The 72,089-nt window shown below is 32.1% G+C and overlaps 3 protein-coding genes across 3 annotated transcripts; all 3 read right to left on the bottom strand.

Moving 5' to 3' along the window:
• Positions 1 to 7,885: 7,885 nt before the first annotated feature.
• Positions 7,886 to 13,476, bottom strand: LOC108489650 (alanine--glyoxylate aminotransferase 2 homolog 2, mitochondrial-like). Its single transcript, XM_017794331.2, has 9 exons — positions 13,129 to 13,476; positions 12,430 to 12,660; positions 10,665 to 10,835; positions 9,401 to 9,544; positions 9,109 to 9,288; positions 8,681 to 8,906; positions 8,470 to 8,583; positions 8,293 to 8,379; positions 7,886 to 8,212 (listed from the first exon to the last, which is right to left on the bottom strand). The coding sequence occupies exons 1-9, from the start codon at positions 13,375 to 13,377 to the stop codon at positions 8,169 to 8,171; spliced, it is 1,446 nt and encodes a 481-aa protein (XP_017649820.1). The 5' UTR covers positions 13,378 to 13,476; the 3' UTR covers positions 7,886 to 8,168.
• Positions 13,477 to 22,487: 9,011 nt separating this feature from the next.
• On the bottom strand, positions 22,488 to 22,994 carry LOC108487913 (uncharacterized). Its single transcript, XM_017792248.1, has 2 exons — positions 22,673 to 22,994; positions 22,488 to 22,609 (listed from the first exon to the last, which is right to left on the bottom strand). Exons 1-2 carry the CDS (start codon positions 22,992 to 22,994, stop codon positions 22,488 to 22,490), a joined length of 444 nt encoding a protein of 147 aa, XP_017647737.1.
• Positions 22,995 to 37,847: 14,853 nt separating this feature from the next.
• On the bottom strand, positions 37,848 to 40,130 carry LOC108487456 (uncharacterized). The gene is made up of 4 exons (XM_017791808.2): positions 39,798 to 40,130; positions 39,008 to 39,601; positions 38,570 to 38,914; positions 37,848 to 38,386 (listed from the first exon to the last, which is right to left on the bottom strand). The coding sequence occupies exons 1-4, from the start codon at positions 39,933 to 39,935 to the stop codon at positions 38,111 to 38,113; spliced, it is 1,353 nt and encodes a 450-aa protein (XP_017647297.1). The 5' UTR covers positions 39,936 to 40,130; the 3' UTR covers positions 37,848 to 38,110.
• Between the last annotated feature and the right edge of the window lie 31,959 nt (positions 40,131 to 72,089).

Below are 72,089 nucleotides of genomic sequence, written 5' to 3'. Positions count from 1 at the left end.
TGAACAATAGTGATTCGTACCATTACAACACCGATTGGAAGCCCCAACCTTTTAATCTCCTCCTAAACACAAAATAACTGTATTATTTATCGATTCCTTAACCCAAATAGTTACCACACATACCGTACTTACCAAAAATGCACAAAAAACACCGACGAACAGGAAAAATCGAGTGTTCCACCAACAGGGGAGCAACTGAAGTCAAAAAAATTTTGAGAGGGAGAGAGAGAAATAAAACTGATAACCCCCAATATCCCAACTCTCTACTATTTCCTCAATCTCAATCACTTTAGAATTTTAATTCCACTGAAATTCTATCACAAAACTGAGAAAAAATATAAGCCCACTCAACAAAGGTAAGGCTAGAATTAGAAAAATAACAAAATTTAGCAAATATGAGACTTGAACCCAAGACCTCTCACACACACCCAAAACACTTAACCATTAAAGCAAACATATAATTGTGTTATATATTTATAGACAAAAATAAATTAATCAGGGTGTTACAATGATTAAATCAAAATTAAAGTTTCAAGTATACATTTGAACCACAATTAGAGTTTCACGTGTATAATTGCGCCAAATTAAAGTTCATGTATACAATTACACATTAAATAAAAGTTCATGTATAATTTTAAGATTTATCCTTTTTAATTAATAACACTAATAAATTATAAAAAAAATTAATGACAAATATCCAGTTGACTATTTGTAGTTTTAGAATTGGTACTTTTATAAAATAAAATAAAATAGATATATAATTGTGAAAATAAAATAAAGAACACACAAATTTTACGTGGAAACCCTTTCGGGAAAAAACCACGGGCAGAGGAGAAGAAAATTCACTATGTCGAAAATTTTAATCCTTACAAGAGGAATAGACTATGTCTATTTATAGGCTTGTAAAGCCATATTCTAGTAAGACTGAAATACCTTATTCTAATCAATATCAAATAGATAGAATTTAATAAGGTTTAAAAAACCTTATTCTAAGATAAAATAAAAGAAGTGTAATTCTATATGGATTCTTCTTTTATTTTATTTTACCACTGTATTTTATTTAAATAAGGATTTGGTCACTTAATTCTAATAATCTCCACCTTGACACGAATTCTCAATGAACAAGTTCTTTATCGCGAACTCTTAACGAACAAGTTCTCCACCTCTTCCATAAAACCCCTTAAAGGTTTAACTTCAACAATGAACACCAACCAAATCCAAGCAATGCTCAAACATGGTTATAGGAAGTGACTTAGTCATCATATCTGCAGGATTTTCATGAGTACTAATTTTGTTCACAACAATATCACCACGAGCAATAATATCACGAACAAAATGATACCGAACATCAATGTGTTTTGTTCTCTCATGAAACATTTGATCTTTTGTAAGAAAGATGGCACTCTGACTATCACAAAATACTGTGCTGATTTGAAGGTCTTCATTGAGTTCACTAAAGAGTCCTTTCAACCAAATAGCTTCTTTACAAGTCTCAGTAATCGCCATGTACTCAGCTTCAATGGCAGACAAAGCGACTGTAGTTTGCAAAGTGGTTTTCCAACTAATTGCACAACCTCTGATTGTAAAGACATAACCTGTGAGAGATCTTCTTTTATCAAGATCTCCAGCAAAATCAGCATCAACATACCCAATGACTCCATCTCTAGTTCTTCCAAACTGTAAGCAAACATCAGTAGTACCTCGTAAGTATGTTAGAATCCACTGAACTGCTTTCCAGTGTTTTTTACCTGGATTCACCATGTATTTGCTAACTGCACTGACTGCATATGATAAATCTGGACGTGAACAAACCATAGCATACATGAGAGATCCCACTGCACTAGAGTATGGAACATGTGACATGTACTCAATCTCATTGTCTGATTGTGGAGACAAAACCGATGAAAGTCTGAAATGAGCTGCTAAAGGAGTACTAACAGGCTTAGCACTCTGTATATTGAACCTGCAAAGAACTTTCTCAATGTACCCCTTCTAACTTAGGTACAATTTACTTGTTTTTCTATCTCTGAGAATCTCCATTCCAAGTATCTTCTTTACTGGTCCTAAATCTTTCATCTCAAATTCTTTACTTAGTTGGGTTTTGACCTTTCTTATCTCTCATTTATCTTTTGCTACTATCAACATGTCATCAACATAAAAAAGTAGATACACAAAAGAACCATCACTGTTTTTCTTAAAGAAGTCATAAAGGAATCAAACCTCTTGTACCACTGTCTTGGTGACTGTTTAAAACTGTAAAGGGACTTTTTCAGCAAGCAAACATAGTCCTCTTTTTCTGAGACTATAAAACCCTCTGGTTGTTGAATGTAAATATCCTCCTCAAGTTCTCCATGTAGAAATGCAGTTTTTACATCTAACTGTTCAAGCTCCAAATCATGCATGGCCACAATACCAAGCAAAGCTCGAATCGAACTATGCTTAACAACTAGAGAGAACACATCTGTGAAGTCCACTCCTGGAATTTGACTGTAACCCTTTGTAACAAGCTTTGCTTTATATCTGGGTTCTTCAACTTCTGGAGTCCCTTCTTTCTTTTTAAACACCCATTTACAACGAACAACCTTTTTACCTTTAAGAAGTTTCACAAGGTCCCATGTTCTGTTTTTGTGGAGTGATTCAATCTCTTCTTGCATAGCAAACATCCACTTTTCTGAGTCTTCACAGCTAACCGCCTCAGAATAATTAGATGGCTCTTGATTCGCATCTATATCTTCAGCCACATTTAAAGCATAAGCAACTAGATCAGCCTCGGCATACTTTTTTAGAGGTTTAATTTCTCTTCTAGTTTTGTTTTTGGTGATAGAGTATTGTGGTGAAGAAGCAACTCTATTCTCAATTTTTGTTCTGGCTTGAGGAGTTGACTCTGTATTAATCTGATTCTCCACCTATTTTTGATTTTCTTTATTGGAAGAGTCTTTAAGAGATAAGTTAGGTAGCATAGCAGTTTCATCAAAAACAACATCTCTGCTAATCACAACTTTTCTATTTTCAAGACACCATAACTTATACCCTTTTACACCAAACTTTATAACCAAGAAAACGATTTAATGGATCTCGGTTCCAATTTTCCATTATCAACATGAGCATACGCAGGACACCCAAAAATATTTAAATCAGAATAATTAGCAGGATTACCAGACCATAACTCTTGTGGAGTCTTTTTCTCAATGGCAAGGGATGGAGATCGGTTAATAAAAAAACATGCAGTAGAGGCTGCTTCTGCCCAAAATGACTTCGGTAAGTTAGCATTTGACAACATACATCAAACCTTCTCAATGATCATTCTGTTCATTCATTCTGCAATGCCGTTTTGTTGTGGAGTATGACGAACTATCAAGTGTCTCATGATCCCTTCTGACTTGCACAATCTATTAAACTCATCAGAACAAAACTCTAAGCCATTGTCTGTGCGGAGGTATTTTATCTGTTTTCCTATCTGTTTTTCAATCATAATTTTCCAAGACTTAAATGCGAAAAACACATCGCTTTTCTGCTTCAGGAAGAATGCCTAAACTTTTCTAGAAAAATCATCAATAAAGGTTAGCATATAATTAGCTTCACCTCTCGAAGGCACTCTGGATGGCCTCCACAGATCAGAATGAATATACTCCAATGTTCCCTTCATGTTATGGATTCCTCTAATGAGTCGAACTCTCTTTTGCTTCCCAAAAACACAGTGCTCATAGAAATTCAGTTTGCAAATTCCTTGCCCATCAAAAAGTCCTCTTTTGCTTAATTCTGTCATGCCATTCTCACTCATATGCCCTAGGCGCATATGCCAAAGTTTAGTAATATCATCATCTGACAAGGAAGAGGAAGCGATAGCTGCATCACCAGTAATAGTAGAACCCTGCAAAACATATAACTTGGCAATCTTTCTCTGCCCTTTCATCACAACAAGGGACCCTTTGGAAATTTTTAAAATGCCACTTTCAGCTATGTATCTATACCCTTTTGAATCAAGAGTACTCAACGAAATTAAATTTCTTTTCAATTCTGGAACATGTCGTACGTCACTAAGTATTCTGATAACTCCATCAAACATATTAACTTTAATTGTTCCAACACCTACGATTTTACACGAAGCATTATTTCCCATCAAAACAACACCTTCAGACACTATTTCGTAAGCTGTAAACCAACCCCGATTGGGACTCATATGGAAGGTGCAAACTGAATCAAGTATCCACTCGCCACTTTAAAATCATTGATGAGCGACTAGAAGTTCACCATCGCTTAGTCTTCTACAACATCACTTCATCGAAATTTTCTAGTTGTTTTCCCTTTTGATTCGCAGCCTCCCTTTTAATCTTATTTTATAGCTTATAGCACTCAGATTTAATATGCCCTTTCTTCTTGCAGAAGTTACAAGTTTTACCACTGTTTGAAGACTTCGATCTACCCTTAGATTTACCACGAGGATTCCGTTCCTGTGTCCTACCACGATCATCATCAGCATTCCGATCTTATCTCCTACGAACAATGAGACCCTTTCCCTGAGGTCGAGTTTAACCACAAGATGCTTCATCTTATCATACGAGGTTAAAGAATCATAAACCTCATCAACTGTGAGAGACTCGCGGCTATATAAAATCGTGTCTCTAATGGTTGAATAAGACGGGGGCAACGAATAAAGTAGAATCAACCCTAGATCTTCCTTATCATACTGAACCTCCATGGCCTCCAAGTTTGAGAGAATTTCTTTAAACACTATTAAGTGTTCGTGTATAGACGCACCTTCCTCCAAACGATGAGCATAAAGATGCTGCTTCATAGGCAACTTACTTATTAGAGTTTTCGACATACATATTTGTTCTAGCCTCTTTCATAATGTAGCGGCAGTTTTCTCTTTCATCACATCTTGCAAAATTTCATTGGACAAATGCAGATGTAATTGTGTTAACGCCTTTCGATCCTTACGCTTCTTCTCTTCATCTGTTAATGTCGAAGGCATCTTATCTATCCCTAGCAAGACATCCTCTAGATCCATCTGCGCAAGAACTGCTTGTATCTTAATCTGCCACAATGCAAATCTGGTGTTGCGATCCAACAGCGGAATTTCAGACTTCAAAGATGCTATTACTGTAATTGAGATGAACAACCCGGAAGCTCTGATACCAATTTGTGAAAAATAAAATAAAATAAAATAAAAAAATAAAGAAACACACAAATTTTTACGTGGAAACCCTTTTGGAAAAAAAAACCATGGGCAGAGAAGAAGAAAATTCACTATGTCAAAAATTTTAATCCTTACAAGAGGAATAGACTATGTCTCACTATGTCGAAAATTTTAATCCTTACAAGAGGAATAGACTATGTCTATTTATAGGCTTGTAAAGTCATATTCTAGTAAGACTGAAACACCTTATTCTAATCAATATCAAATAGATAGAATTTAATAAGGTTTAAAAAACCTTATTCTAAAATAAAATAAAAGAAGTGTAATTCTATATGAATTCTTCTTTATTTTATTTTACCACTCGTATTTTATTTAAATAATGATTCGGTCACTTAATTCTAACAATAATTATAATTATAAATTTAGCTCCAAATATTTATACATTTTGGCACTTTGATCCTAAATTTTTTTAATTTACTTTGGCCCTCAACCTTTAATTTTTAGTCAAATTATTTTTTAATGAAAATGTTTGTCGAATTATTAAATTTTAATACCACTTACGTGTCAGGTCAAGTGATAGTTTATGTATACTTAATTGTTGATGTGAATAATTATTTTAAAAACATTTATGAAGTTTTTTAAATTTTTATGAAGTATATGTAGATTACCACGCAAGTTATTACATTAATACCGTTAATTTTTTTTTTTTTTTGTAGTTCTGTGAGCTTTTTCATCTAACAAAAAGTAATTTGACTAAAATTTAAAAGTTTAAGACCAAAGTGATCCAAAATGACAAAATGGGTGAAAAATAGATGCTAAATTTATCATTATACCACAGACAGACAGATAGATAGATAGATAGACAGATATGATTGCGCTAAAAGTACCAGGGAAGCCAGTATGCTTAGAGGCGGATTGCACTTTGGCACCCATTGAAAAAAATAGGCAAATTAGCCCTTATACATTTTGAAACGTGCAAAGTAGCCCCTCCATTAAATTTTTTCTGTTAAATGATTATGTGGAATGATAAAAAAAAATTTATGGGTAAACTATAAAAATTGTCACCCTACTATGCATTTCATTTTATTTTGATTACCCAACTATTAATTTTTTTGACTTACCCAACTATTAATTTTTTGACTTAGTCATTAAACTTTTTGAAATTAAATATTTTAGTTACTATGAGTTAATGTGGGATTTTTATTGGTCTACTAACAAAATTAGCCCTCAAATATTTAGACATTCTATCAATTTGATCCTAAATATAAAAAATTCAACAAATTTAGCCCTCAATGTTTACAAAATTTGTCATTTTAGTTCTAATGCTAAAAATTCAATAAATTTGACCCTCAACATTTATAAAATATGTCAATCTAGTCTTAATGTTATTTGTTAGGGTTTTTTTGCAAGTGACTTGAAAGAGGGTACTCTTTTTCTTTTTTTTAATATCTCATATAAGTTAGCCAATGGGTTATATAGAGCTAAAAATAATTTTTTAAATATTTTTAAAATTTTTAGAGTTAGGACTAAATTGATAGATTTTGTAAATGTTGAGGGCCAAATTTATTAATTTTTTTAGAATTAGAACTAAAATGAAAATTTTTGTTTACATTGAGGGCTAATTTTGTTGAATTATTTTTTTTATATTTAGGATCAAATTGATAGAATGTGTATATATTAAGGGCTAATTTTGTTACTAGACCAATAAAAAACCCACATCAGCTTAGAGTGACTAAATTGTTCAATTTCGAAAAGTTTAGTGACTAAATCGAAAAAATTAATAGTTGGAAGATCAAAATAAAACAAAAGGCATAGTTGGGTGACCATTTTTATAGTTTACCTATAAAAAAATAATTTTCAACATGTCTTTGTGATCATTTGACAGATAAAATTTCACAGAAGGGGCTAATTTACACATTTTAAAACGTATAAAGGCTAATTTATCCATTTTTTAATTGAGGGCGAAATATAATCTACCCTGAAATATAAAGACTTTCTTAATACTTTTACCATATGATAGCAAAATATATATATATATATATATATATATATATATATATATATATATATATATATATATATATATATATATATATATACTAGTTTTTTTTCTTTTTGATGCATAAGTTTGTACTAACTAAATTACTTTTAATTATTTTTAAACTTTAAAAAATTATAGCATTTAAAAAATATGATTAAGAAATTTAAACATAATATATATTATATGTTTAATTTTAAAATATTAATAGTTGATATTGATAAATAGTATATATGAATATAATAAATCTTTTAGAATTGTTTTTAATAATACTACTTTAATGAAATGTGATCAGTACAAAATATTTAGTCAGGAAATAATGCTACAGATATAATATTTAAAAATGGGAGAAATTTATGAGTAGAAGTAAATAGTTTTTCATCTTTGAAAAAAAATGTATACATCAAATAAATAATTAAAAATTTTATTTAAGATAAATTTTACATGTATAATTTATATGAATAAAACAAGAAATATAACTACGGAATATTTCCACTTTAAAAACATAGATTTAAGTTTTGAGTTTAACAATTAAATATATTTATGTTTAATTGAAAAATATTTTAAAAAAACAATATTCTCCCTCTTTAAACAAATCCCAGAACGTGATGTGATAAATTTTTCATAAATCAGTTACGGGAAAAGGATTTGGGTACATACAAGATGATAATGAAACTTCGGCGAATGTATCTCGCTGCTCGACATAATTTATAAACCCAAATTACCATGAGTAACATATGTTGAATTTTTATGAATGCCAAAGTTATGCGGCAACACAAACATGGAAGAGTTTGAACAAGAGACAACGAGTTGTTGACTCATCAAAACAGCTTTTAAAAACCATAGCTACCAAATTTTTAAAACTTATTCAATCTGAAAATCTCTGTGCACCGATGATTCTTTTTTTCACTTACGATAGGGAGCACTGATTAAAGCAACTTTGTGAATAAACATCATATCTTCATTCATCCACGTTTTAAGTCGGGTGCTTCACATCTTCTCCATGGTGTAATCCATCGCATCTACAAGGAAATCTGCAACAAGAAATTATCATTCATTAAAAAGAAAATCGTTCTGGACGCTATGATAATCAGTCCGCGGAAGAGTAACTGACCTGCATCTTCCTTAGTGAAACAGAGAGGAGGGGTAATTCTAAACACATTGCCATAGAATCCACCTTTCCCGACCAGTACTCCAAGTTCTAGAAGAATACCAAAGTTTATTCATTATTAACTAAGAAGCAAAGTTTATGCTATGGTAGGATTAAAGTGGGGATTGGAATAACCCTAACCTTTCATCTGATCCATTACATGAATAGTTTCAAGCTTTGCTGGAGTCTTGAGCTTCTGATCAGTGACGAGTTCGACTCCGAGCATCAGTCCTCTTCCTCTTACATCCCCTATAACTGTACACATCCATACATGGTACAATCAGCAATGTCAGTCACCGTTAGTTTAGAGAATGTTTCATATAGAATATACAGGAGAAAGGATGAAGCTTACGGTCATATTTATTTTTCAGTGCAGTAAGCCTCTCTTTCAAATAGGTCCCGACAACAAATGCATTCTCCTGAAGTTTTTCTTTTTCGATTACTTTCAGGACGGCTAGCCCTCCAGAGGTACATACAGGGTTCCCGCCGAAGGTATTGAAGTAACTCCTGCGAGTCAAGACCTCCGCAATCTCAGGGGTAGTTACCACCGCACCTAGAGGAATGCCATTTCCAATGCCCTGTCATGAAATAAACATTTCAAGGCACAAAAGTTAGCTGCAAGTGAATAGCTAAGCTACACAAAAACAAAGTCCAGTAGTGTGGTCCGCTTAAATCAAAAGAACTGCTACTATCAGAGTAAGATTACTGTTATAATGCATGTCTAGCAAAGGGAGATAGCTAGGATATTTCCATAACCAAGAAAATGAGAGAACTAAAAACCTTTGCCATCGTCACTATGTCAGGAACAACCCCATGGTTCTCAAATCCCCAAAAATGGCTTCCTGTGCGAGCAAACCCAGCCTGAACCTCATCAGCAATGCAAAGGCCTCCAGCTTTCTTGATGGTGCTATAAACAGCAGGCAAGTAACCTGGGGCCAATTCTATGATTCCACCAACTCCCTATCAATGGAAACATAAAGGGAACGTTAGGTGATGTGTCTTCAGTAGGATATCATGAAAAGTTGATAGAAGAAAATGAAGATTGAAGGAGATGGCGAATATTGGAGATTACTTGTATAGCTTCAGAAACGAATCCAGCAACGTTGCCAGAAGTTCCAAACTGGATAAGATCTTGAACATCCTTTGCATACTTCTCTCCATCAGAACCAAAGACACCACGGTACGGATCTGGGTTTAAGGCATGATGAACTCCACTCTGATGCACATACTTTCGGGTTAGGCATACTTGACATATCATGTTCTATTTCATAATACCAGAACTTTCTATACTCCGAAGATTAAAAGGGAACTGGGACATATCAAGTTTTTGAAATTTATGATAAGCACATAATCAGTACATATGATTTATCCATTGGATTGCAAAGGTCATGTGTTGCAGTAACAGTGGGTTACATGTATAGAACAAATATAAGGACTAGTTTGGGCATGAGTACTGGACAATTAGGTTGATTTTATTTTTAATTATATCTAGTTCAGATAATATAAATATACATACAAATTCGTTTGTACAAAACAAACATTACATAAATTAACCATGTCTAATAAATGATTCGTTAGCTTTTGTCATACGGGAATGATTGAAATCTGGCCACCTATCTCCACCCTTAAGAAAGAAAAGATCAAAAATTGGGAGAGATGTTGAAATGTACTTTTGTCTTTATATCAACATTTGCTGCAACTGAAATTATATGCCATGGTTTGCCACCTGCTCTTGTTAAAAGTTATGGACCTTATGGTGTAAAAGATACCAAACAATAAGAGTCATGTAATAAAAGAACTAACTAACATCATGTGACGCATTAATGCATAGTTCCTACCCACACAACTTTGAGGTAAACCTATTCTCAAGTTTGCTGATAAGTTTAAACAGAATGCAGATAACTTTCCACAATTGAGTATCCTCTTTTATGATTTTGTTTTCTCCGTCTCCCTTTATTAATATATTGAAATTAATAAAAGGAAAAAAAAGGAAGCTCATCTCTACATACTACTTGCATATCTTTAGCATTTTATACACTGTGATAACTGCTCTTCTCAAATCATTCATCCCAATAACAGAAAGTTCTTTTAGTAACTAAGCAAACATTGGATGTAAATTAGAATACAATGTTCAAGCCATAGTTAAATAACATTGACTCGAAATTCAACAACAATATAAGATTGACATAACATCAGTGTCCTAATCACAACCTACCTTTGTTATTTCATTTTCAGCTACTGTAATCACACACTGATATCCGGACCAATACTTAAAATGAAGTGCTATGAACAATAAGAGCATCGAATTTCAAGAAAATAAAAATGAAGCGACATACCTGTACAACATTGAACTTCCAGTTACTTTGGGCAGTGGCTCCCATGGTTGCCGCTGCATTTCCATGATACGCATTCCTCAATGATATTATGTCATGGCATCCAGTATATAACCTGGCTATCATCATTGCCAATTCGTTTGCTTCTGTACCTGAATTTGTAAAGAATACAACCTACACAGCCACAAAAAAGAAGTCAAAATTTATGATAAAAAATACAATACAAAAAAATAATAAAGACGGTCAGACCAATTTCAATCCAAATATGTATGGTATCACAATGAAGAGCACACAAAAATGAAAATTTCCTAGTGCATTCTTCAACTCCAAGTTAAGTCATAATTTATCTCGTAGCTATCGTCTAGGAATGAGGCATGTTCTATACCGCTTGTTATTTGAGGCATCCAAAGTTGTTTGGCTATTAAAGTACTCAAGTTATTTATATTTTCATCCAAATCCAATAGCACTTTAATCTATTCATAGAATCTAATATTTGATATACAAATCATCTAGATAAAAATCATACGGGTACGGGATGAAAGAGCCAAGGCAATAATACTCGAGAATAAAAATAGATATCCATCAACTATAGTTAATCTACAAACCAAAATAAAATACCACGACTAAATATTAATTTTAAAAAAAAAGTTAATCATCTTGGAAGTCGGAAGAGAACAATTTAAAGGTATGGCCAGAATTGAAACATTTTCACCCAAAAAACTAACTTCATAGATTACAGATGAAGAAAAAAAAGAAATGGGGTACTCTTATTTGACATAAACTTTTATTTTTTTGTCTAGTGCAAAACATTAATCATTATTGCTACTTATGCGTAGGGATACAGGTTGATTCTAAATAGAACGAGAGTCAGCCATCATTTCCAGGGGCGAATTCAGCGGGCTGGGAGGCCCCGCCCCAACTCATGTCAAATTTGATTTTAGCAACTTCAACTTGAGTAATTATTTTAAAATGTAATAGATTATCTTTGATCCCGGAACTTTTCAACTATTTTTTATGAAATTTGCGAATTGGCACGAGAAATTTGACACATTTTTAATTTAAATCTCATTAAATTTATGAGCTTAAATGCTTAATTGCTGTATTACATTCTGAATTAATAGTTACTTTTACACAAATTATAAATTAGCATTTCTCAAAAGAAATTATAAATTAATATTATCATTAAATATTAATAACATTACATTTTTCTTTTGTATTATAATTATCAATGTTTATTTAATTATTTTACTTAATACTATAAAATTTTTAAACAATAAAACTTTAATTTATTTAAAATTTTACTATACAACTTTACTCATTATATTTAAAAATAAAATATATATATTTTTCATGAAAAAATTATATTTTTTTAATATTGATATAATATATTTAGATTTAATATTTTGAATAACAAATTATTTTTTAATATTAACAAGTTATTCTTACAATTTTAAATATATTTTATAATTATTTAATTTTATTTTTATTGAGAATACGGATTAAATTTAAGAGAAATTTGAAAAATATCATTTGTCAAGTGCGGACCAACCTCTCAATAAATCGGTATTGGGTTTGGAGAAAAAATCAAATATACATTCCAAACCCAACTCACTCGTTGTAGAGTCTCTACAACTCGCTCCATCGACACCTCCCCTCGACAACTTCAAATCTCTCTCTATGTATATTCTTCGTTCGTCTTTAACCATTAAGCGTTTATCATAGCCATTGAGCGTGTGATGGAACAGTGGAGCATTTAGTAAGCAATTACCTTGAGATTGCCGGGTAACTTGTTGGCAAGGGCCTCAGCAAAATCAGCGATGGCATGGTTGAGGTAAAGAACAGTGGAGTGCTGCAAGCGCTTGGTTTGATTGACGATTGCTTCAACCACATCAGGATGACAATGGCCGCAACACACAGTAGCAATCCCTCCAAATGCGTCTAGGTATCTTCGTCCCTTATCATCGAACAAGTACTGCATCCTCCCGTCCACTATGTTCAACTGAAAACGAAAAAGTACAAAGGAGAGAAAAAAAGAAAAACAGAATATTCATTACTCATAATTTTTAATTATAACAAAATTAACATTTAACATACACGCGAGACGAGAGAAGGGGGGACCACTGAGAAAACAAAATTCAACTAAGGACAAATCTTCTGCCAAACGTTATTCAGTTCAATGAATCTGAGAATCAGCCAAACAGATATTAAATAAGTGCAGTATCAAGTTAGACAATAATAATCTATTACAAGAGATTTAGATTGTTAATTAATGAAAATTTCAAATTAAAAATCTACAGTTTGCATGAACAAAATCACGTCGTAGACGTTTCGAAAGGACTGTCAATTAATCAAGAGTATCGCTTTTGAATCATAAAAGAACACATATGAATAACAATTAATTTGATTTTAGATGTTTATCTGAAAACTCCACGATCCATTGTTTCGAAATGATACAAAAGTAACTCACCGGTTTGGTGTAAAAGTAAAACATGGAGGGGCTAAGATACTCCTTGCGTTTGGAAAGGATCTCGTCGGCGGAAGGACCGGTGTAAGGAGGCGGAGAGTAATCAAAAGGAGGCATTTTACGAACAAGATCATCCCTGTTATCAATCTCATTTCGAGCCACCTGAGAGAAGCAACGTCGTCGTAGTTGGCAAGGAAGAGAACATTTAGTTTCCGAAAATAACCTCCTGACCGAAATAAATCTGTGCATCATTATCTTCGCCGCAGATTCGAAAAACAAAAACTCCTAAAATGTAGGACTGTGTTTGGTTGTTTAGAGACTGCGTGGTGAGGAAAAGGTAATAATAATCTGATTGGAGGCAAGGACTGAGAATGGAAGTTTATATAGAGCAGGGAGGCTTTGTTGACGTGTACTTGAGTTGTTTGTTTTTGTCTTTTAGCAGGTTAAAGAAAATACCCCTCTTTTACCATCAAAATTACACTTTTGTCTTCATTCATATGGAACGTTGCCACTTGCTCACGTGCTATAAGCTGAACTCTTTCCACATATCTCACTCATGGTGGTCTACTTTAATAACAGGGTCTGCCAAAGCCATGGTGAAATTTGGAAATAGGGTAACCATAACTAGGCCAGAATTCAAAATTATAATCTATTATAATTCCTATCACATCCGAAATAAAAATTTAGAATATAAATATTTAGTTAAAAATAACATATAATAAATAATAAAACGTAAGATTTGAAACTTATTAATAATAACATATAAAATTTGTACATTATTAAAAAAAATAAATTAAATTGTGTCATCAACTTAAGTTGGTGTCAGGTTAATTTGTAATGCCAACTCAATCAAATATATTATTAATATAGAAATCCTATTACACGCATATGCGTGTAGAAACCACAAATCTAGAACACAATGTGTTTTTAAAATAACATACAATAAATAATAAAACGAGTTGTTTGAAACTAATTAATAATAACATATAAAATATATACGATATTAAAATGAAAAATATATTAAAATTGTATATCATTGTATGTATCAATATTGGGTTGGTATTAAGTTAACTTGTGACACCAACTCAATCAAATTACATTAATATATATTTATATACAATTGATAGAGATAATGAATTGTGCATATTAAAATAAAATTGTATAAAATATATCAAAATGAAGCTTCGATCGAATGGTAAATTTAAGGTTTTATTAATTTAATTGGTGTAGGTTTAGATCCCAACATGACTAAAATACCCTCAAATAATATAATTTATTTTAATTACGGAAGAACATTTATGTAAAACACTTGATAAACAATATAAATATATATAGTGATGGAGGTAATAAAGTGTCCATAATAAAATTAAAATGTATAAAAATATTAAAGCAAAGCTTGCAATTAATGTGAGTTTAAATCCCATCATATGCATAATTTTTCTATTTTTTAAATGAAAAAATTTAAATTACTCTTGAATAACCACGTTGATGAGCCGATTAAAAATGATACTAACTCAATTAGTGATTTTACTAATGGTACAAATACGGTGCATGCATCTTTAGAAAAAATATTAAATTGCCATTTAAGGTAATATTTGTTTGTCTGGAAGGTGAAGGACAGCTAGGTTAAGGTAATTTGAGATTTTTTTCCTTTTGCTTATTAACAGTTTCTTTTTAAGTGAAATAAATATGAGTAATTACAAGTATCAAATTATTACAAATAGAGTAATTATTATATAGAATTAAATTATTACATTATAAATAAATTAAGATTTGGTACAATTTAAATTAAAACTAATAAATTAAGTAAACTAAAATCTACCTACGATAACCAAACATGAAAAGACTTGGGGATGTAGATATAAAATTACCATTTAATTTCAAAATTTAAATACAGATATTGATTTCTTTATCCATTGTTGTAATGGATAATTATCACTAAATAAAATTTCACTTAAAACATATTTTTAATTTTTAAGTTCATTTTTCATGTTAATATAATGCTTTTACAAGTATTTGTTTTATTTTTAATAATATACAAGTGTTTAATGTTTTCAAAGAAGATTTTTAGATTTTATTAATAGTGATGGCATGTTTTCCTTTTATTCATACAATGAATCCAAAGATCACATGACATTAATAATTCGTTGTTGTTGATATTTCTTATTGATGGATTTTAAAAGTTCCACCGTATTATAATATTAAATGCGTTTTTGTTTAAATCATCTTTACATTTTTAAGAGTAATTTTGTCAATATTTTAAGTTTGGTTCATAAAAATTATTTTGAGTTGGTAATTTTATTAGGTCAAGATTTTAGATTATAAATGTTAATATTAATACCATATCTTCATTAGATAATGTAATATTTGGAGGGTCATTTTATGATATTTTTACCCTTTATTTTATAATTTTGGGTAATGTTTATCTTTTATTTTATGATATTTTTATATATTAAGTAAATATATTATGTATATATAATTTTGATAAATTTATCTGTAATACCCTTTAACCTTAATCCGTCGCCAAAATAGGGTTATAGAGCGTTACCAGACATTTCAGAACAAATACGAACAATCATATAATATTATAACATACACATCATAATTTAATCATAATGTCCCTTTATTGAGCCCTCGAGACCCAATTCATGTGTTAGAAATAAATCAGGACTTAATTAGAAACTTAGAGAATTTTCCGCAAAATTTCAAAATTTTTCCTAAGTACAGGGCACACATGCCTGTGTGATCAAGGGACATGCCCGTGTGACCCTATGACATGCCAGTGCTTCAAGTCGTGTCCTAACTCATGTAACTCCCTGACTTACCTCACACGACCAAACCACACGCCCGTGTGCTAGGCCGTGTGCTTCACACGACTGAGACACACGCCCGTTTCTCTGCCCGTGTGGTAATATCTGAGCTTCTGTTTTAAATTTAAAAGATGCAGGGGACACACGGCCTAACCACACGCTTATGTGTAAGCCGTGTGTCTAACATGGTCTGGTTACACGCCCATGTGCCAAGCCGTGTGGACTCAAAATGAGCCTTTTTCATCAAGTTTTACTAACCCTGCAAACTTAAACCACAAGAAATTCAACAACCAATTTTTCAACCGATCTAAGACACAATCAAATACATCCAAATCATGCTAAATAATCAACCTAATTAAGCTAACCAATGTTCATTCAGAAATACTTCACATATATTATCCAAATCAATCTAATAGTATACTATTTAAACCAATTCTATTTTCACACTAATTCAAACCAAAACATACCATTTGATAGTATTAAAACATCACACATAAATTCATATGTATTCAAACAATTTCATATTATAACATCATTTACAATCATTTCCCAAAATGACTTACATAAACAACCTAGGTACATGTCATTACTAAAAAGAAATGTATTTCACCACTTTGAGTTCAGGATCGGCTTGGATGCTGATTCAACAATCTGACTTTGACATAACCTGCACACGAAAACAAACCGTACGCTGAGTATAAACTCAGTGGTATTTCTATAATCCGAATACTTATTAACAAGAATTTACAATATTTAAATATATAAATACACATAACAAAAGTCATTTAAACAAATAATCAATTCCATAACATATCATTTATAACGCTTTCAATTCTCATCTCTTACTATTTCAATTTTTAAATTGCTATTCAAATAGTTTTTCTCAATAGAATACATATACCATCTCACTATATCCATACCCATTTTATGAACCCATTGGTTCATACATTTCAATTCCATAACTCAATTCAATACCTCAATCCATTTCATGTTTAAAATCATCCAATATCTTTCATATTGTCAATTCATTTATTTACCCCTATTAACAGGACTCAGACTTTGGCGGATACACAGATCCAACCAAAATACACCAGTATGGCACCCAGTGCCTTATCGGATAATTCGAAGTAATATAGTGACACCCAGTGTCTCATCGGCCTTACCGAAGTAAATTGGTACCCAGTACCTCATCGAATTTATCCAAAGTAATAATATGACACCTAGTGACTCATCGACTCATGGTCGAAGTATCCCTGAACACTTCTAATCCTATGGCATGTCAACTATATCCGACTCAGCCTGATACATTTAATAGGGTTTCAATTCTAATTTCTCAATTTTCAATCAATACACATTTCAATTCAAATAATCACATATATTCATAATTCAATTCAATTCAATGCCACAATACGCACCTCAATTTCACTTACTATAAATATAATAATAAATACAACAATTAATAATTAGCTTCGGATTATATAAATACAAACTGTAATTTTCAAATCACTCTTTGTCGATTTTCTCATTTCCTTTCTTAGCCAAGGTCTCCGGCACAACGTTAGCTACGGAAATTGAAACAATTAAAATTTATCAATACACACAATTTCACATTGAATATTTAAATTATACTCAACTTTTATCTAAATTCCGATTTAGTCCTTAATTTAAGCTAACTCTTTTTCTTACAAAACTAATTTCATATTTCATTCAATTTCCACTTTAATCTAATTTCAACTCCCTAATTTCACCATAAACCCTAATTTTTAAATTCTTTCAATTTAGTCCCTATTACTTTAAAACCTATAATTTATTTCACAATTTAATCCCTTTCCACTTCTAACTTAAAAATCTATCAATTTAAACCCTAATACTTCAAATTATTCAACATGAACAACATCTAAAAATTCACTAATTTTCAAAATTTCAACATAAATCAAGTAGCATTTGGTTCTAGGATTCCAAAAACTCAAAAATTACAAGAAAATAAGCTAAATTGACTTACCAAATTGAATTTGAACCCTAAACCTTAATCTTTTTCTTTTTCTTTTTCTTTTCTTTCTCCTTTCTCCTTCTCTACTTCGTTCCAATGCTTTGTGCTTTTTCTATTCTATTCTTTATTTATTTGTTTCATTTACTTTATTTTATTTTATGTTATATAATATAATAATAATATAATATAATATAATAATAATATAATAACATAATATCATTTACTTAAATAATAAGTAAATAATTAATTAATATATGTATTTTAGTTTACCACATGTATTTCACTATTACCACACACTTGTCACTTATGGCTTAATTGTTAATTTAGTCCTTGACTTTTCTATATTCTATAATTAAGTTTTCACCCTTTATTCATTAGTCCTTACACCTAATTAATATTAATTCAAGCTAATTCACCTAACCAAAATCTAATTAATCAGACAACTAACTTCGTAAATATTTTTAATAAATATTTATGAATCCATTTGTCAAAAATGGAGACCCGAAAATACACTTTTCCAATTATCTGACTATTGGGTCGTTACATTTCTCCCCTCTTAATAAATTTTCGTCCTCGAAATTTACCTGAAAAGAGGTGGGGGTACTAAGATCTCATAGTTTCTTCTGGTTCCCAAGTTGCTTCCTCAACACTATGACTTCGCCATAGTACTTTTACTAATGGTACTCATTTATTACGCAATTCTTTCACCTCTCGAGCTAATATCTCAACCGGCTCTTCTTTATATGACAAATCAGGTCGAATTTCAATATCCTCTGTTGAAATAACATGTAAAGGGTCTGATCTGTATCTTATGAGCATAGAAACGTGAAAAACATCATGAATCTTCTATAATTCCGGAGGGAAAGCTAATCGGTAAACAACTGGCCCAACTCTTTCCACAATCCCATACAGCCCAATAAAACGAGGACTCAATTTTCCCTTTCGGCCAAATATCAAGATTTTCTTTCAAGGTGAAATTTTAATTAATACTTTATCACCTACAGAATTGTAATAGCCCGATTTTGGGCCTAGTCGTAACGGTGGTTTCGGAACCACTAACCAGAGGTGGGAGAAATTATTATTTTTATTATTTTATGTGTTATAGCATGATTATATGAGTGCAAGAAAATTTTGGTGTAATAATTTTAGCGATTGCATGCTTAATTGCGAAAAAGGACTATATCGCATAAAGTGCAAAAGTTTTGTTCTACTAGCTAAATGTATCAAATAGTTATGGAACATTAAAGTAGATGTCCTTATTGAGTAAATAGGCCAATAAAATGTTAGTGGCTGGACATGGAGCCTTAATTCATGGAATGGTGAAAGGGTAGGTGACTTAATTGATAAATAAATAATAAACCTAAAGGCTAACTATCATCTTTTTCATTTCTTCTCTTCACCACCGAAATTTTCAGCAAGAAAGGGGTCTTTGAAGCTTGAAACTTTCAGCCATTAAGTTCTCTCATAAGTAAGTGATTTTGATGACTTTTCTTGATAATTTTTGTACTTTTTTATAACTTTTCTTGATAATTTTTGTACTTTTGGGACCCTTGTAGCATAAGCTAACTAATGGGGGGACTATTTTGCAAAATGGTTGAGAGTCTAGGGTTTTGCCATGAGAGTACTCATGTTGGTTGCTGAAATTTTATAGAAGAAAATGAGTTATGGTTGTTAAATAAACAACTTTTGTGAAGTAATTTTCATGAAAACCCTAACTAAGGACCATTTTGCATAAGTTATAATTTATGTGGTAAATGTGTGAAATAATTGAAATTGTGAGATGAAATAATTGAAATTGTGAGATGCTATAGGCTTAAAGTAGTTTGTATAGGCTTGGTTAATGTGGAAATTCGAAGAAAATCGATTTACGAGCCTAGGGATAAAATCGTAATTTTGTGAAAGTTTAGGGGCAAAATGGTTATTTTGCCAAAAAATGAATTATGAAATGCATTTATTAATATGATGATTAAATTAGTGAATTTTTATCATTTTAGATCAAGAAATACGAGATCTGGACCTAAACTGGGGGAAGGCCAAGCTAGTAGACTAAATCCAACTAGTCGTCCACTTTTTGTATATCGAGGTAAGTTGTACGTAAGTAAGGAAACTTTATCGTTATTATATGTTGAATGATTGATTTTGTGTAATATGGTTGAATATGCTTATGAATAATGCATGATGAAATTTAATATAGTAAAGTCTCGATTGAACCTAGGAATAGATTGGATATACATGCCATGACATTGGGTGATATGTGTGCTAGTGTAAGACCATGTCTGGGACATGGCGTTAGCCACGATATGAGAGCCAGTGTAAAACCATGTTTGGAACATGGCATCGACAATGTTATAAGATCCAGTGTAAGACCATGTCCGGGACATGGCATTGACATTGATATGTGTGCTAGTGTAAGACCATGTTTGGGTCATGGCATCAGTATTAAGAGAAGAGCTAGTGTAAGACCATGTCTGGGACATGGTATTGGCCTCGACATGTGAGCCAATGTAAGACCATGTCTGAGACATGGCATCTATAATTTACTCTCTTGTGTAAGGCTTGTCGGATATCCTTTAATATTCCAAATGGTTTCATGGGTTATTTTAAAGCTTATGATAAAGATATGGAATGATATAATCATGTTGCGATGGTACAGGTTCTTATTTGAAACTCATGAGATATGAGTCTAGTTATGTTGCCTTAATGGTAAGAATAACATGAGTAAGTTCTATCTATGAAAATGATTTTGGAACGATTTTGTAATCTTTGACTTATACTTGTGATATATAAGTATGTAGTGATATCTACCTTTGTTCACTCAAGAACGTTGTGTTGATTTATAATATGTTATGTGTTTAAATATTCATGGCTGATGTTGTTACTTATTTACATGCAACTTACTAAGCGTTATGTTTACTCCCTCTCTTTTCCATTTTTGTATAGTTCCACCAAGTTAGCATCGGGAATTAAGGGACGTCGGAGGCATTAATCACACTATCACCTAAAGCTTTTGGTATAGCTAGTTTAAATGTTTTGAGTGTTGCATGTATAGGGGCTTGATCTTTTGTTAGTGTCATGTTATTTTAGCCACAAGTGTTGGCTCATATGGATGTGATATTTATTTTGTATAGGCCATTAATGTTGACTAATATTGATTATTATTAAATGCATTTGATGAAAATTCCCATGGGTGTGGTTGTTTTGGTTATGTGTGTTTATACTTGGATTGGTTATGTTTGATGTTGTGTAGGTTGGTGCAAGTAAGGGTGGCAAAAATGCTTGGTAGATAGCCTTGTTTTTATCTACACAAGCAGACACACGGACGTGTGTCTAGACCGTGTATAACACACGACTTGCCCTATAGGCGTGTGGTAAGGCCGTGTGTCCCCTGCACCTAAAGTTGGCAAAATATAATGCCCAATAGCAACCACACGGGCGGAGACACGGCTATATGTCTTAACCGTGTGAAAGACACGGCCTAGTACATGGGTGTGTACCATGGCCGTGTGCCCTTAAAGGGTTGTTGACGTAAGAAACAGAATGTCAAGGTTTTTGTACACGGGCTGAGACATGGGCGTGTCATGGCCATGTGGGGGACATAGGTCATGGACATGGGTGTATGCCAAGCCGTGTGAAAACCCCCATCAGTTCGAATCGAGAAATAATTTTGTACGGGCTAGGGACACGGGCGTGTCCCGATATGTTCAAGCCGTGTGAGCCACACGGGCCTTCAACATGGCCATGTTAAGAAGACAGACGGGCGTGTGCCCCTGTCTACTTGAAATTTTACAAAATTTTCTAGAGTGCACAGATTAGTCCCGAATCAATTCCAAAGTGTGTTCGGGGCCTCGTAGGCCCATAGTAGGGACATTAAGGTATTGTGAAAAGTTTTAATTTGGAGCGAAATTTCTTAACTAGGAAATGTTTGTTTGCATGTGTTGAGATAGGTAGTGCCTCGTACTCTGTTCCGGCGTCCGATATGAGTAAGGGGTGTTATAAGAATACTCAATATCCTAACATTTCAAATCAGCATACGATTTCTATCTATAAAAAGTTGCCTTCAATCTATCTCAAATTTTCTTAACAGTGTCCTCTGTTTTTTGAATTAACTCTGGCCCAATTATTTTTCTTTCATTCAAATCTATCCAACACATAGGTGACTGACATCTACAAAAATATAAAGCTTTATACGAAGCCATTTGAATACTTGATTGGAAACTATTATCATATATAAATTCAGACAATGGTAAATAACGTTCCCAACCTAATTCAAAATCAATGACACAAGCTCAAAACATATATTCCAAAATTTGAATAACTCGCTCAGATTGTCCATCAGTCTGCGGATGAAAAGCTGTGCTAAAGTTGAGTTGTGTACCAAGAGATTCATGTAACTGTCTCCAAAATCTTGATGTGAACCTAGGATTTTGATCAGAAATTATTGACACAGGAATACCATGCAGTCTCACAATTTCCCGAATGTAAACCTTAGTAAGTTTCTAAAGTGACCAATCAATTCTGACTACTATAAAATGAGTTGACTTTGTAAGCAGATCAACAATCACCTAAATGACATTTTTCTTAGTTACCAAAAATGGTAACCTCGTTACAAAATCCATCGTAATACATTCCCATTTCCTCTCAGGAATGTTAATAAGTTGAAGTAGTCCAGTAGGAGCCTGATGCTCTGTATTTATTCGTTGACAAGTTAAACATTTAGCTATATACTCAACTATATCGCATTTCATACCTGGCCACCAATAAGATTTTTGTAGATTACAGTACATTTTCATTCCTCCTAGATGCAATGTAAAAGGGCTGTCATGTGCTTCTCGAAGTATTAACTCCTTTAATTCAGAAACATTCGGAACACAAATCCGATTATGAAATCTCAAGCAACCATAACCATCAATGCTGAAATTATCTGACGTACCATTTTGAACCATTTTTTTCTTCTTCATCAACTTATCGTTTTCTAACTGTGCTGACTTGACCTGATCAATCATCACCTGTTTGATTCTTAATTTAGCCAATAAGCTTTCATCATCACTGATGCTGAGCTGTGCAAACATTGCTCATAATTCAATTGCTGTTTTTCTACTTAATGAATCAGCTACAACATTTGCCTTTTTCGGATGATAATCAATAACGCAATAATGATCTTTTAAAAGTTCTATCCACTGTCGCTGTCTTAAATTCAGCTCCTTTTAAGATAAAAGATACTTGAAACTTTTATGATCAGTGTAAATATAACATTTCTCACCGTATAAATAATATCTCCAGATCTTTAGTGCAAAAATCATGACAACTAGTTCCAAATCATTCGTCAGATAATTACGTTCATGTTGTTCAATTACCGAGATGCATAAGCTATCACTTTTCCATTTTGCATTAATACACACCCGAGACCATTCAAAGAAACATCACTGTAAATAACAAAATCCTTTCCCAACTCTGGCAGTGTCAAAACTGGTGCCTCAGTCAACATTTGTTTCAACTTCTCAAAACTTTCTAGTCATTGATCATCTCAGACAAATGGAACATTCTTTTGCAACAACTTTGTCATCGGCAAAGCTATATTTGAAAATCCATTTACAAATCTTCGATAGTAACCAGCCAATCCCAGAAAACTACGTACCTCTGACACACTTTTTGGTGTTTCCCACTAAAAATTGCTTCAATCTTCTTTGAATTAACTCTAATTCCATCTGCCGAAACCACATGTCATAGAAATACAACTTCTGATAACCAGAATTTACATTTACTAAGTTTCTCGTATAACTGTTTCTCCCGTAATATTTGTAAAACAATTCTAAGATACTGCTCATGTTCAGATTCAGACTTAAAATAGACCAGAATATCATCAATGAAAACCACCACAAACTGATCCAGGTACGGTTGAAAAATATGGTTCATAAGATTCATAAAAGTAGCTGGAGCATTAGTCAATTTGAAAGGCATAACTAAGAATTCATAATGGCCATACCTTGTACGAAATGTTGTCTTCAGTACGTCACTTTCTTTCACCTTCAAGTGGTAGTACTCCGATCTCAAATCAATCATTAAAAACACAGAAGCTCCTTTTAACTGGTCAAATAAATTATCAATATGAGGTAACGGGTAGTCACCTTATTCAATTGTCAATAATCAATATACAACCACATTGAACCATCTTTCTTTTTAACAAATAACACTGGAGCTCTCCAAGGTGAAATACTAGGATGTATAAATCCTTTATCCATAAATCTTGCAACTGCACTTTCAATTCATTTAACTCGATAGGTGACATACAGTATGGAGGTATTAATATCGGAGCTATACTAGGATAGACTTCTATTGCAAATTCAACCTCTGTATTAGGTGGTAATCCCGGCAATTCTTCTGGAAATACATCAGGAAATTCACAAACAGTCCTAATTTTACTGCATTAGCTTTCAACAGAATCTGAATTAATAATATAAGCCAAAAAAGCTGCACAACCCTGATGAAGAAGTTTGTTAGCCTGAATTGCTGAAATATACGAGTCGACCCACTGGTTCGAATACCATTGACCTCGATCTTATTCCCATTTTCACTCTAAACAGTGAACTTCTTTTTATAGCTATCTAAAATCACTCTATGCCCAGATAAACAATCCATTTCCAGAATTATATCAAAATCGCCAAACGACATTATCAACATATCAACAAGAAAATTTTTATTTTGTACCATTAGAGGATACCTCTTACACACCTGATTCACTAACACAGTTTGCCCCAATGGACTAGACACTACTATTGATACTCTAGATGTTTCAGATTTTAAATTTCCCATTTCAACTAATTTTGTATTAACATATATGTGTAAATATCCTGTGTCTATTAAAGCATAAACAGGTTATGTATGCAATAAAAATATACTTTTCACCACATCTTATGCATCACCCTCTTCACGTATCTGCACAACATATGCTCGAGCTGGTACTCTAGCTTCTGATTATTGAGTAGCTACATCACTTCTCCTTCTAGTACCACCTCTGGAAAATGAACCACTTCCGCTAAATCCTCGTCCTCTAGAAGTAGGCACTAATCTCTATGATGTAACTGGTGCAGCATTTTCATTTTTCGAAAAATCTCTAATGAAAGGCTCAGTAGATCCATGACGGAAACATCCTTGATTTAATTTCCAGCATTCACCTCTATGCTTCTTCCCGCAATGTTCACAATCTGGTATTTCAATAACCTATGACGGACCTCGCACACTTCCAGTAGAAACTATCTTTTGCCTTCCACGATTTCTATCACCTCTGTCTGATCTAAAACGTAGTCTTCAGCTACCTCGAGATTCTTTAGATCTTTTAGGTTGCAGATTTGAACTAGTAGTTCCAGTACGTTTCCCAATTAGACGAGTATTTTCAGGCTTTTTGTCGAGACCTAGTACTTGTTCAACCATCTTTGCTCTCCCAACTAAATCTGCAAATTCTGTAATTCTGAGAGATACCAGCTGTACACGTAATTCATCACGTAAACCTTGTAGAAATATCTTACAAATATCAACTTTTGTTGGTACAAATTCAGCTGCATATCTACTAAGTCATGTTCATAGTCAACTCTTGACATTTCACCTTGTTTTAGCACCAAGAACTCCTGTTTTCTATCTTCAATGTATAATTCACCCACATATTTCTTTTGAAATTCTCTTTGAAATAAATCTTAGTTTACTTGTTCTGCTGGTATATGTCGAATTACTGATTCCCACCATACATATGCCTCCCATTGTAATAAAGATACAACACACAATAAACTTTCCCAATGAGTGCATTCAAGCTGTTGCAGAATTCTTTTTGTAGACTCTGACCAATTTTCAGCAGTAGATGGATCGACTCCCTTTAATCCCAAAAATTCAGTGGCACCATATTTACGTAGTTCTTTAATCGAAGCTCGTCGGGTAGTAGGTGCAAATGTTGTAGCAGATACAGTCTCTACTACTCGTTGAAAGGCATCAGCTATAACCCTAAGTAGCTGTGAATCATCTCTCTCTAACATTACCTCTTTCGACGTTAGGCGGTTAATTTCTTACTGGATTTACACTTGGTGTTACTGACTCGGTTTCATCTTTTTCATATGATTTATCATCTCCAGTATACATTTCTTGATCAGTATTAGCAATATATTCATCTGACATCTTTAACTAAAAAACAGAAACAAACAAATATATCAGCATCTAATCCCGACTCAATTCGACTCAATTATGGCATGTACCTCTAAACTAAATTTTGAGCTCAATTTAATCTGAGAATCGACTAAATCTAAATAGCCCTGATACCACTAAATGTAACACCCCTTAACCCTAATTTGTCGCCGCAATAGGATTATGAAGAATTATGGAACATTTCAAAACAAATACGAACAATCATATAATATTACAATATACACATCATAATTTAATCATAATGTCCCTTTATTGAGCCCTCGAGGCCCAATTCATGTGTTAGAAACAAATCGAGACTTAGTCGAAAACTCAGAGAATTTTTTGCGAAATTTCAAAAATTTTCCTAGGTATAGGGCACACACGCCTGTGTAGTCAAGGGACACGCCCATGTGACCTTATGACATGCCCGTGCTTCAAGCCGTATCCTAACCCGTGTAACTCCCTGACTTACCTCACACGACCAAACCAAACGCCCTTGTGCTTCACACGACTGAGACACACACCCGTATCTCTGCCTGTGTGGTAATATCTGAGCATTCTATTTTAAATTTAAAAGATGTAGGGGACATACGGCCTAACCACACGCCCATGTGTAAGTTGTGTGTCTCACACGGTCTGGTTACACGCCCGTGTGGATTCAAAATAAGCCTTTTTCATCAAGTTTTACCAACTCTGCAAACTTAAACCACAAGCAATTCAACAACAAATTTTTCAATCGATCTAAAACACAATCAAATACATCCAAATCATGCTAAATAATCAACTTAATTAAGCTAACCAATGTTTATTCATAAATACTTCACATATATTATCCAAATCAATCTATAGTATAGTATTTAAACCAATTCTATTTTCACACTAATTCAAACCAAAACATACCATTTGATAGTATTAAAACATCACACATAAATTCATATGTACTCAAACAATTTCATATTATAACATCATTTATGATCATTTCCCAAAATGATTTACATAAATAGCCTAGGTACATGTCATTACTAAAAAGAAATATATTTCACCACTTTGAGTTCGGGATTGGCTTGGATACTGATTCAACAATCTGACTTTGACCTAACCTACGCACGAAAACAAACCGTACGCTGAGTATAAACTCAGTGGTATTTCTATAATCTGAATACTTATTAACAAGTATTTATATATATAAATACACATAACAAAAGTCATTTAAACAAATAATCAATTTCATAACATATCATTTATAACACTTTCAATTCTCATCTCTTACTATTTGAATTTCATAATTGTTATTCAAATAGTTTTTCTCAATAGAATACACATATCATGTCACTATATCCATACCCATTTTATGAACCCATTAGTCCGTACATTTCAATTCTATAACTCAATTCAATATCTCAATCATTTCATGTTTAAAATCATCCAATATCTTTCATATTGTCAATTCATTTATTTACCCCTATTAACAGGACTCGGACTTTTGCGAATATACGGATCCAACCAAAACACACCAGTATGACACCCAGTGCCTCATCGGATAATTCGAAGTAATATAGTGACACCCAGTGTCTCATCGGCCTTGCCGAAGTAAATTGGTACCCAATACCTCATCGAATTTATTCGAAGTAATAATATGACACCTAGTGTCTCATCGACTCATGGTCGAAGTATCCCTGAACACTTCTAATCCTATGGCACGCCAACTATATCCAACTCAGCCCGATACAGTTAAAAGGGTTTCAATTTCAATTTCTCAATTTTCAATCAATACACATTTCAATTCAAATAATCACATATATTCATAATTCAATTCAATTCAATACCACAATACAAGGGGTGTGCAAAATTCGGGTAAAACTGAAAAAATTTGGCTAACCGACCGAATTCAATTAATCGGTCGGTTAACTGAATTAATTTGGTCGGAGGTCGGTTAATAATTTTTTGAGTTTTTGGTTAACAGTTAATTCGGTTCAAAACCGGTCGGTTAACCAAATTTTTTCGGTTTAACCGAAAAAATTAATAAATAAAATTATAATATATAAATAGCGCACTATTCACTCAAACCCAATCCAACATAAACCCAAATACCCAATCTAATATATATTAACCCAAGTACCCAACCCAATCATAAAAATTACAAATAATTTAATAAATAAAAATAAAAATCTAAAACTAAAAATAAAAATAAAAAAACATAAAATTTTATACAAATAATTCGGTTAATTCGGTTAATTTGGGTAATTCGGGTAATTCGGTTGATTCGGTTAATTTTATACTTATTTTAACCAAAAATTAAAAAAACATATAATTTTCTGTTAATTCGGTTAACCGATCGAATTAACAGAAAAAATTTCGGTTCGGTTAACGGTTAAAAATTTTGAAGGGTCGATTAATTCGGTTAATGTTATTTTGGGTCGGTTAACCGATTGAACACCCCTACACAATCCTCACCTCAATTTCACTTACTATAAATATAACAATAAATACAACAATTAATAATTAGCTTCGAATTATAGAAATACAAACCGTAATTTTCAAATCACTTTTCGTCGATTTTCTCTTTTCCTTTCTTAGCCAAGGTCTCCGGCACAACATTAGCTATAGAAATCGAAACAATTAAAATTTATCAATACACACAATTTCACATTGAATATTTAAATTATACTTAACTTTTATCTAAATTCCAATTTAGTCCTTAATTTAAACTAACTCTTTTATTACAAAAATAATTTCATATTTCATTTAATTTCCACTTTAATCTAATTTCAACTCCCTAAATTCACCATAAATCCTAATTTCAATTCTCTCAATTTAGTCTCTATTACTTCAAAACCTATAATTTATTTCATAGTTTAATCCCTTTCCACTTCTAACTTAAAATTTATCAATTTAAACCTTAATACTTCAAATTATTCAACATGATCAACATCTAAAATTCACTAATTTTCAAAATTTTAACATAAATCAAATAGTATTTGATTCTAGAATTCTAAAACTCAAAAATTACAAGAAAAGAAGCTAAATTGACTTACCAAACCCTAATTTTTATTTCTTTTCTTTCTCCTTTCTCCTCCTCTGTTTCGTTCCAATGCTTTGTTCTTTTCTATTCTTTTCTTTCTTTATTTGTTTAATTTACTTTATTTTATTTTATGTTACATAATATAATATAATATAATATAATATAATATAATATAATATAATATAATATAATATAATATAATATAATATAATATAATATAATATCATTTACTTAAATAATAAGAAAATACTTAATTAATATACGTATTTTTTTTACCACATGTATTTTCACTATTACCACACATTTGTCACTTATGGCTTAATTCTAATTTAGTCCCTTGACTTTTCTCTATCCTATAATTAAGTTTTCATCCTTTATTCAATTTAGTCCTTACACCTAATTAATCTTAATTCAAGCTAATTCCCTAACCAAAATCTAATTAGTCACACAACTAACTTTGTAAATATTTTTAATAAATATTTACGAATCCCTTTATCGAAAACGGAGACCCAAAAATACACTTTTTCGATCACCCGGCTATTGGGTCGTTACATTTATCCTTATAAATCTCAAAATTATACATGAATATTGTTTTAAATATACAACTTGATACATGAATTGTGATTTGATATAATTATACACATGAAACTTCAAATGTGGTTCAAATGTATACATGAAATGTTAATTTTGATTCTATCATACACATTTAAAGAATAAATACATCAATTGATTTTTATATTGCATAAATATTACTTGTGTATGCAATATAAAAACATGAAATGATGTTATATCAATAATTATGTTAATAATTTGTGGAATTGGTCAAATCAAAATTTCATGTATAAAATGACACAAAATAATAATTGTGTATAAAATTGCATATTAAACCAAAATTTATGTATAATTTTAAGATGTATCCCTAATATAAATAGTATGTTAACCAAATTTCAAGTTATCTAAAATATTTTTTCAGTATTAATCTAAAATATATTAAAAGAAAATTATATGTAGTAATGCAAGAAAATAGTATTAAAACAATAGTATCACTTTTGCAATTGAAGAAAAATAATATATTAATTATTATATTAAATGTAAGATTTTGGTATATAAAGTAAAATATTTGTATCTCAAAAATATTTTGGATTGCTCTATTGTATTTTTTCTAGGCTTAACCAATACAATATTTATAGAAATGGAAGTGGACTTTTGTCAATTCCATGAGATCTATAATCTCCCACAAAAGTAGGAGTTAATTTATTCTATCCTAAAACATGTTAAAAGTAAATTATTCTAACTTAAGAATATAGCAGAAATCATGGGATATACATAGAAATTATAGCTGTACAAAAAATATATATATATTAGATTTTTCAACACTTTCTTTCAAGATGGTGAATAGATATTTTCCATTCCCATCTTGCATGTAATGTCTTCAAAGTTGAAAGTAGGCATTCCCTTAGTTAATACATCTGTCAATTGATTACTTGATGATATATATGGAGTGCAAATCATGTCGCTGTCCAGCTTTTCTTTAATAAAGTGTCTATCTACTTCGATGTGCTTTGTGAGATCATGTTGCACTAGATTATGTGCAATTCCGATGGAAGACTTGTCGCAATAGAGTTTTATAGGTCCTTCCCACTTGATTTTAAAGTTATCAAGTATTATTTTAAGCCACCTCAATTCACAAAATCCATGAGTTATAGCTCTGAAGTCTACTTCAACACTTGATCTTGCAACAACCGATTACTTCTTACTCTTTTATGTTATTAGGTTCCCATCAAGAAATGTATAATATTCTGAAGTTGATCTATGATCTACAACAGAACCTGCATAATCAACACTAGTATATGCCTCTATGAGCAATCCTTCATTTTTCTTGAACAAGATTCCTTTACCCGATGTTCCTTTGAGATAGGAAAAAATTTTGTTGATAGCCTGCAAGTGTTTCTCTCTTAGATTATGCATGAATTGACTTACTAATCTTACGAAAAATGTTATGTTCGGCCTTGTATGGGACAAGTATATCAGTTTCCCAACCAACCGATGATATCTTCCCTTATATACAATTCCATAATCCTTTTCTTCACTCAATCTCAAGTTAGGCTCAATGTGTGTGCTTGTTGCCTTTCATCCAAGATTGCATGTTTCTTTAAGCTAGTTTAGGACATACTTTTGTTGGAAAATAAAAATGCAATTTCTTGGGTATGCCACCTCAATTCCTAAAAAATACTTCAGCCCTCTAGTTCTTTAATTTTAACTCCTTTGCTAAGCACTTTTTGAGTGTTTCTCTTTCAATTTGACCATTCCCAGTGATGATGATGTCATCTATATATACAAGTAGGGATATAACTCCTCCTTTTGAATGTTCTATAAACAAGGTAAGATCTCATTGACTTTGTTTGTTCCACATTGCTAGCATCACTTTAGCAAATTTTTCGACGATTGCTTTAATCCATATAAAGCTTTCTTTAACCTACGCACTTTCTTTAACCTACACATTTTCTTTTAAAAAAATTTCATTGAAACTCAGTGGAAGTTCCATGTACACTTCTTCTTCTAACTCCCCATGTAAGAACACATTCTTAATATCAAATTGTTGTAAACACCAACCAAAGTTAGCAGTTAAAGATAAAAGAACACCCACAATATTCATTTTTGCTACGACTGCAAAGGTTTCTTGGTAATTTACCTTATATGTCTGTATATATCCTTTTGCGACCAATCAGCTTTATGCCTTTCTAATGAACTATCAGCTTTATATTTCAAAGTAAACACCCACTTACACCCTATTGTTTTCTTTCCTTTGGGCAGGTTTATAATTTCCCAAGTTTTATTTATTTCTAGGGCATTCATTTCCTCTTTCATAGCTTGTAACCAGTTCTTATTTCTGCGTGCTTTTTGTAGTGTTTGTGGGATTGAAATGGAGTTGATGGTGGTAATAAAAGTTTTATGTTGTGGGGAGATTCTATGTAAAGACACAAAATTTGAGATTGGATGATTAATGCATTCTCATATTCCTTTTTAAACAGCAATAGGTAGGTCTGAATCATTAAATTCACAAGGAACAAAGTCAGATTGAACAAACAAAGGTGCAGCATTTTCAGTACCTGATTGTGGTTCAGATTCTTGGACTTGTATAGGTTCAGATATATGAACTTTCTTTCTTAAGTAGACCTTGAGTGGTGTAGTAGGATTGAAACCAAGTTTTTTCTTAGCTCTAGGATTAGGTTCAATTTATTTACTAGCATGTTCACCTTCATTTTCAAGTTTAGGTTTATTGCTGGCATGTTCTTTAGAGTTAGGTGTATGGTCAGGTTTGAAAGACTTTAAGTTTGGTGTAGGACTTTAAAAATCAAGAAGAAATTCTTTATCTTCCCAAGAACTCTCCCTCTAGAGATGAGGATTGTTACTTTGAGAGTAAGGCTCATTCTTAACAATTGTGACATTCATGGAGGTAAATTTTTTTTTTTGAAGGTAGATGACAATAAAACTTGTATCCTTTCTTTATGTTTGAGTATCCCACAAAAATATATTTTAAAGCTCTTGGATCAAGTTTCCCTCTTTGGTGCACATGAACATGTACAAAAGTAACACAACCAAACACTTATGGTGAAAATTTCCAAGAGATATTAAAATTAAGGTAAAAAATAAAAAGAGAAGCAATAGGACTCTAATTATTTAGCACTTTAGAAGGTACTATATTTATCAAATGTGATGCAGTTAAAACAGCCTCCCCCAAAAGGTTTTTGGAACTTTATAGTGAAACAAAATTGCTCGTGTCACATTTAGCAAATATCTGTTGTTTCATTCAGCAATCCCATTTTGTTGGGGTGTGTTTACACAATATGACTCATGTATTATACCCTATTTTTGGAATAAAGATGAGAGAACTTGATTAAAATAGTCTCTTATATTGTCAGATCTTACCTTTTTAATTAAACTTCCAAATTATGTACAAATCATTTTATAAAACATTAAAAAAATGCTGCTTACTTCTAATTTTTATTTCATAAGAAATAATAATGTAGTTCTAGTACAATCATCAATGAATGTGATAAACCATTTTGCTCTAAAAATACTAGAAACTCTACAAGGCCCCAAAATATCAGTATGTATCAAAGAGAAAGGTCTAGTAGATCTTTTATTACTCAATGGGAATGATAGTCTATGATGTTTAGCAATTTCACATGTATCACAATAAAAACTACTAACATTTATTCTTAAAAAGTGAAGGAAACATGCTTTTAAGAATAAAAGATGGATGACCAAGACGGAAATGATGAAGCCAAATTTTAATTTTATTAGGAGATAGGTTACTTGATGAGCATTTGAGGGGTAACTGACTGTTGTTCTTATTGTTTCCATTCATTTCCTCAAGGTAATAAATCCCATCTTTCATTTTAGCAAGTCTAATCGTCCTCCCCGTAACCAAATCCTAAAAAACACAATGAGTCGAATAGAAAGTTACTTTACAGTTTAGATCTTTGGTAATTTGATGGATGGATATGAGACTGAATGACTTGAAGACATGCAACATATTATTTAGGGACAAATAATTTGATAAATTTACTATTCTTTAGCCTGCAACAGTTATAAGAGATCCATCTGCAACAGTAATCTTTATATTTCCAGGATTTGGGTTGTGTGTTTTAAATCTGATTGGGTTGTGAGGCATGTGGTCAGTAGCTCTTGGGCCGATGACCCAAGAGCTTAGTGAAGATATGCTTGAGGCACTTAAAGTATAAGAGTTAAGGTACTTACCTAATTGAACCAATGAACACGTACTAGAGGACTTTTCAAAGGAATTTAGGAGGTATCTTAGCTTTTCAATTTCTTCTTCCATGAATTTTCCTATACCAGCCTGGTTGGACTTTTCTTGTGCTTGGTCTTCTCCATCAGCTAAGTGGGCTTTTCCTCCTTTGAATCCTCTTTTACAACTAAGGACTTGTTCCTTCCCATATAGTTTGAAGCAATATTCTTGTGTATGATGTGGTTTTTTGTAGTTCATACACTAAAAATGTCTTTATTTGGCTCTGTATGCCCAGTACCTATCATTACTTCCTATTGTTTGACTTTGTAGAAATCATTGCTAACCTTTCTAATGTTTTAGGCTCAACATGACTTTTTGCCTATTCTCTTCACCTCGGATCAAGTATACTGTCTCATTTAGAGATGGAAATCTTTCTTTTCCCAATATCTGGACTCTGACTTGATTGAATTCCATGTTCAGACATGCAAGACAGTCATAAACTCTAGCATTTTTTATAAAGCTTTTAAAGGTAGCTGTATCTTCACTACAGAACATCTGAACACACTGATATTGATCCATTTCTTGCCATAGATTTTGCAGAATATTAACATATTAAGTAACAGAAGGTTGCCTTGTTTAGTTGTTGAGATTTTTATTTTGATCTCATAGATTAGGGCAACGTTTCCTGCCTTTGAATTGGTTTGTTGAATAGTAGTCCATATGTCTTTAGCTGTTGGTAGGAACATACAAGTAGAACTTATTTCAAGTAATATGGAGTTCCACAACCATGACATGACCATAGAGTCCTCTTCGTCCCAAATAGTGAATTTTGGATCACCGTTTTTAGGTCCAGTTCCAAGAAAGTGGTTGATTTTGCCCTTTCCTTTGAGAAATGATTGAACAAATTATGACCACTTTAAATAGTTTTTTTCTTTGAGCCTATACGCTGCTTGGATTTTCTACAAATCTCCTATGTGTGGAATATTTGATGTCTCTTCTTATTTGGTATTGGAGTTAATTTCTGATGTTTCATTTTCAGCCATGTTAGAGGTTTGAAAGAAAAAAAATTGGCAATGAAGGCTTAGTGAAAAAAAATCAGCAATGAAGGCTAGAAATCGTACTTGGCAATAAGGACTTGAAAACAAAAAAAGGATTCAACAATGAAGGCTGACAAGAAGAGGTCCCAAGAGTAAAAGCTCTAACACCATGAAAAAAAAAGAGAACTGAATTTCTCTATTATATTTTTTCTAGGCTTAGCTGTGCAATATTTGTACAAATAGAAGTGGACTTCTGTCAATTCCATGAGATCTGTAATCTCCCAAAAAATTAGGAGCTAATTTATTCTATCCTAAAATACATTAGGAGTAAAATTTTCTAACCTAAGAATATAGCAGAAATTATGAGATATACATAGAAATTATAGTTGTACAGAAAAATATTCTTTTTTCTCTAAGATATGTGCTTATTCTCTTTTGTTTTATCTAGTGGTGGTTGTCACGGGCTTAGAACTTTAGTCTAGGAAACCATACGTCCTAAGGCAAATTCTTTTAAAGGATTAACTGAGTGATTACAAATGAGGGGGAAGACCTCTATTTAGTTAAGATCCCCCAAATTTAACGGTACGGATTGAATTACATTAGTGGCTGAAATTAGTTCCTATCTACAATATGAGAGTCCTAAGAGATTTAAACTTATACAATTTTATCCTTTAGGATTTACATTAACCATGGTAACTCTAGTTTTATTGGAGTGTTTCATTAGGCCACTAAGGCTTCAAATAGATAAAGATTCTCCATAGGTTCCATGAATTGGGCTAATTTAAATAGGTCAAATAAGCCCCATTTAATCAATTGAGCTCTATGGGACATTCTATGCGCATTCTTCACCGGCTTAGATCCACAACCCGTGACACAATGCAGTCTTCGGCTGGTTACCGCTCCCCTTTTTTTCCCTCCCACAAACCCTCTCTGTCTTTCTTCTTCTAATTCTCACCATGTGCCTTCTTTCTTTTTAGTTTGCAAATCTATTTTTTGGGTATCTTTGTTGTCTTCAAAAGTTGCAGCAGATAGATAACAGTGCCTATCTTCATTAAAACTCCATCGACCACTAACAATTTCTCTTGAAAAGTGGGTGTCTTTTCATCAACTTCTTAATTTGTTTATGTTGTGAGAGTATTTGAGAATAATAAATGATTTCATGAGTCAATTTGGATCCGTGTTGTCTTATATATATTTTTGTTTGTTTTCCATTGTTTAGTAAGTCTTCATTTTTAGAAGTTTTTATCTGCTCTTGCAGCACATTTTAATCTTCCTTATGCATGTAGTCTTGCTTTTACCAGTGATTTTAGGTATGGTTTTGTCTCCGACCTCTCTAGTTTTCTGGATACTCAGTTCTTTTGTCGATTTTTCCCGTCACAGTGGATCATCCGAAGCTGATTTTCTTATTGTATTAAGTGCTTGCAATCACTTTAGATATGTCATGCTTGAGTTGTGATAGAGCTAATTGTCAACGTACCATAATGTTCTATTGATGTTGAGGTCGAAGCTTTTGTTGTGTTGATGGAGCTTGTCCTATATCACCTACAACGGGTGTTTGTTGTTTTTCTCAAATTGTACGATCTCATTCATGAAATGAATTAATGAATTCCATTTAAACAAAAAGGGTTTGTACAGGAAAATGAGAATGCTAAATTTTAGAATCTAATGGAAGAGCCCCATTTTCATATCAATATATTCTAATTGATGTTAAAGCAATTAAACTTATTTTTTCAAACAAAAATCTGTAAAAAACACTTTTAGTAAAATGAGTTTTTAAGGTAATTATATATCCCATCAATTAAATAATCAAATATTACACTCTAATGAAATGAATAAAACATGATAATATAACTTACATACTATATAATTTTGCATTATTATAATCCTATTATAAGAGATAATTCCTGAACCAAACTCCCCACAAATAAATTTGATATATAATTTCAATTAATTTAAAAAATATATATTTAAAGAAACATGTTAATGATAGGTTTTTTTTTATTTGAGTGATTTATTTCTATATCTTGATATCAAAATATGAAAATGCATAGTTTTGTTATTTAAATAAAATGCATATGTCTAAGAAATAATTTGGTAGTGTTATACTGTTGGCAAAGGTTCAATCCCTGAATTTGAGTGTTTCATTTGAGTTGCCCCATATATAAATGTTATAAATGTCACGTCTGAATTTTCCACTAAATTATTTCTATAAAGTCTTTTTGAGTATAAAAAATTTACTTCGCTCTATGGATTTTGTATAGATTTATTTGCGTAGTGATAAAATTATAATTACTTTCATAAACTTTTTAAAAAAAAATATTTAGTAGGGTAATAAAATTCAATCCATTTTATGGATTCTATAGATTTATTTCCGAAGGTGACAAAAGGATGATTTTTCTGGGTTTTTTTTATTATTTTATAAATAGCTGCTTCATATAGCTTTCGTAAGACATCTTTTGTATGTTAAAATCATGAGTGTTCCTTTTTTTTTTTTCCTTTTATCAAAATAAACAATTACTCAGAAATTGGATAGGGGAGATTGGAGTTTTGCTAAATGGCATCCCATTTAGAGGCAAAGACAGAACAACCTACCAAAAAGACGGTGCTATAACAAAAGCAAACCTCAGTCGGAAAGTGATGGGCAAAGGAATAAGGATAATGATTGATTTGGAAACATGATTACACGGACCACCCAATCCAATTATGGTGGATCTAATCGACAATCAACTTGCGTGGAGCCAAACCAGTGATGCATTTCATTGCGTGGCACCAAATATTATATAGTTTTTTTTTTCTTTTAAAAGTTATCTTATTTCTGACATGCTTCACATTATAAATGTTGCCAATATGGAATTGCATCAATTAAATGATCTTTCCATGTGGCACAGCAGAGCTATATAAAATCTTCTGGATTCTTCAAATACATACAAGTTTTGGGAAAAGATTGAACAAATACAGAATCTATTATGGACACATACATACCAGTGTTCGACACTTGTAACATAAATGCTTCCGAAAGCAAGCACAGGAAGAAACAGCTAAAGATTTAGAGGGCCAAACAGTTTGGACTTTTCGAAATAATATAAATATTTTTGCTTCTGTATTACAATTCTGACAAGATAACACAGATTACTCCTAAAGCAATGAAGATTTTAATGCTAATGTTGAATATGTATAAATGACAGTTATGTTTATAGTTCAAGGTTTTCAAAATTGTCTGAAGGTAAGATTGAGACGACCATGTCGAAGCCCAGTTTTTGATTTAAGAGGCTCAGGTGCAGAAAATGGAACGATGGATGGAACCCCATGAAACAACATTCGAGATTCACCACCGAACAATAGGACATCCCCTGATTCTAGCAACACTTTTGAGGCCTGGTCAACTTCCCTCTCATCCCCATATAGGAATTCAGCAGAATCACCAATTGACATAGAGACAACCGATAAGCCTTTACGGAGGCTTTCTCTGCTCTCATCTCGATCCTGCATTTTAAAGCATAGTACAAGTTTAAAACTTTGTCAAAGCTGGTGACAAATTCCAAGAATGTCTGAACATTATTTGGAAATCTTTAGGACCAAATTTTATGCAACAAACCCACGGTGAAAGCATCCAGCAGTATGTTCTTGGAACTAACAAATGCTTAAGACCAGAGTAAAAGAACAGACCTGATGGAGGCCAAGTCGGCCATGTATTGAATAGAAGTTTGCAATGCAGATGTTCGGAGATATTGAAGGAAGTATATCTTCTGGATTGACCATATCAGATTCCTTCTCAATAAGGCAATGTGCATCTTTGATTGCTCTTTGAACCAGAAGACGAAATCCAAGCGGAATGTCAGGTGGCTCACAATTATCAACGGGATGTTGCTTATTGTATTTTCTTGTCTGAGGATCCCAGTTCATTCCCAGACACATCATGTGAAGTCTAAGTTTTGCTCCATCTTTGTAGCCTGGCCTATAGAATCCCCCAGAGACTTCGCCAAGTGTATTACAAGTCTTGACTATATCAATCTGAAAAATCAAGATACAAGTGACAATTTTTATATCAATCTAATTTTCAACCGAGAAAGAAAATCGAACCAAAACTAAGCCTCAAGGAAAAACCTGTTCACGAATGGAGATATAGTGTTTCAACAACACCATTCCAGGTCTTAGGACTTCTCGCGTTTTGATATCTCTAAATCCAGGCAGGCATATATTGAATCTTTCAACCACAGGCAAACCCTCGGATTTTTTTACAACACCACCAGGATAAACCTTCTTCTGTCCAAAATGGCGAGGCAAAGAATGGCGTGCAATTTTCGCAATTCTCTCGTGTTCATATTCCTGCAGGCTTGGGACATTTACACTGTCCTCATGTTCAGATAAATTAACAGTCATATGACTCGACTGCAATCCCGAATTAATCCCAGTTCTGCTTCTATTAAGCAAAGAATGTTCTTCCTGCAGGCTGACAGCATTTGTAATTCCTTCAAATTCAGAAGAATTAACAGCTTCCTGCCTCAGTTCCAATCCTGAATCAGTCCTTTTTCCCCATTTATTGAAGTTCCTACCTTTAGAACTGGAACCAATATTAACAGACAAAGGAGGAAAGTTTTCTTCACACCGAAATTGCTTCTCATTCATAATTTTCGCCCCAGAAGATTGAGTTGTTTCTTCAGCAGCAGATTCATTGCCAAAAGGGTTTTGAGCAGTGAACTGTTGTTTATAAAACAAACCCAAATAATTTTCAATTATTCCACTCAAAGTAATCAACACAGTCAAGAAAAAAGAAGAAGCCATTACAGATAAATCATAAAATAAACCAGTAATTATCCTAGCAATCTTTTTACAAGTAAAATTTGATAAAAAATCTGTATAAATATAAAATTACTTTAGAGACTAGACAACTCACTGAAGAATAATCGGAAGAGATGGAAATAGGTTTCCGGGAGGGATTCATCTTCTTTAAAGAACAAATTTGGCGAGAAACACGGGAGGTGGTCGATAGGCGACAAAGGCCGAATCCAAATATTCGCTGTAAAGAATGCATTTTTTTTATAGAGGTAAGGAGACGGTGCTAGCTTAAATGCGCCGTTAGTGGCGGTTGAGTTCACCGAGGAGTGAAGGGGGGAGTGAAGGGGGTGATGGTTAGCTTACCGGCGAAGATATCAAATTTCCACCGGATTTCGAAGAGACTTTTTTCTTGACCAAACAAAACCGAAAAATCTTCCAGGTTTTGGAGTTGGACCGTTTTGGGCCCAAATTAAGCTACAAATAATAGAAGGGTTGGGCCTATAGATTTTTTTTCTTTATTTCATTTCTACATCCTATTTTAGGAACAGTCATTCGACTCAATTTCTTTCATTTGGGGTTAGATTAGTCTTACTCAAACCGGAATTAGATAAATAAATAAATAAGAAAATTACAATTAGGTAAGTTAAAGCCTTGCGATTGGTTTTAGGAAGTAGAGATAATTTTCATTTTTTTTTTTTAAAAAGTGGAAAATTTTTGAAAAATAAAACAGGTGAAAATTAGAAAATAAGAAAAAGGTTATTTTATTGTTTTCACTAAAACTGCTTTTAGAAGGAAAATATGAAAATAAGAGTTTTGAAATTTAGATAATTAATCCTGGTTTAAAATCTTGTAAACTCAAAAGAAAAATAACATTTTTAATATTAAATATGGTACTTAGTTCAAGTCCATATAAATGTAAATTTTTAATTTATTTCTATTAGAGAACGTGTTTTTATTTTTCAAAATAAATTTTTATTTCAATTTACCAAACTTGTTTTTCCATTTTTAAAATTATAAAATAAAAATTATTTTAAAACAATGAAAATAGAAAATATTTTCAAAAACCAACCAAAGTCTGGTCTTTTCCTATATATTTTACATTTTGCTTAGGGTTTAGGAATACGATGACAAAGCATCAATACTACTATTTTTTTAATCTTAAATATTTAAAAGTTATAAAATAATTACTTAATTAATTATTTTATTAACTACCCTCAATATTTACAATGTAAATTTGGTTATAAATCTAAAAATAATAATACTCTATTTACACACTGTTTCTATTTAGTTCTGATTCTAATTTCTTTTATTAATTTCAAACAAAACCTTTCCTTTTCTTCATTTCATTTTTAAACGAAAATGTCTCTTTCTAAATAAACAAAAACCTAATTGTTGCAGCCTCTTATTGCTGTCAGAGCTCCAACGCCATCTTTGGCTAAAGAATGGCATCGATGAACTCCTCTTCGTCCCCTTTTCTCGAATCCCTCCTTTAATTTTCAAGAAAACCTCTCAAAAGCCTCAAGATTTCATCTTAAATCTTAAAAATCCCTACCTTAAAACTCAAACCTTTGTTGTTCGATTCTCATCTAACTCTTACAACGTTTTCTACTTGCTTCAATAAAAGATTATGCCGTTTGGATTCTCTAACAATGGTTTCGAACTCCGTGAACTAAATTAGCCTAAAATGAACGAGAAAGGATGCTTCGGTTCTTCCTCCCCCCCCCCCCTTTATTTTTTTGCCCTTTTCATCCTCTATTTCCTATGAGTTTGTTGACCTGAAGCTGAGCAACAAACTAAGTGTTGGCCAGAGTACTTGGGGAAGTTGATACTCCTTCAAGCATTGCGAAAACACAGAACAAAAATAGGGAACATAAAAAATGTTTAAATAGTTCGATTTCGTTATATTTGCGGAGTCTTATTCAATGAGAAATATCCACTATTTTAAACACTTACAAGTGAACTTAAGTTTATCGCACCTCAGTGACAATTTCCTCACTTTTGTATACTAAAACTCTCACCACTTAACTTGTAATATCATAACACAGGTTTTACAATCAAATTAACTCACACAAATAATGTTCCTTACTTGAATAGATTTAGTGCTCTCAATTAATAGGTACATAAATTTATACAAATCTTTCAATTATATAAAGTTTTTAATATTTACTAACATAATGAAGATCTATCACTATCCCTATTAAATAATAGTTAAGCTAGTTGAATACAATATAATAATAACAAAAAACAAAAAAAAAGGTAAATAAGGATTATTGGTGGCTAAGACTTCAACATTCCAATCCAATCTAATCTAACTTCCTTGATCTAAGAGATTAGATAAACTTTACCCGATCTGATTCTCCAAATATATTTCTTCTAATAATATAATCTTCATTAATACGCTAGATATAATCCATGATCTCAGCTTAGCCCAAAAATCTAATTCAATAAATTGCCAATCACACAAATATGAAAATTTGCCTGTATGTCATAATGGGTAAGAAAGTGAAAACTTCCTCCAGCACATTTTACTCATTCCATATATTTCAACAGGTTTTTTTTCATCTTTTTGCGGGTTTATATTTAGGATTTATTGGTTTCTATTTGGTTTTATATTAAAAAGGTTTCACGGGTTTTGTGATGGTTTTGTTTTGGATTGATAAATGGAGTTTGAATTTTGTGATTGTTTAACAGAGATGATGAGTGTTTTTAAGAAGATTGAAGGTTTGATGGGAAAAAAATAGGTATTAATAGTTATGATTTGCTAATGGGGGAAATCATGTGAAGCTCTAAAAAATGGGGTGACATGGAACCTAAGCTATATTGCGTAGATCCAAGATATTTGAAGAAAACTAAAGATGTGAACGAGAAAAAAAAGAGACTTTTTTATAATAAGAAAATGGATTAGAATAGGAGACATCTTAAGCAAATTAGACTAAGTTTTGTAATGTAAACGGAGGATGCCCGGTGCCTAAGCTTTGTTACTCACTAAAATTCTAAGTGGAATGATAATATCAATAGAAATTTGAGGCTCTTTTATGATCTTTGGTAATTTGTCTTTTTATGGTTTATGTTATATAATTTTTGTTCTTGTTTTGACTCTAGCACTGGAAGCAGTAGAAACAAAAATTATGTTTTGAGTAATTCATTTTACTCAAATTTTGACCTTACAATATGAGAGTTGATTTGGTCATGAGTTATGAAATGCATATTTAGTTCGCCAAAAACATTACAAATGAAAATTTGATGCAAAATATAAAAGATAAGGAAAAAATAATTTTTTTTTTTTAAAATATGAGGGTTGATTTGGTCATGACTTGTGAAATGCACATTGAGCGTGCGAGATCATAGTTGAGAAATGTTGCCAATGAGAATTTGATGCAAAATATAAAAGATAGGGAGAAAAGAAAGAAAAAATAAAAAAATAAAAAATATAATTTTAAAAATTAAGACTAAATTATGACAATGTATAAATATTTAAAAATTAAATTTATTATTATATCAATTTTAATATTACTATGTTAGTAAAGTTAATGATGAATAACAAAATTTAACTAAAAACCATACATAATTACTTAGGTGATTTTTTGTAATATTTTATTGTTAGGTAAAGCTGGCATTTTAGGCCTCTCTATCCTATTTCAACTTTCAAAATTATTATTTTATTCTTTATAATATTTTAAATGTATATTAAATTACAGATTAAAGTATTTGAAATGTTCTTGTATTGTAAAATAGTTATTCTATTATTAAATGAATTAATTTAGTATTTATAATAGAGTTAACATTTATTATATAAAAACTTTTGAAACTTAATTTTCTAATTTCAATTCAATTCCAAATAAAAGATTTCATTTACAAAACAATAAATTTTTAAAAACATTAATTTTGTTAAATAGTGAATGATAATTTTTAAACAATAAATGTTAGCTCAATTTTAATTTGGCCTTATTTAATTCTTTTGAATAGTACAAAACTAAATTGATCCATTTAATAGTAAAGTAACTAATTTAATCACGTCACTATAATAAATGACGTCTCAAGTACATTCCTTAAATCGTATAAATATATTATATTCAATACATACATATAATAAAATTCTTTTTATTAATAAATTAAAAATATATATTTTACAATATTCAATTAAAAATTATTAAATACAACTAAATATAAAGTGAATGTAATATGTGGCAAAGCCACCTAAAAGGTTGGACCCATAAAGAAAAAGGGAAAAAGTTAGTTGTAATTTTTTTATATTTTATATATTTTGACATTAAAAGAAATTGAAAATTACTCAAAAATATTTCACCTCATAAAAAATTGAAAATAACTCACCAAAATTTTTGAAAAGAATTATTTTTAAAACAAATAATTTTATATAAAAATAAATGAATTTCTCACCACTCACTAATATTAAAAAAATGCTTAATCCTTCTATTTTCTTTCACACTCATAACTTTTTTTTTTCAAAATTCTCTTATTTTCATACACACTCTTTATGTAACGCCCCAAAATTTGAGTTTTTGATTTGTTAAATTTTGTCAAGTTAAGTGATTTGCTTTAGTGGTTAAGTGCTTTGAATGTGTATTTGAGGTCATATATTTAAATTTTACTCTTGGAATCTGCTATTTTTGTTCTTATCCTTATCTCTGTATATTGGGTTTAAATTTTATTGTCACTCAATTTATGTTAAAATAACCTTATTGATTTAGTGATAAGGCTTCCACTTACCTCAAGGTTGTGTTTGAATCCTTATGCATGCAAAAGGAAATATTTTTGCTAGAGTTTATGTGTGCCTAGAAGAATTTGAGTCAGTTTTGAATTCTAGGAAGTCTTTTAGATGAGGAATAGTTTGGGGTGGTTTTTATCTTATTAATATTTTATCTTATTTTATTTTCTTTAATTTGAAAAATTTAAGAAAAGATTTCCCAAACCTTTCCCCACTTCTCACATTCCCCTATTTTCTCCTTATTCTATTCATTTGTTTTTTCCCTCTTTTCACGTGAATTCTAGTAAAATAAGGTTTCCAATTTTTCTTTTGTCTTTCTTGATTTCTTTCCCTAATTTTTTCTTTGTTTCTTGATTGGTTGATCTTGTGGTACTCAATTTCGGTGATGGGTGTGTGTTAGAATTGTTTACAACTCAATTCTTGTTTAAGTTTCGTCTATTTTTATTTCTTTCGTTACTGAAGTTTTCCTTTTTTTATTGGCTAAGTTGGGGTTGTGTGCTACATTTTTTTGTTGTTAATCAGTTGGGCTTTCTAGGTAAAGGTCATGAAACCATTAATTCTCCAGCGGATTAAGGCTTGTGATGTAACAGCCCGTTTTAAATTAGAGGTGTCTAATTGCTATAAAATTTTAAGCTAGAGGTCTTTAAATGGTAATTAGACCATTTTACTTTAAGTTGGACAAAAATGGACATGGTAGGGTGAAATTTCAAATTTTAAGTGAAAGACATTTTGGTCATTTGGCTAGTAAAGATAAAATAAAACACATAAAAGATGTCATCTTTTCAATTTCATCCTCCCATATTCGCATTTGAAGAGTCTCCATAGCTAGGGTTTTGGCCAAAGCTTCCAAGCTCGATTGTAAGTCCGTTTTAGCCCCGTTTTTAATGATTTTCATGTTTTTGAGATCCTTGTAACCTAACCTAGCTATTTCAAGGACTAATTTGAAAGTAAGATGAAATTTAAAATTTTACCCATGTTAGATAGTTGTGTTTTTTGATGTCTAATGGTAGCAAATGCATGTTTGGTGTTAGATAAACAACTTTTGCTAAGTGATTTTCGGTAAAAATGTCAAAAAGGATTTATTTGTAAAAGTTATAAAATAAGTAGTAAAAGTGTGATTAAGTGGAAAATTTTGGTTGGTATGAGTATGAAAATGGTTTGGTTAGACTTGGGTTTTGAAGAAATTAAATACATTTCATTTTACGAGCCTAGGGACTAAATTGTAAAAATGTAAAACATTAGGGCAAAAATGTAATTTTTGCCATAATATGATTTTTGGGCCAAATTGAATAATGTGAGAATTAAATGAGTTAAATTTGTTATTATAGATCAAGAAAAACGAGGTTCAGACCTAGATCGGGGGAAAAACAAAGTGTTTGATGATGAGGTCCAATTCTACTATTTTTGTACCGAGGTAAGTTTGTATGTAAATAATGCATTGTTATATTTATGTTTTAAATGCTTTAATATTGTATGAATTGTGATTGACTGTTTGGATGTATTCAAAAAAGTTTTGACAAGTGAGAAATCCCGGTTGAACCTTAGGAATAGAATAAGATACGAGTGACATGTCACTAGGAACCCATGTGTATATGCGATTATGTAATCCGAGTGCTGGTCTCGTACATCCTACCAGTGGCTAGGTAGTCAGGCATGTGTTGCGGATACCTGACAGCTTGTGTAAGAAACATTGGGTAGCTACGTCCTGACTGACAACTTGTGTGAGCAGACCAGGGAATAGCTCGAAAAATAGCCCATATGTATTATGAGATATGAAGTAGCTTCGGCTACATATATGGAACTTGTGTGCAAGATTTCTGAGTATTCGTTATTATTCCGAGTGTTCAACGAGAATGTCAAAGTTATGAAAGGATATGGTTATGTTGTGAGTTGATATAGGTATGTACGTAAAACTCATAAGTAATGAGCTTGATATGTGATAAACTCTTGGTAGGATTGTGACTGAGTAAGTTATGATTATGAGATTTTGATAGCGTTCATGCTAATCTTCATCATGTCAATTGTATGTTAAATGTATGGTTATGATGCTTATTATTTGTATAGGAACTTGCTAAACTATATAGCTTACTCCCTTTCCTTTCCCTTGTCTTATAGTGTCACCAAACTAGCTTGGGGTTCAGAGACCGTCGGAGATCCACTCACACTATCAACAATTACTTTGGTACCAATGCATTCAACATTTTTAGTTATGGCATGTATAGGTGACTTGGTTATTTTGTTATGTGTCATAATTATTTTGGCCAAATATGTTGGCTTATATTGGTTGGAAGTTCATTTTGTATAAGGCCACTTGAAATGAGCCAATATTATTTTTAAGTATATTCATATAATGATACCTTTCATGAATGGTGTGTGGATGTCTTGGTTATGGATTTTAGTTGTATGTATATGCTTGGAATGGTGCTATGTTATGTTGTGTAGGTGTGTGCATTAAAGGGTGGCAAAATGGCTTGGTGAATAGCCTTATTTTTTGTCCACATGGGTAGACACACGGGCGTGTGTCTAGGCCATGTGTGACACATGGCTTGCCCCACGGGCATGTGTTTAGGCCGTGTGTCTCCTGCACCCTAATTTTTGCAAAACAAAATGCTTAAAATTGAGCACACGGGCAGAGACACGGATGTGTGTCTCAGCCGTATGGATGGCACGGTCTCAAACACGAGCGTGTGCCCTGGCCATGTGAAGTCTGCACCTATTTAATGAAAAATCATAAATTTTAATTCAACCACATAGCCTAGCACACGGGCGTGTGACTTGGGGGTGTGTCTTCAATTTGTTCTTCGGTGACAAACAGAGAGTTATACGGATTTAGGACATGGGCGTGTGTGACCACATGGCCTGTCCACACAGGCGTGTCCCATAGCCACATGGGCGTGTGACCCCTGTTGAGTGGATAAATTTTCTAAGTTTTTTAAAATTTCTAAAGTTCTCGGTTTAGTCCCGAACCACTTCCAAAGTATATTTTGGGCCTCGTAGGCTCGTATTAGCGACTTTATGATTAATGCAAAAAGTTTTAATTTGGAGCAAATGTATAACCCGAAATTGTATGTTTGATCGTGTGATAAGTCTGTTAATACCTCGTACCCTGTTTTGGCATTGAATACGGGTAAGGAGTGTTACATGCGAGGATGTTGTTTACATTATGAGGTAAGTGGTTATACAATTTTGGGGCTGTTGGTTGCTGAAAATACGTTCAATTAATGATGATTATACCCAATTGGTTGATTGGGTTTGATAAAATCTTAGTTATTAACTCATGTGAACTGTTAATTTAGGTAGTAGAATACTCGATTCTTGAACCTACATCGGATTTTAACCAGGTGGGTAACGAAAAACTTGAAAAATAGCAAACGACACGAAACAAATAATATGACAATTGATGCCACATAGCTGTGTGCCAGGCTGTGTGCACCACAAGGTTTGGGTCAGTTAGGCCGTGTAGGCCCAAATTCTAATAAATTTCCCTAGGGTCGTATTTGTCATGCGAATCGAATTTATCCCTTCTGTAGGGTCTGTATGGTATAAATTTGTTTATAAATCATGATTTTTGATGTTCTGTAATTGTTAAATATGACTTATGAACGCATGAGTAATATATTATATGTGATAGCATGATATATTATATGCTAATATAATCCGAATCTATTGTGTAAAACATGTATGTCATACATGCATTTGATATCTATTTAGTTTTGCATGTGCATTGGGGTGAGATTATAATTATGAAGAAAGTATGGGCAATTTAATTTATCTGTCGTATGTGGTGGCTTAGCCACAAATATTTGTTTCTGGCGAATTACCGCGTATTGTTTTGGCAGCTAGACTACAAAATATTCTGAAAAGTGACATATGATCACTTAGCGGTCCTAAAATGAAATATTTTCCATTTAGGCCCTTTGAAATTTTTAAAATTTTAAATTAGTAAAGGTAAAATTGCACTTTGACCCTCTAAAAATAATAAAAAATTGATTTAATCCTTTAAAATTATAAAGATAGAGGCTATTAAAATGGTGAAATTGTATTTTTATTATAGTAAAAATTACAATTTAATTTCTTCCCCTAAAAAAATTTTCTAGCTTTGCCCCTGCCTAGAAAGGTATTTTATACCCTAATTGGTGTGTAGGGATGGTCAAAGATGATGTGTAGTGGATGGGGATAGGATTTGAATCTGTATCTGATTATGAAATATGTCTGATTGGTATCTGAACGCATGTTTGAAATTTTATCTGATGAATCATGTATGTCTGTTGTATTAATTATAATAAGTTACACACTAAGCTTGTAAGCTCACTTTCTGTTTGTTTACTCTTAGGTAATCCACAAACTTAGGTGGATCGATGCAATGAGAGCTCAGTTATTTATTAGTATTGCTTTTCATGAACTTGTTCGTATTAAATTCATTTGCTTATGGATTGTTGTTGGACTTTTGGGGATTGTTTTTAAAGTTTGAACTTTATTTTTGGTTTTCTTTAAATTGATTAAATTTTTTTGGAGGATATTACTTCTATCTACAAAATGTTGGATCTTTTTTCAATAACAAACTACTTTTTCCTAAACTGAATTTAACCAAGAGTTTTGTTGTGATCTTAAGTTTTTTATGTATATAAATAATCGACAAACTTACCTAATTAGTTAAGAAAAATATTTTTCCCAAATAAACTGGAATTTTATTAATCAAAAGCTAGTGCTGCTTTTACAAGTCTCAAATGATTTCTGGATTTTCAAAATGAATCGTTGTAATTTCTCCAGATATGGTCATAACATCTAGGCCGAGTTTGGGGTGTTATACTCCAGAAGTTCAACAAGATAAGTTATCAATTTTTAAATACCTTCATGTGGGTCTCCCTAATTTTGTAACATCTCTTATGTTCTTTTCAAGCTTATTGATTAACCTCTAGAAATTTAGGATTGTGGCTTTTCTTGTGATAGATTAGGGTTTTTATGCAAGATTTAGTTTTTTTATTTATTGAATGATTTCAGGATAATGATTTTGTATTAGATTCTTACATCTTGATTGGGTAATAATTTTTAGAGGTTGATTAATATGAATCATTCGAGAAATTAGGATCGATTGTATTTAGGTAATCTTGAATTTTTTGAATATTGATTAGAAATTTAGCAATCTTATGTAGAAATTGTTGTTGTATTCTTATGACACCAAAAAACACTTAAGTGGATTTTATGTGGTTTTTATTTTTGTGAAAAAAATTTACTAGTTATATGTAGACTTCATGAAAACCTTTCTATTTAAGATTTAGATTTATTTGTTATAAATGCTTAACAGGAAAGGAAACCTATTTTAAAAGAAAGTCTACTAGTGATGTAAAGGAATAACAACATGGAAAAAGAGTGAATAATTAAAGTGAGATATAAACCAATTCGAAAAAAGGGTCAAAAGATTCAAGTTGAGTTTAGCTTGAAAACCTTCTAGCCAATCTAGGATTGAGAGCTAAGATTATAAATTATCGTCCAAATTATAGAGATAATATAAAAAAAGGGTATATTTTCCAAAGGGACCTTGTCAACTTTGCAATCACAACTTTCCCCCAAAAAAATCACAGGAGTGGAGCGAACATTTCCAACTTCTTAGGATAAAGACTATAGAAATTAACTAGAGTATAGTATTAAAGAAGATATTGTATTTTGTTTATGTTAGTATCTTTTTTGTTTTGAACAGAACAAGAAAGGCGGTAGTGCATTTTAGACTTGTAGATTCAACAATTAAAGTAAAAAAAGATAGATTAGACATGCATGTTAGAGGTCCAAATAGTTTTCATAAAAAAAGTTGTAAAATTTCTGATGACTTGATGAATCAAAGACAACACATCGAAGTAGCTTGCTGAAGGAAATAATATTTCAGCAATAATATGAATCTCATACTATTTACCGAATAAGATTAATTGCTTTTGTTAATTGTGCCTGGTTCCTTCCAAAATAAGGTCTAGCATTTCGAGGACATGATGAGCCATTGATTCAATCAATCAAGGTAACTTTCTTGAACTTCTTAAGTTAATTGGTGATCATAATGATGCAGTGAAAATTTTATTTTGGAAAATGTTCTCGAAAATAATATTTAACTTCTCTTAATATTCAAAAAGACATTGCACAAGCTGCTGTAATAAAGACTAAAAATACCGTAATTGAATATCTACAATATGAGTTGTTTGCTTTCTCGGTAGATGAGTTGTATGGTATATCAAATAAAGAAGAAACAAAAATTGTGCTATGACATGTCAATAAAAGGAGACATGTTTTGGCAAGATTTTTGGGAATTGTCCAAGTTAGGGATACTATCATGTTATCAGTTTAAGTAACAATAGATACATTCTTAGCTAAATTTGGATTAAACATGTTAAGAATTTGGGGACAAGGTTATGATGGTGCTAGTAACATGCAAGGAGATTTTAATTGTTTGAAAAGTTTGATTTTAAGAGAAAATTCATATGCTTTTTACATTTATTGCTTCTCGCACTAGAGAAAATTCATATGCTTTTTACATTTATTGCTTCTCGCACTAACTCCAATTGACATTGGTTTCAATAACAAAAAATTATCTTCAGATTGCATCTCTTTTAAGTTTGATTGCTTCTTTATAAATGGTGTAAGAAGCTTTTACGAATGCCATGATATGCTATATGAATTGTAATTTTCTAAAGTTTAAAAAGTTTTGTCCAATTCAAAAATTTGTTTTGGACGAGGATTGAATCAATAGAAAACTCTTATTTGATCAGGCGATGCTTGTTAGGGATCACACTATGGTACACTTTTAACCATAATCATCTTGTTTCACTTCAATAATTGATCTGCTTGAAATTATAATAGATGGAAAATTAACATATCAAAAGGAAAAAGCTAATGCATCGTTAGGTTTGATGTAATCATTTGAATTTGCTTTTTCCTTGCATTAATTAGACATATGTTAGGGAGCACAAATTAATTTTTAGAAGCACTTCAAAGAAAAGATCAAGATATTGTTAATGCAATCTTACTGGTAAGTATTTTAGAAAAACTATTACAAAAGCTTCAAGAAGATGGATGGACTTCATTGTTTTTAGAAGTATCATTCTTTTGTCAAAAGAATGATATTGATGTTCCTAATATGGATCATGACTTTGTTTCCAAAGGAAAGTCATGGAGGAAATCTCACAGGTTAAGTCATATGCATCATTACAGTATGGAGTTATTTTATATCGTTATTGATACGTAAATTCTAGAGCTTAACAATTGTTTCAATGAAGTAAATACATAGTTGCTATTATGTGTATCTTGCTTGTGCTTGAATGAGGGTTTTGCATCTTTTGACAAATAGAAGTTGATTCATCTTGGTAAAATTTATTCGTTTAGTTTTTCTCCACTTTAATTTCTTGCACTCGATAACCAACTAGAGACGTACATTATTTACATGTGATCAAATGAGGAGTTCTCAAATTTGAAAGGGATTCAAGATCTTACTAAGAATATGGTTGATACAAAAAATAACATTGTTTATCTATGGGTATATATATAGCTTGGTTAAGCTAGCATCGATTTTCCCAGTTGCTACATCAAATGTGGAAAGAATATTTTCAATAATGAAAATTGTGAAAAATCGTTTAAGGAATCAAATTGGAGATCAATAGATGAATGATTGTTTGATTACATATGTTGAGAAAAATATTTTTAACAACACTGAAAAAAGAAGATAATTCTATGGTTTCAACACATGATAAAGCGTCATGGACAATTGTAAAAAGTATGCGTTACTCAAATTTATTTTATCTTAATAATTTTATAATAGTCTTACATTTAACTATATATATTGGTGCCAATTGAGTTAGCTCGATTGGCATTGGCATTGGCATTGTTTGCAATACGAGAGGACGTGGGTTCAGGTATGATAAAGTGCATTATCCTAAGGGTTGGGGAGGGGCTATGGATAGTTTTAAACATCGTATAAGAAAAGAGCAAATATGACAAGAACCTATAATGACATTAATGTTCAATACATATATTGGTTTATCCAAAATTAATATTACACTTTATTTTATATAATTTTTATAAATATTTTAATTTTTTAAAATATTTGCCACACAACTAAAATTTTCTAATTCCACCTTATGTGCAATAGATGAAACAACTTGAAATTGTTATAGATGTCACCAACATCTTGTCAAACGAATGGTTTACATATCTTGGTATTTGTTTTTGGGGAACTAATATCAAGCTCCAAATCCACAACCTTTGTTTTACCACTTGCAAAGATATCATTATAAATTTGAGACAAGTTAAGGACATCAAATGTAGAAAAGGCAATTTCACATGATTTACATAAAAATGAAATGATAATTTATGTAGTATTAATTTAGGATAGATTTAAAACATATATAAATTTTGAAGTGAACTTTAATTTAATACATCAATAAATATTAAATTTTTATAAAGTGTTTAAGTTGTTACCAACGTGACATTGTATGCAAAAACAATATTTTTACCAAATATAAAAATAATTGAATTTATTTATTTTTAAATGTATATAATTGAGTCAAGGCAAATTTTTTTAGAATTCAATTGAATCAAATTCATATATTCATCCATATAATTCCTTTCAATTAAAATTTACAAATAAGTTTGAAATTTAACCCTTTTAATTTCTTTTCCTAAACTTATTATGCATAAAAATTAAGTCGTAAATAAAAATATAGAAATTATTTTAAGGAAGCTAATTTAATTTTATTTACTATAAAACATATTGACTTTAGAGCTGACAAATGGGCAGATTTTGATCAAGCTTACTTTGGACACAATTTTTTTGGGCTTGGATCAGTTCGGACTCGAGCTTTCTCAAGCTTGGATCTATTTCGGGCTTAGATTTTTTTGGGTTCAAACCTTTTAGGCTCGAATTTTTAAAGATTAGGGATCGGATCAACTTGAGCGGGCTCTGAAGAATTCAAATATTTTTTATTTTATAAGTTATAAATATTTTAATTTCGAATGTAATCATTCATTGTACTTTTATACGATGGCAATACAATTCAAATTTGCCTTATAAAAAACATAAATTATTTATATTTAATAAAATTATGAATGGCCTCTTGAGATGTAATAATGTTATTTGATATTGTAACATCTCGAATTAGGGCCTAGTCGGAACAGTGGTTTTGAGACCACAAATTTGAAATAGAAATAATTGTTTTATGATTGTTTGATGATCTATGATATGTTTGTATGCTTATGTAAAAAATTTCATGAAGAAATTTTATACCTAAAGTGCCCAATTTGACTTTAGGGGCAAAATTGGATAAGTTGTAAAACTTAGTTCTAGAAGCTTTTAGCATGAAATTGAATTGGATTAGTAATTAAAGGTCTTTAAATATTAATTTGACCAAATTCTAAAAATTTGGACAAAAATGGGCCTGGATAGGTAAAATTTGAAAGAATAACAAAAAGGGCATTTTTGTCATTTGATAATTAAAAGATTAAAAAGTGAAAATCAAGCCAAAAACTTGTCCATCTTCTCCAAGCATGGCCGAATATGTCATGGTACACCATGGCTAGGGTTTTGTCACTTCCAAGCTTAATAGTAAGTGCATTTAAACCCCGTTTTTGATGTTCTTTACATTTTTGAAGTCCTTGTAACATGATCTACTCATTTCTAGCCATATTTTGAAGTAGGGTTTATATTTAAAAATTGACCCATGCATGATATGTTAGTATCTTGATGTTTAATGGAAGAATATGAAAGATTGATGTGTGTTTAACATTTTTTACTAAGTGATTTTGCATGAAAATGCTTAAAAAAGACCAAATTGTAAAAGTTGTAAAATGGGTACTAGATTTGTGAAATAAAAGAGAAATGTGGACTACTATAAGTGTAAAAATGGTTCAGCTAGGCTTGGGTAACAGAGAAAATGTACACATTTCATTTTATGAGCTTAAAGACTAAAGTGTAATTATGAGAGAGTTTGGGGGCAAAATTGTAAATTTTCCAAAGTGTGAGTTTTGGACCGATTTGAATAATGTGAGTGTTAAATAAGTTATATTTGATTTTTTAGATCAAGGAAAATGAAATTCAGGCTTAAATCAGGAAAGATCGAGATTATGGACTGAAACAGAATAAATAGCCGTTCTTGGATTCAAGGTAAGTTCGTGTTATAATAATAATGCAATGTTATGTTTGACTTATAATTCCTTATTATTATTGCGTAAATTGTATGATTGAATATATTGGAAAAGTTCGTGGGATGGTGTATATGATGTGGAAATATGACATGGAAGAATATTACATGAAATGCAAGAAAATGATGATGCATGACAAGTGATATATGAAATATGTGATATATGTTATGTGAATTTTTAAAAACTTATTTGCTATTTGAGTTATGCCTTATTATTCCATGAATGGGCAATTAGCATTATGGATAGTGATATCGACACTTCAAGTAAGCTGATTTGCAAATATTGCAACATGTGCCATACTTTAAATGCTTTAATATTGCATGTATGGTAAGTTCATATGAGATGTTATGTCATATCTCTATTGCTTTGATATCAAGTGAATTTTAATGCTTTATTACCATTATGAGTGTGTTTGATTATTCCATGAGTATGTAATTGGTGCTATGAGTATTGAAATTGACATTACGAACAAGCTCAACAGAAATGTGGGATCGAAGAAATCCCGTTTGAACCTTAGGAATAGTTTAGGATACAAGTGACATGTCACTAGGAATTATGTGATCTGAATTTATTGAGTTGTGGTCTGAGTTCATGATCTATGTAATCTGAACTCATTGAGTTGTGACATGTATTGACTTATATTGATTTATTCGTATATGGCCATGAGATGTGACTCATATTAATTAAGGTTTGTAAGCCTATCTATCCATGCTATGTTCTAAGGCCTTGTGATGTGATGAAGTGATCATGCTTGTTTTCCATGAATGGTTAGTGTTATGACATATGTGCATGATGAATGCTTTATGACCAATCGAAATGGTCATAGTCATGGAGTAAAAGTATGATGTGGTAAATATTCAACAATACTTTAAATATGAATTGGTATGTTCACCTTGGTATAACACGAGTAGGTAAAACACTTGTATGATGGCATGCAAATGCTATAATTGAGTCTTAATAAAGAATGATTAATCCTTCAATTGATGCTATGTTATGTGTTTGAGATGTGTTTAAGTATGTAAGGGATTAAGGGTAACTAAAGGCTTGGAAAATAGCCTAAATGCTGGTCACACGGGCAGAGACACGGCCGTGTGTCCCAGCCATGTGAAGCACAGCACATGGCTAGGAGACTTGGGCATGTGCCCAGGGCGTGTGAAGTCTGTACTTAATTAATGAGAATTTAATTCGTCACACGGCGTAGCACACGGGTGTGTGGCTTGGCTGTGTGGTTCATTTTATTTGATGACGTTATAAACAGAGAGTTATACGGCCTATGGACACGGGCGTGTGACCCTGTTTCATGGAAAAGTTTTCTAAGTTTTTCCAAAACTTTTCGAAGTTCTCAGTTTAGTCCCAAACCGCTTTTAATGCATGTTTTGGTCTTCGTAGACCCAAATAAGGAATGAAACGCACGTGTTTGAATAGTTTTGAATATGAATGAAATTTTTTGGTCCAGTTTTGCATGTTTGTGTACGTTTAAGTCTGGTAATGGCTCGTACCCTATTCCGGTGTCGTACACGGGTAAGAGGTGTTACAGATATACTCCTTCCAACAACAAAACTTGCTTTATTTTGTCTAGTATGTTTATCCATCAAAGGCCTAAGCCTATTAACGATTATTTTCATAACAATCTTATACAATACTGGGCTGATAGGAATAAACTAAGTAACACTCTCCAATCCCTGAACCTTAGGCAACAGCAGTGTAACACCCCAAACCCGGCCTAGACACTATGGCCGAATTTGGAGGTGTCCCAAAGAATGGGTCTGAGAGTGAGTTTCAAATTATAAAACCACTTACGTTTCTTTCCAACTCTTATTTGCTTGTATCCAATGTCAAAACGTTGTTGAATTAATTATTTTGCCTTTAAACGTGATTTTAAAATGGAAGCTTTCAAAAATCGTTCTTTTTCAGAAATTCAGTTTGCTTTTTCAGAAAAACCATTTTTTGCGTAAAAACCGTTAGCTTCATGAAATAGTTTTATCAAGCATGTAGAAAAAAAAATAACAAACCAAAAATCAACAGTTAAAAATCATAAAGTCCGGAGAGTCCCAAAAATTACAAACTCTCAGAATAAAACCAAAATAATAATTAAACCATAAATTAATGACTTTAAATAGTTTACGAACGAGTGGTCACCGCTGAGTCTCTGTCACACTGATCCGCCTAAGCTTGTGGATTACCTGACAAAATAGACAACAAATGTGATTTTATGTAAACTTAGTTTGTAACCTAATAGAATTAAGCATGCAAACATACAACAACATATACACAATCAGAAATAGATACAAACTTAGTTTTAGATTCAGATTCAGATTTAGATATTAGATAGCAAATATGCCGAAGTCCTACCCCTATCCTTTGCACACCAACTCCGACCATCCCATCACACCATGTGGGGTTAAAAACACCCACCCATCCCTACACACCATATCGTGCCGTTAAGACACATATCAGATAATATGAAGCCAAGCTGCCAGAATATAGGCGATATACGCAGTACAGAACACTTCCTCCATATGTATACAAATCCTACCCCAGTCAAAGATACAGAATTATCAGATACAGTATAACAGAATAAACATGATGAGCATGCTTATATACATATAACATAACAGATAGGCATACATTTAATATACTACTCAAATCAGTCTATTAGAATATCATAGCATACAAACTAGGGTTTGTTAGCCCTTACCGACCCTACAGTAGGCCCACAGTGGATCAGAGTGACTCGTGCGACCCTAGGGAAAATTTCAAAAAAAGGGCCCACATGCCCGTGTGGTTTGCCCGTATGGGCCCACACGCCCAGATTTGGCCTTACCTGTGTGGTCCATATGTCCAACTTAGCCTAGCTCGTGTGGCCTACACGACCATACTCATGTCACCACATGGTGTCGATAGAACAATTTTTTAGCTTTCGCTGAAACTCATTTTTTTGCATTTTGGGAACACACCTAGTATCGGTTTAATGCAAAACCACTCTTGAGCCTTCCAAAACCTAAAAACAGCGTACTAAAACACCAATTAAGCGATTGAATTTTCAAATTTGTCATCAACAATCCGACAAAACTCGATTTACCAATAACTAAAACACCGCTAACCCCGTTCTAGCGAACTAAGCAAACTTCACAGTTCAACTCCTTCTTCTATACCACAAGATAGAGCAACGTTTCAACCTTTAGAAAATAACGATAAAATGAATGCAAATGGAAACCCACTTAGAGATTACACGAAAAGAAAGGATTCGAAATGCCCAATAGTAAGGATTAGCGATAAAAACAAGAACAGAGAAAATAGTTTAATTTTTGACAGTGAGAAAAGAAAACGAAAAGGGAAAAAATGGGGATTTTATTTTTTTTGGAAGAAGATGAACGTCAAAATAGAGGGAATTAGGAAAAATAACAAAAAATAAAATTTAATCTTTGATATCCCCCAACTTCCCACTAACACCTTAACCCCAACCACTTTAGCATTTTAATTCCACCAAAACTCTAGCACAAAACCAAGCAAAAAATAATACCTACGCTTGCGCAGGGATTCGAACAAAAGACCTCCAACACATCAACCCCCTTACCACTCAAACCACCAAGCTCATTCTGATATGAATTTTTAGGTAATTAATATAAGCCCACTGACAAGGACTTGATTCCAAAAAAATAACAAAATTTAGAAAAGGTGATACTTGAACCCAAGACCTTATACAAACACCCAAAACACTTAACCATTGAAGCAAACATATATTTGTGTTAGATTATCACAGAAGCATAAATAAATTATTTAGGGCGATACAAACAGAATCAAAGCTCTATTCATATTAGGATCTAATGATCTCCCTCATAGGATTTTCCAAATGAGCGAACAAATAGAATCACCAATACTATCCCAATTAAACAAATAAAATTTAGCCTGGAATCCATCAACCCGGGTGCTTTCATAGGAGCCATACTGAAAACAACTCTACGTATATCCTTGTTGGAAGCTGATAATAGCAAACTATCTTTATCAAGATTTGGAATCACAAAAAACTTACCATGGCAAGAGAGCAAACCATTGGCTTGATAGTCCATCGAGTATAAACCCTTAAAAAATTTTGTCACATGAGATTCCAACACATTGTCATCAAAACACCAGTCATCTCAAATTTTAAGGCCCTTAATCCTATTACACTTCCTCCCAGCCATTGTGTGATTATGGAAATAACTTGTATTACTATCACTATAAGAAAGCCATTTTGCCTTAGATTGTTGAAATCATAAAATTTTTTCATGTTTCAAGACCTCCTCAATTTCCTGTTGAAGCTCTAACTCACGATCACGAAGTTTTCTCGAAGCTCGTAGTTCTAAAATTCTCTAAACTCAAGCCAATTTCAAAACTAATCTCTGCTTGTGCACAAAGATATTACCATACACACGCTGGTTTCAATCTGGAACCACATCCTGAACACGCTTTAAATTCTCACTCACATCCTTATTAGGACGCCAATTATCCTTCACATCTAAATGAAACCAAATCCGGTCTATGATTGGATTTCAAATGATGAAGATTCTAGACTAAGCAATTAGGCACAAATGAATCCCACTTGGAGTTACAAATTGCTCTATCTAGCCTTTATGATAAGTTTCCTCCGTTCCAAGTAAATTTTTGACCATTAAAACCTAAATCACGCAACCCGTTGTTAAAGAGGAACTATTGGAACCATTTACGCCTAACACAAAAAATTGAAGCCCCACCAATCCTTTTAGACTCCTCCAAAACTAAGTTAAATTCTCCAACAATTAACCATGGCTCTGTAGTATATTCTTCCATTACATTCAACACATCCCAAAGCTCCTGTATTGTACTTGGTTGAGGGCTAGCATAAACTGCTGAACATAAGAAATTAGACAAATTTTGCACGTCCAAAGTCTACATGTGTTCCAACTATGAATGAATACCCAGAATATCAGCCATAACAAAATAATTCCAAAGAATCCAAATCCCCCCAGCAAACCCATTTGCTTCCATCCAAAAGGATCTATCCATTCCAATACATGCAATAATATTATCAGCATAATCACCACTTATATGTGTTTCAAAAAAACAAAAAAGAACATATGGCTTGAAATATTTTTGATACTTCGAGACAAAATTGTAGAAACGAGGGTGAACCGCACCCCGGCAGTTCCAAAAAGTAATTTTTGTATCCATAAATTAAGGAAACAGTGGTAGGAAGCAAACCCTATCAACAAGCAATTTAACAGCTGGTCTGTACATGATTGGAACCCATTTTGCTAAACTGCACCTCCTGTCCTGACACATCAACTTCCATAACAGCGATCACAGGGCCATGGTCCAATTTGTCAGCTATACCTTGCATTGTTGTTGCCAAAACAACCATGTTCTACTGTGGGTCAATCACTAATTCATCAGGTTTTTTTCGCTGCTATGCATTGCCTTTGGCAAGTGACTCCACTTGTTGGTCTTGAAGACCAAGACCGCCACTATCATTACCAAAACGAAAAACTTCATTCTCCTTCCCCATTAAAGAACTCGACTACTCCACACCCTCTAACAGACCAAAATTTTTCTTGCCAAATGAGTTGATCGCCTAGTGTTTGGTGTTGTTTAATAGGCCGAAACCTTAATAAGTGTAAACCTCGATACTAACACCTCACTGTTATTGACACTATGGCCCAAAATTGAGCAATCATCAAAACTACTTAAACCCAGCCCAACTGATGCCCCAACAAGACAATTGATGGGTTTCAACACCTTTATCCCAACCCTAGGCCCATTACCAAAGACAACTTCTTTACGCTTAATAGTTAACGCATATTTCTTCTCTCCAGCGAAACTTTTGATTGCCTCATTTCCTTTCTTAGTAGAGATTTTTAAATATTCATTAATGGCTTTTAAATCTCCATGTCGATTCCCCCCTTCTAACCATCAATCACGCTAGAGTCATCTCCCTTAAGCACATCTAAAGGCGTAAATCTTAACCCTCCTGACGTAACTACTGTTTCGACCTCTTCCTCCTTGCCTCTTTTCAACCACCATCCATGGCCCAAAAGCCTTCTCCTCCGCCCATTCTTGTAAGTTTGTTTCAACTATAGTATTATCGAAATTAACCTCTTTATCATCAGACGTCTTTTTCTTCATGCCCACACAACCTTTCTAACTATGGCCATAACAACCACATTGGAAGCATATATTCGACAGTAACTCATACTCCACATGCTAGGTATGATCATTAATCTTCAACTTGGATACAATGGGTTTACTTAGGTCTATACAAACGACCAAACAAGTAAATTTGCCCTTCCTCGCAAAGTCAATATTGACATCGATTTTCACCACTATCCCAATCGTCTGCCTAATAGCTTGAATCAAGAAATTAGAATAATATCCTTAGGTAACCATGGGAGTCAAATCCAAACTACTTGAGCATCAATTCGAGTATTAATAGTTGAAAAATCGGATGTCCATGGACTCATACTCAGGTATTGTCCAAAAATTACCCAAGTCCCTCTAATCATCACTTTATGATAATCATTCTCATCATTAAATTGAACTAAATATGTAACACCTCTAACCCGTATCTGTCGCTGAAATAGGGTTACAGGAGCATTACTAGAGTTTACAGAATAATTTTATGTAATTTATTTTAGTTACTATTCATATCTGAAACTAATCATATTGTCCCTTGAATGGACCCTCGAGGCCCAATTTAAACATTAGAATCAAGTTGGGACTAAATCGGGATCTTAGAGAATTTTTTGCGCAATTTAAAAATTTTTCTTATATGTAGGGTACACATGCCCGTGTGGTCAAGGCACATGCTCGTGTGACCATAGGACACATCCGTGCTGTAGGCCATGACTGACCCGATGGAACTCTCTGACTTGTGCCACATGCCTGTGTGCTAGGCCGTGTGGTTAATTTAATTTTCAAAAATTAAATGCAGTGTTCACACGGCCAAGACACACTCTCGTGTTCTAGGCCGTGTATCCCACACGGCTGAGACACAGGCCCTTATCTCTGCCTGTGTACCCAATTTTGAGCATTTTGTTTCTCAAATTTAAGATGCAGGGGACACACGGCCAAACCACATGCCCATGTGCCTAGCTGTGTGTTACACACAGTTAAGACACACGCCCATGTGGACAAAATAAGGCCATTCTCTAACCTTATTTCTCACCGAGACTTTACCATCAACCTACCAAAACACTTACACACATATATCAAACAATTCCAAGCAAACATTATTAACATGTATGATATATGTAATATCCTCAATTAGGGATTAATCAGAATAGTGGTTTCGTGACCACAAATCTGAGATAGAAATAATTATTTTACAATGATTTTGATGTTTATGATATGATTGCATGATTGTGTGAAAATTTCATGATGAAATTCTATGCCTAAAGTGCTTAAATTGAAAGTAGGGACTAAATCGAATAAGTTGCAAAACTTGCATTCTAGAAGTTTTTAGTATGAAATTGTTTTGGAATATTAATGAGGAGGTCTTAAATAGCAATTTGACCAATTTTAAGTTCATGGACAAAATTAGGACATGGAAGGAATTTTTGGAAAGTTTAGTAGTAAGGGTATTTTGGTCATTTAGTTATTAAAATGAATTAAAAACAAAATTAAAAGCCAATTTTGTCCATCTTCTTCATTAGGCCGAAATTTCAAGGGTTATCCATAGCTAGGGTTTGTTTCAAGCTTCCAAGCTCCATAGTAAGTGATTCCAAGCCCGTTTTAATGTTCTTTACGTTTTTGGAATCAAAGCTCGATTAAGCTTATGCTAGCAATAATTCAACCTAGGGTTTATATTTGGAAAAATACCCATAGGTGAAATTTGTGTATTTTGATGTTTTATGATAGAATATGGGGTTTTAAATTATGTTAGACAACTTGTGCTACTCGGTTTTTAGTGAAAACGAGTAAAAGGGCTTAATCGGCAAAAATACCTAATAGTCACAAGTATATGTTAGAGAGAGAATTTGATGTTGCCATAGAATGGAAAAGTGATCAGCATGTTATAAAACATAAGAATAAGGAATAAAGTTTAATTCCCGAGCCTAGGGGCAAAAGTGTAATTTTGCAAAAGTTTAGGGGCAAAAGTGTAATTTTTTAAAGTTCGTATTAAATGCTGTTTTGATGAATGTATGTATTAAATAAGATTAATTTGGTATTATAGATCAAGAAAAACGAGATTCAAGTCGTGATCGAGGAAAAGAAAAGATTGTGGACTAAATTGCAAAATCTTTATATTTTGGTACCAAGGTAAGTTCATGTGTAAATAATGTAGCATAATTGTTATTTTTAAGTTATTGATGTTAATTATATGATACGCTGATTTTTAATCGTGAAATATTATGCTTTGTGTTTAATGTTGAGTAATATGCAAATCATGTTTACTACTTGATAAATATGAATTGCTACCGAGTATCGGTTCCGATATTCCATGGAAGACGGCAAATGTGAGATCGAGGGAAAAAGCCCGTTTGAACCTTAGGAATAGATTAGGATACAAGTGACATGTCACTAGGATGGTTGAGCATCCGAACTCGTTGAGTTGAGTCCGAGTTCACTTATGGATGCGAATGCCCGAACTCGTTGAGTTGAGTCCGAGTTCGTGAGATGTAACTAGGCATCCGAACTCGTTGAGTTGAGTCCGAGTTCACTTATGGATGCGAACGCCCGAGCTCATTGAGTTGAGTCCGAGTTCACTTAGGGGCAGGTTACATGATTTCTTGATTACATATGAGGCACTTATGTGCAAATTATCCGTGTATCCGAGTTGTATTCCGATGTGTTCAACGGGTGAAATTTCTAGTGAAATGGAAGAACACTTAAGATGCAAGTGATGTTTTGGTAAGTGTTTTGAAATGGACACTTTGGATAGGTATGTTCTTAACCCTTGGGATGAAAATAGATACAACAACGATAAGGTGGTAAGATGATGAATGATGTTTAGAAATGTGATATATGTTTTGGTGATACCATGCTAAAGTTGTTTGGTATATTTGTATTGTTATGTTACTTGTTATTTACATATGAACTTACTAAGCATTTATGCTTACTCCTTCCTTTTCATTCACTGTAGTTTTGAACAATCCGGCTCAGGAATCGGGACAGGTCGAAAGTTCGATCACACTATCCAAAGGACTTTTATCTTGGTAAATGGCTTGTACAACTACTTAAGTATGGCATGTATAGCAATATACCTATTTTGTGTAAATAAATTTATGATATGGCCATGCTTGGTTGAGAAAATGTTTGATATTGATAAGTCATGGTGATGGCTAATTTAGATCATGTTTGATATCATGGAAGTTTAATAGGTTATCTAGTTCATAAAAATTCATGGAAAGATGAAACTTGCCTTAAAACAGAATATTGCTGCAGCAATGACATGAATTTGAAAAATCACTAAAAATAGTATAAATGGAACTAAATGATGAGTAAGTTATGAAATTGAAGCTTAATGAGTCTATTTTCATATGGATTGAACAAAACAGGAATATAAATTATATTTTATGAGATATTTAAACTTTTAAGAAACAGGGCCAGAGTGATTTCTGGATCCCCTATTCTGACTTTAAAATTTAAAATAAATTTTACTAAAATAATTAGAAGTTTTATTTATATTTAAAGATTCCTTATTGAGTCTAGTTTTAATAGAAACAAACCTCATAGTCATTGAAATTTTTTATAGAGATATATCTGATTCGTAATACACAGAGGTCAGAGTAGTCAAATGCTGAAACAGGGGATACTTTAATTAATAAACTGTACTAATTGGACCAGTAAAAAATTCTATACAAAAATTAGTAAATAGATATATGAGTCTAGATTCAGGAAAAATTTACGGATCTTGATTTCGAGTTTTGTAACTTGAGATATGATTTTTCTTGTAACTGTGACGCGAGTAGCTAGAAAGCTGTGAATGTAGAAACAAATGATTTGAAGTTCTTAAATTGATAAATTATGTTTGGTAACTCCTCAAGCTCGACTCCGGTGATGGTCTCGGGCGTGGGGGCGTTACAATATAACATCATCTAATTTCATATAACCAAACTTACCTTTATGTTTAGGTGTATAGTTTACCTTAATTTAATCTAAACATGGCATACCACATACATATAGGTTTAAAATGATATATAACCTTATAATAATATACCAAAACAAATCATTATTAGCCATTCCAATGGCTAAGTTAATAACAACTATTTACATGCCAAAATTGGCCAAGTTAACCTATACATGCCATTATATCAAAATAAGATTACTTTTTATTCCAAAATAAGTTGGTGGATAGTGATGAAACTCTGACCGATCTCCAACCTTTTCAAGCTTCTGAGCACTATAAGACAGAGAAAATAAAACCTAGTAACCATTTTATGCTTAGTAAGTTCGTATAACAGGAATTAAATTTACCAATTATACTCTTTTAAATAAGTATAACAATATCATGTTTCCAAAAAAATTAACAAATTTACCTAATCACATACACTCAAATAAGCAAGTTAGTCACATAATTCATATATACATCAAGTAAGCAGAGATGAGCTCATCATGTTACAAACTTTTAGGTATTTTAGGAACATTAAAGATATAATTCATTTAATCTCATAGTTTCTCATTTTAGAAATTTATCCATTGAACCATTGAAATTTCGATGGATACTCAGGTAGTACACACAAGGTGTACAAAACTATAAACCGTCAACTCATAATCAAGGGTACCCATTAGGGCACTTAATTAGGGAGCACACTCTTGAGCCACATATTAGAATGCTCAGATGAGCCATATAACAAGACACTTTTCTGGGCTAATCAATAAACTCATAAGAATTTTAATCAAAGAGTTGATAGAGCTTAACAGATAACTCCAAAGAGATAATATCAGGGAGCACTGGATAAGGTAACAGGAAGTTCAAGCGAGCCACATAAGGAAGCCCATAAGAGCTTATATCAGGATGCTTACGTAGAGCTACGTTTGTGTCCACATTATATGCTGGATCACAACCGATTGAGTCATGTAACAGGATGCTCACACAGAGCTGCGATAGTGTGCAACACATGTAGAATCACTATCGATCAGGATGCTCGTAGGAACTATATAACAAGATGCTCGAGAGGGCTATATCAAGATTGTTCGTCCGAGCTATATTCTGTCCACAACATATGCAGGACCACATTTAATACGGGAAATCACATATCTCCATCGAATTTCATTCAAACGGAACCTAACATCTTATGAACATTTCCGAGCATGTGATCATTTCATGTATTTATAACATTCATATAATTCACATAAATACATATCATACTCAATCCAAATACAACATTCAATTGAAACATATTAACATGTATAATTAAGTGACATAAACTTACCTCGACACTCATTTATGCATAAAAATCTACGAATCCAGATCTATATAAATGAATTTAATCATCAATTTCTCACATTTCATATTCAATTGGATTCAATTTACATCCTAGGCAAAATTACCATTTTGCCTCTATACTTTTCATAAATGACAACTCCGTCCCTAGGCTCAGAAAATTAAATTCATGCAATTTAATCCTTATTCCAAGCCTAACCAAAATTTTCTTATAATATTTACAGCACATGTATTTCACAAAATTCATAATTTTCCATAACTTTTACATCTTTACAATTTAATCCCTAAATCATAATTTCATCAAAATTCACTTTGTAAAAGTTGTTTATCTATCAACAACCTTTCATTTTCTACCATAAATTTCAAGATTTCAGCATAGTCATCCATGGAAAAACTTTGATACTTTGATAAATTTTTAAATTAATCCCCAAAATAGATAGATTAAACTATCCTGATCTCAAAAATATAAAAATTACAAAAAACAGAACAAGAATGTTTACCCAATTAAGCTCGATTAGTTTTCTTCCTCTCTCCTAAGGTTTCCATAAAATTTAGGGATGAAGATGATAATAATATGATGATATTTCTTATTTATTAATTTATCATCTTTTAATTATTTTGATTTCCAATTTAGTCCCTAGCCTGGTCTAATTTTTCCATAGATGAATCACCAAAAATATCTACTAACTTTTCTTTAATGGTCTAATTACCATATAAGGACCTCTTATTTTTAATTCCATAGCTAATTGGTCCTTTTAGCTACTAGAACTCAACTTCTGCATTCTATGCAATTTGGTCCTTTCCATAATTAAACACATAATTGATAAAATTTCTTATCAGAATTTTCATATAATATTCCTATCATAATGCGGATCATGCAATTATATTAAAATAAATTTTCTTTCTGACTCGAATTTGTGGTCCAAGAACTACTATTCTGATTTAATTGAAAATGGGTTGTTACAAAATAGAAATCATTTTCTAGATCCATAAGTTGAAATGAACTTTTAGGTTTCTGCATCAAAGTAACCCGACGGAGCAATGCATTGAAGCCAATTTTACGACCCAACAACTTTATGATCAAAGTCTTTTCCATTTTCTACTCTATAAACTTTTCAATCCGATCCAAAAAAGTGATCGATGGCATTCCATCCACCATTTTTGTAACGATATCCCTATCTTGGAGCTCAAAATCCTCTTCCATTTTATCAGTTTGATTTGAACCCTGATTTGTTCCTATTAGTGTAGTTTTGTAGGAGATCTTAGCCACTTCTAAATCCTGAATTTTCCTACCATGCATAGCAATAGTCGGATTTTTCTTCCTTGAATCCTCCTCCAGTCGTCAAAAAACTTTCTTAATAGGCTTACCAATGCCAGTATTAGACCCAACATGATTCCTACGACAACAAATTCCAATGTTGGAAGCTTGTTATTTTCCATACTTCCAATAAATAACATTTTAATTATTACCATATATTATTGTTTATTATTATTCGGTTGAAATATGCTCTAAGGCCCTATAATTTTCATACATGTGAAAGTTAGCCCTCCTACTATATTATATAACGTTATATCATACCATATAGTATATAAAATATTTATAATTTATATATGCATCAATGATTAAAAATTATAATATCATGTAATACTATATCTTTTACTACTATAATTATATATTAATTATTGTTTATATTATACCAGTTGAAATATGGTCTAAGTCCTTATACTTTTTGTAACACACCAAATCTAGCCCAAACGGTCCGACTCGAACCCGAAATGTTACATTAGCCACTGGAGTGACTGTCTATTTTAATTCCAACAAACCTCCAGCACACCATCATACCATGTGAATAGAATAAGGAACATGCGAGCTCTAAGATTTTAACTCACAATACTTAGCTTTCGCAGGTAAAGGGGTTCACATGTCGTAGTAGCATGTAAAAAAAAGGAGAACTATTGCGTACATGTAAATATGCGGAAGATTGTTAACACTACTTCTAGGGCTCATAACTTACACAACTCATGGTTTCTAATCTTCGCGGAATAAGTCTCCTTAATTAGAGTAGGTCTTGCGAACGATCCCTTTGTGTTTAGATTCTGTGAACTTATATTGTAGGGTCTTTCTTATTTTATGTATCGTAACTTATTAAGAGTTTGCAGGTAGCAGTTTATTAAATGTTAGGGTTCGCACCTTGCACAATTCGACAACTTTTTCACTTCGCAGCAACTTTGGCAAACTCTATGTAAATTAGGAAATTATGATTATTTCATACTCTAATTTATGGTGAACACTCTGATTAGAAATTAAAAACTGAGAAACATTTGGCTAAAAATGATTAGGGTGTGATGACATCATTTTTGACTTCTTTGATATCTATAAAGTATAAGGGTCAAAGAAACATGAGGGAGTACATTATGAAGATGTTTCATGTTGCCTCAAGACTTAAAGCACTTGAGATTGAGCTTTCTGAGGAATTGCTTATTCTTATGGTTTTGGTATTGCTTCCTGCACAGTTTAACCAATTTAAAATTAGTAACATCTGAAAATAGGATAAATGAACTCTAAATGAGCTCATTTCTTATTGTGTGTAAAAGAAAGAAAGGTTGAAACATGATAAGTCTGAAAGTACTCATTTGGCCAGTGCTTCTGAAGACATCAACTTACATTCTGAATAGAATACCTACTAAAGCTGTTATAAAAACACTTTATGAGCTTTGGATACTTTGAAAGCCTAGTCTAAAGTACTTTCACATTTGAGGATGCCCAGCTGAAATAAGGCCTTATAGGCCACATGAAAAGAAATTTGACTCCAAAATAGTAAGAAACTACTTTATTGGTTATTCTGAGTGATCTAGGGGCTATGAGTTTTATGATCCCACAATTAGGAATATTTTTGAGACGAGAATTGCAACTTGTTTTCAAGGATGTTGAGTTTAGAGGGAGAAAAAAGGTTAAAGACATTGCTTTTGAGGAGGAATTGGATTCTCACTCAGTTTCTACTATCACTTTTGATGATGTTCAGGTTATCATACCTATCATTGATCAAGAAGTGAATCCAAAACCTTAGTAAGACAATATTGAACAAATCCATATTCAAGATGAGGCAATTGTTCTAGAAGAATAAACTCAACAACCTCAAGAACGAATGTCATTAAAAAGGTCCATTAGAAAAAGGGTTATAATGAATTTAGTAGAATATTTTTACCTTAAACTGCATTAGATGAATGTTAAGTTAATGGTTTCTTAATGGTAACATTGATCATACATTTATATGGTGTAACTAGAAAAATTTGTGTCTGATGATGGAAAGTTAATGATTTACAAAGTAACTAACTTTATTTATGGGCTTAAGAAGACTTCTTATCAATAGTATTATAAATTTTACCAAATGATTATCTCATTTGGTTTAGAAATGAATTTGGTAGATAATTGTATATACCACAAGTTTAGTGGGAGTAAGGTTCTGTATTTGGTTTTATATGTCAATACATACTGCTTGTCAATAACAAGTTAAGTCTCGATTAATACCCCAAGAATGATTTTGAGATTAAGGAAATGCATAAGATTCCTTATGTTTCAAGACTGGGGAGTCTAATGTATGTTAGGTTTGTATACATTTGAATATTGTGTACATTGTTGGGATGTTAGAAATATATTTAAGCAACCTTCGTTTGGACCATTGGATAACATCCAAGAGGATTATGAGATATCTTTAGAGAAAAAAATATTACATGCTCACATATCGGAGGCCTGATAAGTTAATTATCATCAAGTATACAGACTTCGATTTTGATGGAATATTGATGCAAAATTTTGTCACTAGGGTGCAAATTGTGACAATAATTGATAGTCTTTTATTCCAATAACAACAGGAGCACATCAAAGTCAAAGCACGTAGAATTTAATTTCCTAATTGTTAAAGTAAAAGATCAGAGTGGTTAGGTGCCTATAAAGCATATTGAGACAAACTACATGATTGCGGATCCGCTTAATAAGAGACTACCTCCCAAGGTTTTTCATGATCACACTGCTCATATGGGTGTAATGTCATTTGAAGATATTTGGTTTTAGTGGGAGTTTGTACTTTTTAATGCTTTTATGTTATAGACATATTTTCAGTTATTTTAGTTTACAAATATTAAGTTTATTTTCTGCAAAAATAAAGTTTACTTGGTTTATTCAAATTCTGATTTTGGTAATGTTTAATCTCACTAAGGTTTAAGGAGGACCGGTTGGAAACAAACATGTTTAGATCATATTGCATGTTATTTCCATGATACAAATCCATACTTTATCTATGTCATCTGTTTGTGTTAATATACGTGATCGGGAATGGATTTAGTTACGATATATGTAACGAAAGTCACCTTTGTTCTATGTTAACATAATTAATGGACGAGATTGTTTAGGATATCTTTTTGGTTATGATAGTAAAGTTTTGAGCTTAAAAGGTTATATAATAAGGGTAATTACATGTTATTATTTACTATTATAAAATGTTAGCCCAAATTAAAAGTGATCTAATTTGGTTAAGGTTTATCGGCCTTTAATTATTAAATAAAGTATGGGTCAAATATGTGTAGATACTCTAGTAAGTAATTTCTAATTAATGATAGATTGATTAGAAATTAGGGTTAAAATGCAAAAGTTATATATTAGGGTTATGATCCCCAAATTACACATAGAATAACTTCTCTAATATTCCATCTTTAGAAAAGAGAGAGTCACTTCTCTAGATTACTTATGTGCTAATTTGGAAGATCAAAACTACAATATTCGTAGATTTCAAGAAATAGATGAATTCAAGTATGCTTCCGCACCTAGTTTTGTTCTTGATTTATTCTTAATGATTTGACATGACAGATCCTTGTTTGTGGTTTGTTAAGTTTTATATCAGATATTATTTTACAGTTCTAGCAAAATTATGCTTTTATAACCATTTAAATTAATGTAGAAGTATTTAAAAAAAATTTAAAAATTAGATTTGGATGGAATTGTTGTAATTATATAAGAATGACATGTTTGGGTAACTAATGTAACTAGTAGGTCTAACTGAATTAAATGTAATTAGAACATCTTAATTAAACTTTCTAATTCTTATAGAAAAGGGTGAGAGTTAGAGTAATTACGTGGATAATTACTCTCAAATCCAATTATCTTATGACTTTCCAAACACTTATTCATGATTTAAATTTAAGAGATCATTTTTATACAAACTTTAAGTTATGAAAATATTTTATAAGTAAGAACATTTATGAGTGTATGGGATGGTGATGAAAAAAATTAAAAGTTGTATTATAAATCTTAAACATTATATTATAAAATAATTTGTGTATTTTATAAAGTTATAAAAAAGTTATATTACCAACAAGTAGTTGAAAGAAGTGGAAGATAACTTCTTCCCCTAGCCCGAATAGGACTATACTTAGACTAAATGGATGAGGATGTCTGTGGCTTATATTAAAAAAATATATTATTTAAATCCTAAAATTTTCTAAAGTTATAGCACAAAACTATATAAGTTTTTATAATCAAAGCTATAGTCTGTTTGCGCTGTGAGTCCAAATATTGTGTGGTAGATGGTAGTTATGCAAATATAAATTATTATACCATTTGAGAGAATGAAAACAGATACTAGAGACGACTCACAAACTCTTCAATTTGATATGTACAAAGCTTTGGAATGTGGTTAGAGGATATTTGTTGTTCTAAAAAAACATTTCTCATATTAACATCACCTCAGTATAACATAAAAATAAGGTGGACCATACTAGCATGTTGCATACTTCTTAACTTTATTCATTGGTGAAATTGAGATTATCCATACTTTGAAGAGTACATGGAATGAAATATTGATAATCTTTTCAATTTTAGATTAAGATGATGATGAACTCAGTCAAAGACAAACAGATGATGGTAAGAAGTATATGTTAAATGTTAAGGAAAGAATAACCCAACAAAGATGAAATCAGTTGGATAAAATTGTATTACGATGTTTATTATTCTTGTTATTTTAGTAGTAATTGTATTATATACTTTCTTGGACTAACATATTATATATGATAGTTTGATTTGATTTTAATTTTATTACTCATTTAGAAATTTT

This window comes from Gossypium arboreum, chromosome 10 (genome assembly GCF_025698485.1).
Source record: "Gossypium arboreum isolate Shixiya-1 chromosome 10, ASM2569848v2, whole genome shotgun sequence".
Lineage (NCBI taxonomy): Eukaryota > Viridiplantae > Streptophyta > Magnoliopsida > Malvales > Malvaceae > Gossypium > Gossypium arboreum.
Note: the sequence above shows the minus strand (reverse complement) of the source record. Positions and strands in the feature narration are given on the sequence as shown.

Bases quoted from the DNA above. Each gene is read 5' to 3' on its own strand.
- LOC108489650 (XM_017794331.2), bottom strand. From the start codon at position 13,377: ATGATGCACAGATTTATTTCGGTCAGGAGGTTATTTTCGGAAACTAAA. The intron at 10,836-12,429 runs GTAATTGCTTAC...GTGGCTGTGTAG, and splicing joins AGTTACCCGGCAATCTCAAG to GTTGTATTCTTTACAAATTC. The intron at 8,907-9,108 runs GTTTTTAGTTCT...ATTTCATGACAG, and splicing joins ACATAGTGACGATGGCAAAG to GGCATTGGAAATGGCATTCC.
- LOC108487913 (XM_017792248.1), bottom strand. From the start codon at position 22,994: ATGTTTGCACAGCTCAGCATCAGTGATGATGAAAGCTTATTGGCTAAA. The intron at 22,610-22,672 runs GTATGAAATGCG...GAATAAATACAG, and splicing joins AAAATCTTATTGGTGGCCAG to AGCATCAGGCTCCTACTGGA.
- LOC108487456 (XM_017791808.2), bottom strand. From the start codon at position 39,935: ATGCATTCTTTACAGCGAATATTTGGATTCGGCCTTTGTCGCCTATCG. The intron at 39,602-39,797 runs GTGAGTTGTCTA...TATAAACAACAG, and splicing joins TCTCTTCCGATTATTCTTCA to TTCACTGCTCAAAACCCTTT. The intron at 38,387-38,569 runs GTCTGTTCTTTT...TTTAAAATGCAG, and splicing joins GCCGACTTGGCCTCCATCAG to GATCGAGATGAGAGCAGAGA.